The sequence below is a fragment of the Psammomys obesus genome, unplaced genomic scaffold (assembly GCF_907164565.1).
Source record: "Psammomys obesus unplaced genomic scaffold, mPsaObe1.curated_primary_1811, whole genome shotgun sequence".
In the NCBI taxonomy this organism is placed as follows: domain Eukaryota; kingdom Metazoa; phylum Chordata; class Mammalia; order Rodentia; family Muridae; genus Psammomys; species Psammomys obesus.
The window spans coordinates 28,687,882-28,759,970 of record NW_026592118.1 but is presented as its reverse complement, the minus strand read 5'-3'; positions in this window follow the sequence as shown (position 1 = coordinate 28,759,970).

Here is a 72,089-nt window from a genome sequence, read left to right as displayed (position 1 = left end):
AGCAAAGGAGTGCCAGGAAAGGTAATGGAACCAAGTCCAGTGCTCAGGAAATAAAAAGCTTAAAGAAAATTCTGATGCTAAATGAAATAAAGGGAGTGGAGACCTCAAAACACAACCCACCCAGCTAAGCCTCTAGTAAAAAGGAATTAAAGGAAAGCTTAAGCAGTGAAAGAATCCATCAATAACAGAAAGAATGCAAATATAGTTAATCGAGGAGGCCAAGCTCCCACTCCATAAAGCAGCAGAACTTGCCAGCCTCAGCCACATGGTTCTGGCCTTAGAGTCAAGGATTCAAGAAAGGGGTTGGGAGTTCTCTCTCCAAGGTTAAAACATGGCATCGATGCCAAGTATGTATCAAGAGGGTCCCAGAGTGGAGACTAGGGAATGGAACGTGATGGTTTGAGTAAGAATGGCTTCTATAGGCTCATATATTTAAATGCTTAGTCACCAAGAAGGAGCGCTATTTGAGAAGGACTAGAAGATCAGGAGGCTGTGGCCTTCTTGGAGAAAGTGTGTCACTCAGGTTGGGTTTTAAGGTTTCCAAAGCCCATGCCAGCCCAAAGAGGTCCTTCCTTTCACCACTTCCTGAGAGCTTGTTAAAGCATTGTGTCAACCAATGGACTAACATACTGATGATGGAAATACTCTCAGGACCAGAGCACTTTCTTGCAGCCCCAACTATGAGCACTGCTTGCCATAGAAACTAGGCTACCATAACAGACACTAATACAACTGATCCAGATTTCTTATACTTGACATGTGCATGATCAGTTCCTATCCTTTAACTGTCAATCTGTGCACCCACCTCCCCTGTAAAAAGCATGTAGCTGTGTCTAATTGTCATTACTTTCCCAGTCTGACAATCTAGGAATGTTGAGTCTATTGAGAGTGAGTTTATTCACATTTTTATCTATTCATTAGTATAGTTTAATTTAAGCCTGCCATTTATTTGTTTTTTTTCTTTGTCCTCTCTACATTTTGCTTCTTTCCTATTATATATTTAGTAATAAAGCAAGTTTAGGTGTTACATTTACTTTTTCTTGTAGGCTTTTTATTTGTAGTTTTCTAGGAATTAGCATACATTGCTTAGACTATCCAAGTCTATGATCAATTCATGTTATGCTTCTCACCGATGCCACAGAACAATCCCACTGACCTTTTCTTCATGCTGTTGTTGCTGTATATTTTAAAAATAAACCCATTAAAGTTGTCTACGATAAATTATTTTTACTACCAATTCACTTACAAATATCTTTTTCAAAGATGGTATTTTATAACTTTACACATATGGTTAAGAGCTGTATAATGATGTTTTGATGAATAACAGACCTCAGGCATGCCCTGATCCTAGAGGATTAGAATGGAGCTCCAAAACTCCTATCACCTAAAGATACTGTAGTGTGATGTATTACTCAAGAGCTTATAACGGTGTTAATGCAAACAAACTCATAGAGCTCTTAACTATGTAAAACTATACCGTACACTGTTATGTAAAGTTCAGACTTGATAATGACAAAGAAAGACTATGTTACTCATTAAAATAAGTACATCCTTTGTAACTACATCCTTTGTTGTTATTTTAGAGACTACATCTTCCGCTTAAATATATTGACAGTTAATTGCACATTGCAGGTTCTTTAGAAGATCTTTAAGACAAAAGCATGGATATACTAGAAGATGACAGATGTGTTCTTTCTTTTAAATCAAGACGTGGAGCTGGAGACAAGTGAGCTCAATGGCCCTAACTCTGTAGACCTAGACTGGTGTGTGTATTTGTATATTCATCTATCTGTCTTTAGTTTTTTTAAACACAAAGAAAGTTGAGCACGGAAAATAGTTTATGGTCATATTACCCTGAATGCACCTGATCTTGAAAGAATAGGGGAAAAAAAATATTTAAAAGAAACATAGCAAGTAAGGATAAAAAGAAAAAAAATATTTTGAATAGCTAAGAAATGTTTGTGTTTTAAGATAAGTGTTATTACAATAGGATCAAAAACTTGAAAAAAGGGCACGGTTTCATAAAGTTTAAAACGTAATAAACTACACTTGATTTATTATTGAAGAAAGAAAAATATTTTTGTGCACTTATTGTAGCTAAGGTCACAGTGTTCTTAAAGTCCCAGTGGTCCACACTCCTGCCCGAGGCCTCACATCCTCTCCCCAGTCACTCACTGAATCACCTAGAGAAACTTTCCAGACACATTAATGGCAAGTGCCCTAAACAGGCTTACCACTTTTAATCTTTTATTCATATATTACCACACCTTTTCTAGGCTTAGCTATAATTAAATGTATCAATACTTACCCCATGTTACAATTGCTTATAAATTTCAATACTGTGGTTCCATATGGTCTATGATGTAGTAGGTGATGCTGTTGGGGTACTGTGAGCAAAGGCCGTGATGCTCCCTCGATAACACAGCTTTGTAAAGACAAGTTCCTCAGAACAAATGCCTATCGCTACAGGAGACATGACCTCATTCACGATTTCTACTGCTCCCCCTATCTTCCTGGAGATCTGAATTTAGCTTACGTTTTTCTCCTCAGAGGGATTTTTAGTATTTAGCTGGCAGAAAGTCTTTAAAAATCAGGCATTTAGATGACTCCTTGACATAATTTGCATTCTTTTCTGTTGGTCTGAGTTAACTTTCAGTATTTCACTTCATACTCAACTTCCAGAATGTATTGCTACCTTTGAGTTGCTGTGGCCCAAATACCCTATTAGGCAGAATTTAATGGAAGAAAGTTTCCATTAAAGGTTCATTTTGGTACATGGTTTTAGGAGTGTTCATCCTTATTGAGTGGAGAAGGCCTGGCAGGTCAGCTCTGTCAATGGCAGGGGAAACAGTCTCCTACAGCCCAGTGGACTAGGAAGCAGACACCCATCCCTAGGACACTCACCTGGCCAGGCTCCACCTCCCAAAGGCTTCAGTCTTCCAAATCTCTCCTTCTCCCAGCTGGAGAACAAACATTTAAAATATGAGACCCTGTGGGAAATTTTAGATTCAAATCGTAACAATGTTTGTTTGGTTTTGTTCTATTGTGTTCCGGCTTCCATTGCCTTCAAGGGTATTAGTCTATTGCCCCTTGGGATTAAAATTCTTAAAATTCTTTTCATTTATCATTGGCTTTCAGTAGTTTTTCTGTGGTGTGCCTAGATGTAGCTAGCCTCATTTTCGTCCTTTTGGGGTCTGCTGAACATCCTTAATCAACAGGCTGTGGGGGGTTATTTTTTATTTTCTTTTTAATATTCAGCCATTATCTAAAATTCTCCTCTATCCTTTCCTCTATGAAAAAATCAATTTACATGTATGTGAGGTCACTTAATACAGAGCCACTTATTTTTGAGACTGCTTATTTCTTCCCCATATCTTTTCCCTCTGTATTTTGATTTGAATAATCTGCCTTCAAGTTCATTAACTTTTTTTCTGTTTTTCTTTTTCAATGTGTTTTTAAGCATATCTGATAGTTTTTAAAGTTCAGACAGTTCACTTTTCTGCTTTAGGTTTCCACTGATTTCATTTCGATCTTTAAAACTCTCCTAAAATTGTGTGTGTGTGTGTGTGTGTGTGTGTGTGTATGTGTATGCATGTGTCACTCATTAATACTTTCCTTTAGCATCTTTGAGTTAAATATGACAGATTTCATAAAATCCTAAATCAGACTATCTACAATAGATTTTTCGTCGTACTTTGCATCTTTATATTTTTGTATTCTTTAGATTTTTATATTATATTCTAGCAATTTTAATCGTATGCTGGGTTGTACCTATACATTGCAAATAATGTAACAGTGAATAGGTTGTAATCTGTTATCATACTCTGAAGAGTGTCAGGTTTCATCCAAGCGAACAACCAAATGACGAAGAAATTACCATTAACTTTTAGGAGCTTGGCTTCATGCTAAACTGGATCAATTTTCATCTTCTGAGCTTCCAGGTAAACTCATTAGTTTTGACATGCTCTTTATTCTTACAGACTCTTTGGTATTTTGATGGAAATTACAAAGTGTTTACCATAGTCTCTTAGCAATGACTCAGGCTCCTAATTCTATTCCCCATGTGGTCCAGCATCTGCAAACTTGCTTCAGCCTCTCAGCCTCCTAGAGGTCATTTTCCCCCTGGGATTTTAGTCATGTTTCTACTATTCACAAGTGCATTAAGCAGCTTCACCTTTCTGAAAGAAAAATACCGTGGAGTCTTATAAGGAATGTTTGTTTTCAGAAGAACTCAAACACACAGAGTAGAGAATGAGCCTACAAATATGGATGAGTGGGTAAGTAGTAAGGAGATTAAAGGATGATAAATGCCAGATGTGTAGGATGAACAAGTTTACAGTCTCATGTATAACATAAGAACTGAAGTTAGTTAAATCACGTCATACAATAGCCACGTGTTACATGTTTTTTTTAACTGCTCTTGTCACTGAAAGTGTGTGAGACATGTATGAGATGGTATATAGGCTAATTAGCTTCTACAGTAAATATTTTGCTGTCTATATCTACATTAAAGCATAAGGTTGTAAGCGTCAAGTATTGCAGATGTGCTGGTTTGAGTGATAATGGTCCCCACAGGCTCGGAGATTTTAATGCTTGGCCATCAGTTGGTGGAACTGTCGGGAAGAGTTAGAAGGAGTGTGTTACTCTGAGTGGGCTTTGAGGTTGCAAAACCTCAGACCGTTCCAAATTAGCTCCCTCTGCTTCCTGCTTGTGAATAGTGTGTAAGACATCAGTTACTGCTTCAGCCCAGTGCCTGCCTGTCTGCTGCTATGATCATGGTCATGGACTCAGCCTGTAACACTGTAAGCCCACATTAAATGGTTTCTGCTATAAGTTGCCTTAGTCATAGTGCTTTGTCACATCAGTAGAACAGGAGCTAAGACATCCAACAATACCTATCTCTTAAAACAGAGATCAACTAAAGATTTGAAAAAAAATTGATATACAGAATTCACCATTCTACATCAGTGCAATGCTTACCTCTTTTCTGAGACCCCATTCTCTCAGTTTCTAGCTATTCAGCCATTCAGCTATGTTTCTTCAGTTCAGAAAGACTGTGGGGTTTTACTTGAGTTCTTACATTCCGTGAAGCACAGAATGTGCTTAAGAGTCTATTCTGAGAATAAGTTTGTTCATTCATGGGCCAAATACTCTTGTCTCTGCCTACCAATGATAATTCTCTAATTCCATCAACTCTTTTGTTTTATTTGTAAATTCCATCCAGGATCATTGCTATCTGCATGCACACTTCCCCAGTAAAATCCACTTCCCTTGTAGGAGTTGGGGCTATCGAATATGTATGTTTGACATCAATTATTCTGATTCCTCTAGCATCTTTTGCCAGGTACCATTTCCTGCCACCCATTTGGGGATTATTACCTAATGGTATTTAAACTACCTTCATACTCCCTATTTACTTTCAGACCAATGCTTTTGTGCAATAAGCAACCAATACAACTACAGTTCATCACTTTAATCATTTTCCCTTGTTATTTTAAAGAAAAGATATCTTAAAGTAAAATTCAGAGAGTAGGTCAGAAACAAAAAACCCAGAAAACCCAGTACTACTCTTTTTGGACACAACAGGCCCTTTTCAGGCCCTAATACTTTCAATGATGATCTTGCACTTTAATTTCATCTCACAGAGCAAAATGGGAGGAACAGTGAGTCCAGTTCTCACAGGGCTCTTTGGAAGAGAGTAAATGACCTGTCTTTCTGACTGCGGGGGAAATGGCAACATGAGGGCAGTTAACAGATTAATGTCTTCAGGTTGAGCCTGTGTCCAATGGAGAGAAGACTCTCCACAGAAACGGGTGAGTGCATGACTCCAGCCACACTCCTTCCTGCAGCCTCCTGTCATGACTCTAGAGAGAGCAGGAGGAAAGGGCAAGGTTGGGAAGCTCATGCCACTGCTAGCCTTGGCTCTTCTATGACTGGAAGAGATCTATGACTGAGATATGGGGTGTCATCTGAAATGGCTAAACTGAGCTGTGACTTGGGCTGAGGTAGGATGGAGCTGTGGTAGATGAGATGACAGAGTTGAAAGTCCATGAGTGATGATCTAGGTCCCTTAGCAGTGTACAGGTATGACTTGAAAACTACAGAGAATATTTTTTACGAGATTCTTTAGAGGGTGCAATTGAAAAACGGATGTGACAGAACTTTGAAAATTATTCAGCATTAACTGTATGTCTTTAATTAGCAACGTCTTCCTCATCCAAAAATCTTTTTTGTAGGCCAGTTAGGGGACAAGTCAGTCTGATCTTTTATGGAGGTAACTTGTGGGTATGATGGTAAGGTTGGGAATGGTTTGACTATATCCCTCGAAGTTTACAAGCTGGCAATGTTGTGCAGTGCATCTAGTACTTTTTATTTGGAAAGTTCCCAGTGAAATGTGCCCAATGAAACATTTTGAGAAATGGTAGATGTTTAAGAGGTAGGGCTTCAAGGAAGGATGCCATCTTTGGAAATACTAATGGGGTGCTCATAGGACCAGGCTAGTGGGAGGGCTTATTTTGAAGCAATGTTACCCCCTGATGTGCTTAGCCTTTTCTTAATGTAGCTATTTTCCTTTCTTCTTCTCTACAGTATCATGACATAGCCCTGAAAACCTCCTGACTAGACTCCAGGACTATGTTTCGGTTTTCCAATCTTCAGAATCATGAGTCATATAAAAATAATTCCTTGGTAAAGCACCCAGGCATTTTGTTGCTGAGACAAAAGATGAATTAAATCCCCATCTTGGATAAACAAGGTTATCAATACCTTGGTGAATGAGACCTGCTCATCTGAATAATAGACTTTCAATTAGTTCTGGTAACAGCTCTGTACCCTTTCTGTAATGACCAGCTCAGTTTCCCCCAAGAGTTTTGCACATTCTGTTAAAGTCAGCTCACTCTGTCTGACCTTCTGCTGACTTGAGGGAAAACACAGCCAGTGTTCTGGTTGTGAAGTTTCTCAGTTATTTCCAGCACATTTCTGCTCCTTATGGAATTGTTACAGAAAATCTATGACTAAGTTCCCCACAGCCGCAGAACATTCCCAGTGAAAAACACTAGACGCACTACACAACAGAATGAAGAGCCTGTTGGCAATTCTATCAGCTGGTGGCTGATTAAATACTGGTCTGGCTTTTGGCAGGTTTTTTTGTTTTTTTGTCTTTTTCTAAAAGACTATTGAAAATAAACCTTGTTCATTCCCTTCCCATGCAGATTGGTTTTGGCCAATTGTTCTGTCTTCTAAAATGGATTGTGTCTATCATATAGAAAACCAAATTGTGGGAAAAATTGGCTGCTTTACATTTTAGCTACTGCAGTGACTAAATGAACTAGTCAGCCTGGACTTTTTGTTTTGTTTTGTTTTTAAGGTAAAACAAATCAATCATTATTTGTCAGGATTTTCATGTGCTTTAGTTTTTTTTTTTTTTAACTTTGTTTACATTTTTATAAGAAATTATAGAGTTTTATGTTTTTCCTCCCTGTCCTCAACTGGCTTCCCTTTATACTCTTGGTTCAGGAGAGACGACCCTAAGAGAAAGACCTAACATTTCCAATAATCAGCGGCCCTGAACATATGCTGTCAAGTAGAGAGACAGGAAGCAGAGGTGTAACGTGCTGTGTCGGGATGCTTCTGCAGACACAACCAATTGTCCATTATAAGATTGCATGGGCACTCAAAGTGGGCAAAAGAAATCTGTATACTGTTGAAGTGCTCGTTGCTGTAGAGCAGTCTCTGAAACCAGCGGCCCCAGCTTAGAGGGTTTCACTCATTGCATGGGTGACCTCAGGAAAGTCCCAGAGGACCCGAATCTTTTTTTCTTACTTATTAAACAATGGGGCTTATTTCAGTTATGCATTACAGTCAGTTCTAAGGTGATTTCTTTTGTGTGAAATGTGAACCCAAGAGAAATATCTGACACAAGTCTGTCAAATTGAACTGAAATATATATATCTATATCTACCTATCTGCCTGCCTATCTATCTATCTATCTATCTATCTATCTATCTATCTATCTATCTATCTATCCCTTAGGTAGTCAAAGAAACAAAAGTGCCTGCTCTTTGTTAGGTTGCCAAGACAAAGTGAAATTTGCTTTTGGAGGATGTAGTCATATTCATCTTGATTGACATTTTAAAGTATTATCATAACTTTTCATTTGGAGCGTACAATAACTCTACAGAAGAGCTGTACAAATTTAGCAGTGATGTCAATAGGAAGTGGGAAAAGAAAACTAGCAATTATAGGAGAGTCATGACATAATCAGAAACGTATTTTCCATGTTGATCCTGAGAAATGTGACTGAGACAACTGTGTGATTTTTTTGCTTTGAAATAGGACTTTTCTAATTGCAAATCTATGAAATGCTGGCAGTACCTGTAGCAATTTCCACCAAGTTCTCATGGGCATTTTTCTTCAGTGTTTTCCCTCTGCTTCTTTCTTCCTATCTTCTATCAGCTGGCTGTGTTTGCTTACTTGTTTGCTTTAGGGTGCTAGGAGAATGAGCCTTCAGGCCTTGTGTTTGTTGGGCAAGTGTCCTACCTATTGTTGTGTCAGGCTCCCAGTTCTCCCTAACTGGCTCTTACTTCCCAGATGGACATGCCTTTTCCCACAGCCCCAACAATAACCTTTATATTGAAGTTACTGCGTCATCCTAACAAACGCATATTTAAAGCCATGCAGAAAGCTTTTATAGATAGCATTTTGCGGTCATTGAGTTCTAAATATTTCATAAGTTCCATTATCACTTATTCTCTGATTCATAAATATTAAAAAGATTATTTCAGGTTCTGAACATAAAGAGTTTTCCTGGTTCTTCGGCTGTTGTCAGTGTCTAATGTTGTATTGTGGAGGGAGAAGGGAGTCTATGTTACCGATTTGCTATTCAGATTACTTCCATGGTCTCTGTGGAAGTGGTCAGTGTCTTGGTAATACTTGAAAGGAATTAATCTCTATTTGAATAATATGTCTTCCTTATAGACTTGCTTTAATCTAGACTGATTATGTTACTCAAAATTTCTACTCCCCCTTATTACTTGATCAGTTTCTAAAGGGAGAATGCAGAAATATCTTCCATTTAGTTCACGAGATCTCATTCCCTGACCATCTCAGGAGGCTGCTCTGTTGTGAGCATTTGGATTTCGTCTTGCTGCCTTTCATTGTTTGTTACAATTCCCTGGCTGTTTCTCATCCTCTCAACAGCTAAACTCTACCAAGTTATTTTTTTTTTCCTCCCACAACAGCATGGAAATAGGTTTCTGGTCTAGAGATAAACTGAGGATCTCTACTTTGAGCAAGTTAATCTCCTCACATTTACTAACATTACTGATATACTGTGTCAATCTCTGTCCAGTGTCTTTTATTGCCTTGGTTTTTTTTTTTTTTCTTTTTTTTCTCCCCTACTTCTGTTCCTTATTAGGTTGATACAGTATTCTTTAGTCCTTTCTTTTCCTCGTGTTCTTTTCAATTACTTACTTTTAAGCTTTTAAACACATTCCTGCTTAAAGTCCAAAGTGATAAAGGTCTTTGTATTCATCCTAAATACTATAATGCAATGAATTTGTACTTTCTAATGTCAGTTTCTCCCACACTCTATGACCATGCTATTTATTGTCTTCCAACATTTCAGTTTTACATTTGAAAATCTTTTAGTTATCTTTTTAAAAAATACTTCTTGTGGGACTCCTAACCGTGGGATCAGGAGCTGTCTCTGACTCTTCCCTCTACTCTTGGAACCCTTTTTTTTTCCTACTGGGTTGCCTACCTCCTCCAGCCTTGATATGAGGGTTTGTGCCTAGTCTTTTTGTAACTTATCATGGGTAGTCTTACTGTAATTGTTATGCCAGGATAAGTTGATATTCCTTGGAGGCCTGCTCATTTCTGAAAAGAAGTGGAGGAAGAGTGGATCTGGGGGAGAGGAGAGGTAGGGCGGGGGATGTCTAGGAGGAGTGGAGGGACAGAAAACTTTGGTCAAGATGTAATGAGAAATTTAAAAATAGTTTTTAGATTAACAAATGTGTTTAGAAATTTATTGGACATGGTTCCCTGTTGACCTCCATTTCCTTGGCACTAAAGCTTATCTCTGTTAGTTACTTTTCTGTTGCTGTGACACTATGGCCAAGGAAACTTACAGAAGAAAGCCTTTAATTGGGAGCTTGCTCAGAGATCCAGAGGGTGAGAGTCAAGGATGATCACATCAGGGGGCATGGCAGCAGTCAGGGATGCATGGGCTGGTGCTGTCGCTAAGAGTTTACACCCTACCCACAGACAGGAAGCAGAGAGAGCTAACAGGGAAGGCATAGGCTTTTAAAACATCAAAGTCCACCCCCAGTGACACACCTTCTCCAACAAGGTCTTACCCCCTAATCCTTCCCAAATAGTTTCAACAACAGGAAATTAATCAAATATATAAGACTGTGGGGGCCATTTTCATTCAAATCACAACATTTAATGAGTTCTTTTGGTAAGGAACTAAACTTTGTGAACTGTCTCCATCTCTTTTTTCCTCTGAAAATGCCTCTTTATTCCATATCTTAATAATCGAGCACAGTGTATTATTTTAAGTTAATATTCATTTTCTTCTACATTTTTGAAAATACTCTGCTTTCAGTCATCTCTTATTGCTAGAGTACTGTACATTTAGTTTGGGATTTCCTATCTCAGTAACTGCATATATCGTGTCAATGGTTATATTCCTTTACTCAACATTTCCCTATAGCAGTATGTCTTTTTAAACAGACTCACTTGAGAATATGATAGCAGAAGTCTGTATCACAGTCCGGGCATATGAAATCAGAAGAACCAGAAACCCCTTAAATATCTGTCTGTGAATCTGATTAAGAATTGTGCCTTAAAATACCCTAAAACAATAAAAAAACAACTTAATCAATGAATGAGTTGAAATCTGTATGTGTGAGGCAGGAGACCCTGAGGCATGATTGGACTGTCCCCTCACCTCCTGCCTGTCATTCCTAAACACGATCAAGAACCATATCTTAATCTGCTAATGCAAATGTTGTAACTCAAGTGGGAAAATGGCAATTTACCTCTTAGAAATATATTCCCCACTTTAAAGGGACTGTTGCCAATACCACTTTATCAATAAGTCGAAAAAGGAAACCATTGTTTGTTTTCTAAGAATTCTGAACACTTTACCCCAGAAATCTTCTTCCTCCCTCCACCTCTCTCTCCCTTCCTCCTTCCCTACCCACCTTTTTCCCTTCCTCCCTTTCCCTTTTCCTTTTTTCTCCCCCCACCACTCCTGGCCATCCTAGGAAGCCCAAACCATGAAGAAATTGGTGTGATTTTTCTATTCCATGGTTGACTTTCCTGCCTACACTCTCCTTCATCTTGGTGTGCTCACTGCCCAGGAGCACAAGAAAAAAACACTCTTGTGTTTTTTTGTTTGCTCTTAGAAACAAAAATTCATTCCTTACAGTTCTAAAGGTTGACAAAGCAAGATCAGGGAACAAGCATGATCCAGTTCTGGTTAGTACCTGCTCCCTGGCTTGTAGATACTGTCATCTTAATATGTCATCATAGTGAGAGCAAGAGGAATCTCTGTGATCTCTTTTAAGGGCATTGGTACCATCCGTAAAGACTACTTTCTTGAACCACTTACCTAACAAAAGTCGCATCCCTTAGTAGCATCACATAGTAGGTTGGGATTTTTTTTCCACATAAATTTCCTATTTATGCATTTTGTGCATGAGATGAGAGTGCTCACGCCATGATGCATATGTGGATGTCAGAGGACAAACTCTGGGTGTTGGTTCTCTCCTTCATGTGTGCTCTGGAGACTGAATTAAGGTTGTCATACTTTCTAGTAGGCTCTTTTACCAGGTTAGCCATCTCACACACCTGGAAGTTACGATTTAACGTCTGGCATTTGGGGAACACAAACATTTAGTTTATGACACCTTAATCTCAGAAATCCCCTGCCTCAGTGTTAGGTATTTGTACACTCCAGCAAAGGCAGCCACATGCTAAGAAAAGGGGCACCCCCAGGTCTCTGGAGTGGTTCTTCAGACCTAGGCAGCACTTCCGTATGCTCCATGTAGACTGGGGAGAAAAGAGAGAGTGGGGTTGGGTGGTTCTCTAGAATGCATGCTGTGTACCAGAGTACCTGGAATGTATTTCTTCCTTCATCAGGCTACCTTCTCACAGAAGCCTTTCTTCACTAGGCCTTGCTTTTGCAGTTCTTGTCTTTAGAACAACTGCTTCTGTTTTTTTTTTTTAACTGTTCTATAAATTTTAGCATGCATCAGAGAGAATGCTTCAAACATTCTCCCGACCTTGCCTCCAGTGCTGACAAGAGTGTAAATTGGTGCAACCATTTGGGAAAACTGTATCTAATAAAGCTGAACACACACACACACACACACACACACACACACACACACAGAGAGAGAGAGAGAGAGAGAGAAAGAGAGCGAGCACTCTTAGGCATAGACCCAAGTGTAATGTTGAACATATGTTTACTAAGAGAAATGAACACTGTCATCCAAAATATTGCTAGCCCAGAAACCATGCAAAACCTCTGAACAGCAAAGTGATTTGGAATATACACTTCACTCGTATGATGGGATATCATATTGCCAGTGAGAGAGAGAGAGCAAACTATAGTAGGATGAAACTTATCAAAGAACGTAGAGACATAAAAAAACACTATATGCTCTGTAACCACATTCAAACTCACTACCACACTGACAAAGTTAGTCTCCTGATAGAAATTAAGATAGTATCTCTCTCTAGAAGAGAGAGAGGGGAGACCAGGGAATATTTTGAGGTGCTAGAAGTATTCTATTTCTTACACCACTTAATGCCTTGAGGGAGTGCAGTTTGTGAACTGTCCAATTACATGCTTATTTCTCTGTATGTACATTATATAGATAACAGAGTAAAAATTTATCTCTGCCCTAACTTAGTCTAAATATAACCACCTAAGGACTTACATATGCCATACAAATGTACATAGACTTAAAGACCGTAATCCATTGCCTTAAAAAAATATATCAAAGTAAGTCATGTTGTTATCTACCAGCTGGGGCCAGAGCTGTATCTTTAACTCCTTCATTTCATGGGCTATTATGTAAATGCCCTCCGCCAAACTCCACCAAGATCAGTAAAGGAATTATGTAAATACAGTAGCCAGCCCTGATGAAACAGCAATTATATATCTTAGCAGCTGTGTGCTTCTGTTCATGTTAGATAATTAGCCAGAAAATTGTTTGCATAATTATTTTATGGAGCATTTGGTGATTTAACCATTTACCTCTGAAGGCTTATCCAAAAGTCATTAAACTGTTTAAAGTGGCGGAGATCAGACTTGATGCTGTTTCAGACTTAACAAAATCCAAATGGCTTCGGAATTCCACAGTTCTCTTCTGTGTATCAAATCATTGCAGCTGGCAGGTCAGAAGCTGCCTTCTTCTGCTTTTTAAATTTTTATTTTCTCTCTAATGGACATATGTGTCAACGCTTTTAAAGTGATGTACAACTGAAATGAATTGTTGGGCTTGCCGCTGCACTTTCTGATTAGCCAAGAACACGCTCAAACCACTGCTGTGGTTATTAAATCCACGTGCTACGTTCCACGTGCTTGGGATAGCACACACTGAGAAAGAGAAATGGAGAGAACTTAACAAACGGCGTGGGACAGTGAGGGAAAACTGGCCTTGGAAATTGACTTGAAAACTATGCATCCTCCCTCCAATATAATCACACTTGTTCACATTGGAGGGGCTTTTCTAGACACTCCGAGTAACTTAAGATGTCTTTGATGACATAAAGTTTTAGTCATGCTGTCCACAATGTGGGGAGGGCCATGAAATGTATAGATCTAGATGAAGAACTTGGTTCTATAACATTTTGGGGCAAGTGATCTGTGGAGACTGTTGACTGGCTCTGAGCAGAGTGTGCACTAACTAGCCCTCTGTCAGAATTTGCTTCTGACATGGGAAAGTTGTGAGCAATGAAAGCAGCGTTTGGAGGCCAGACTAGAAGCGCACTGCATGGACCCCTGGTCTCTGCTCCATCTTCCGAACTCTATGGCCTTCAGGCTTGCCGTCGCTGAACATCTCTGCACTTCTGGCTGGTTTTAATCACTCCTGTCTCATCTGGTGGTGAGAATTTGCCTTTTGCTCATATTGCTACCTGGGACTGGGTAACTTAAAATAACAGAAACTTCTTTCTTAGAGTTCTAGAAATGGAAAGATCCAATATCACAGCCCACCTTTAATGTCTGGTGAGAGTCTTCTTGCTGAGTTCCCACCAGGTGGGAGATATGGAAAGGATGGATTTGCTGTGGAAGCCCATGTGTATGACAATAATCTCTCCTGGTTTAATCACCTTCTAAAGGGTGTCTGCATCTTCACATTATCACATTGCTGTGTATGTTTTAGCATATTCAACTTGGAGACCCAAACTAACTAGAAGAGTATTAGACTAATTTTTACAAATATGAGAAGCCCTAAGGACTGTTTAGCACAGGACAGCACTTTATAGACATTGCTATTTTTACATTTAACTGTTGTTTGGGAGGATGGGGTAGAATTGTGGATATAAAAGTATGATTTAAATTGTAAATTCTTGAAAAGATGATCCACAACAGCCTGCAATTTCCTCCGAACAACCCATTCACAAGTCTCCAGAGAAAAGACAGGAGAAATTCAAAAATCAAATTTACCAAGAACAATATAAGGTTAGGGCTCCCTAGGGAAGAAAACCCAACTGCCATCAATTAATTAAGTCTTTACAGAGAGACCATTGTAAGCACAGCTCAGCTGGAAGATAGTGAATGAATAGTTAAGCCCAGGAAAGAACAAAAGACGGGCAGCTATTGCTCAAGAAACACATGGAGCCATTTTTTAGAACCTCCCTTGAGAGTCACTGCTAATAGGGTTGGGTTTCTTTTTAGTGATGAAAATGTAAAATTGATTGTGATGGTGGTTACACAAATGCAAATGCACTAATTCTGTCAAACTGTGTTTTTAACTGGATGAACACCACCGCATGTGAAATATCACTCAATGAAGTTTTATTTTTAACTTCCCCTGGTGCTTCAGTTCATATTACATATTTCTTTTTTAATAGTCATAAGTAAGAAGGGAAAGAGAATGCAACCGGAATCTTCTGGAGTAGAGCATGGCTCTAAGAGATGATTTCAGGTCCTGCAGAGGCAGCTGCCTAAAAACCCCTGGACAGACAGGGAAAGAAAGACAGTTTCTTCCTTTCTGTCGTTTGTTTCTAAAGAAAAGCAGAAGAGCTTGAAAATCAATGTCCTACCTGAATTGTGTATCCCATTTTGCTGTCAGATCCCAAGGGATTTTCTAACAGACACCAGTTTGGGGCATGGGGAGGTTGGTCATGGAACTGTGGTGCGCAGTTTCCCAAAGAAGCAGGAATCTCTCCTGAGGAGAAGGGTGTGTCCTCCTCATGATGTCCTACTCATGGCACATCTTTTCCCAAGTTGTCTATGTTTCCACATGATCTCCGAAGCAGATGCTAAACTCTACTATGCTGGTGAAAAAAGTGAGCTAAGGCTTTCAACATATGAGAGAAAAATTCAATATTTTGTTTACACTCTTCTTTGTCTTCTCTTGGTTTCTTTCTTTGCTCTTCCTTTAGTCTTCTTCTCTCTTATAGTCCTCCATTTGCACATATAGACAGATATATATGTATTTGTATATCTTCTACATATAAGATAAAAAGAAATTTCAGGTGGGGAGGTCTTGCTTATTTCACTTAACATGATGAGCTCTAGCTCCATCAATTTTCCTACACGTGACATAACTTTATTCTTTGTTATGGCTAACTAAAATGTGTGTGTATGCTGGTCTGTAAACTTTCCCCATATATGTTACATGAAAGCAGCAGGAGAAGTATTTACATGTAGGAAGTTATCATTGAAAGTGGGATGGGAGAAGGTAGGTGCCGGTGTGAGCATAGACAAGCATAATGATTTATGTGTATAGAAATGTCCTAATGGAATCTGTAGTTTTCTATGCTAACAAAAACCATTAACTAAAAATATCTTGCAACACAAACTATCAGAGTGGACCTTCAGGATGGAGGGAGACTGGAGGCCTGCTGGGGTCCAGCTGTCCCACTTCCAGCCCAAAGAATGGCTGTGAGAGTTCCTCCTCAGTGATACCGGAAGGACCCTTTTAGCGGTCAGGCTGTTGGAGAGAGCAAACCTGGTGTCAAAGCTGGTGTCTGGCCTAGGCTATCCTCACTGCATCAATGTCACCCTTCCAGGTGGCTTTCTCAGTGGGGGCGGAGGGGATGTGCTTCGATAAAGAGCTTATCTCTCTTATTTTCAGTCAACAGTTACAGAAAAGGTCAAGTTCTAAAAGACTTTAAAAGATTAAACTACTAGAAGGAAGCTTGAGCAGAAACAGAATAATTACATAGTCTCAGTGGAGCTCCCTGCTAGATTTGTGTTAATTGCCAAGAGAATAATAACATCAAGATTAAAAGGTTCTACTGGGGGAGATGGACATTGAGCATGGGAAAGAGCCTGCAATGCTTTCTGGGATATTTCTAACTAATGTGCATAGTTTGAATACAGGAATGAGAAAACATCAGGCAAGATCAAATTAGGGTTACAAGTTCTTAAAGAAAAAAATATGACAGGAGTTTAAGAAGAAGGGGTTTAAAGAAAAAAAAAAAGAGTTTACGTTTAAAGGAGCTATGCCTGATCCTGGGTCTAATCCTCTTGTCATGGAGTTTACTGTTGGGACAGTGTTCAATTATGTGAAGAACTGAGGATTAAAGCACAGCAGTATTGACCATCTTACCATTTTGCTGTGTTTGTATCTCCCTCGTTGGTGTTCATACTGTAGTACTTAGGGGTAAAGGCAGAAAATGTCCATGACCTGCTTTCAAGTAGAAAACAGGTGAGGCAACAACTCTGTAGTTAGTGAGAAAGAGCTCAGAAAAGCAAACATGCTAAAAATACTAACATTTGAAATATGTGGGTGCAAGTTCTCAGAGGTCCTCTGCACCGTTATTGGAATTCTTTTACAAGTTAGATATATTTCAAAGTAAAACAGTCAAATGAAACATTAAATGTCCCAGGAGAACACAGTAAGGTAGATCCTGGCCTGTCGCACTGAACTTCCTAGAGGAGACACAGCCCTGCACAGAGTGCTCCTTTGGTGGCCTCACACACAGCCTGGAATTCCATGAAGTCCTGTGGGTTGCCAAACCCATCCCTTCCCCCAAAGGGAGTCAAATAGTTTAACAGTTAGGAGAATGGGAAACACTCCCTTGACATTCAACATTTGGAAATAATAACTAGTGTGATAGAGGAACCTGGTACTCTGTCCAGGGAAATTATTTTTCCTCTTCCTTCTGTATAAGGCATCAGAGAGCTGTTGTTTTGGATTGTTAAGATAATGAGATGCAGACAAGAGATTAAATTACAATGCCATAGTCTCTTGAAATGTTGTTTTATATGTGTGTGCGCTATCTGTATAGGCATACATGCTAGCTAGTGTGTATGCATAAGTGTGCCTGTGGAGGCTGATGTCAGTTATCTCCCTCAGTCCCCCCCCCTCTTGATTTTCTGAGGTAGGTGTCTGGATGAGCCCATAGCTCGCTTAGTCAGCTAGTCTAGCTACACAGACTGTCCCAAGGGTTTCTCAGTCCTGATGAGGTTACTGACAGGCCGCCACTCCCAACTGGTTTTTCCTTTGTTTCTGAGGATCTGGCTTTTAGTTCTCTTGTACTACCAAACATTTCTGTACCGAGCCATTGCCTCGGTCCCTTACCAGGTCCCACTGATTTTCCTCCCTCTCTATTTTATTTTACCTATTATAGGCTTACAAGCTCATTAATCGCTGTTGTTAAGACCCTCAAAGAGAACTTAGGACTTTGTAATTCATCATTTGCCAAATGCTTTTATGGAAATCATATGAATATTCTGCCATCCTCTCCGTCCCCAGTCCAATGTGTACTTCTAACTGAAAGAAAGAGAAAATAAGGAAAGAGAAAGGGGAAAGGGGGGGAAGGGTAAAGAAAAGAAGGGAAAGAAAAGTAACAAAGAGAGTTATTCCAATATTTCATTTAATTCTCACTCTTGCAGAAGAGAGGCGGAATAGCCAGATGGAAAGAAGGGTTCAAAAACGCCAAGGAGCTGGACCACCGGGAGCACAGCGGAGTCCAAGCCATAGTTTACTTGGGCCTGAAGTCTATGCTGGTTCTTCCCATGGTTTAATATTGGCTGATTGATTGTCTATTCCTTGAAAATAGATTCTTTTGTTTAACTGTGGGGAGATTATTTATTTAAAAACAAAACAGGAAACACCCAGAGGCACAGTAATAAATTCTACCACCCTCAAGTTAACTATTTGGTGTTCCTGATGATGAGTGAATTTTACAAAGGGAAAGAAAAAGGTTGGTCAGTGTGTACCAAGTTACAGTTCAGTAGAAACAAAGAGTCTGGGTGTTCTATTTCATGAAAGGCTGACGATAGGTAATGATAATACATAGTATTTTCCAACAACCAGAAGGAGAGAGGGAATGATTTTATCATAAAAAAAAAAAAGAATGATGGCGAGTAGGGAAGCTCAGTAGGTAAGGGCACTTGACTCCAAGCCTGAAATTTGATTTTGACCTTCAGGATCTTACATGGGGGAAATTGTCTTCCAACCTGCATATGTGCACCATGGCATGTATGTGTGTGTGTGTGTGTGTGTGTGTGTACAGGCACACAATAAATCAACATGCAATAAAATATTTTTTTTAAAAAAACGGATGTTTGAGGAGATGCCTAGATACATACGTACATTCAATTTGATTTAATTATCACACAATGTATACATGTATCAAAATATCATACCGTGCCTCTAAATGTGTGGTTTCTTTGTCTTTAGATATCAATTAAATAGATACACTTTGAAATTTACACCATCATGTAAATGGGCCCGAGGAGATAGCTCAGTTGGAAAAGGTGACGATGGAAGCATGCATCTGTAAACTCAGTGATGGGGAGGTGGAAAGAGGAGGATTCCCGGGCCTGCTGGCCAGCCAATCTAGTTAAGTTGGTAAGTTTCAAGATCAGTGAAAGACCTTGCCTAAAAAATGTACAGTAAAATGATTGATGAAGACACTACATACATATGTATCCCACACGCCCTCCCACATGAAGTCATACGCATACATAAATACAATGTATGAATTAATGAATATTTGCAAAAAAAATTTCAAAACATGTAATGTGGTTTCTTGTAGCTTGAAATTTTAACATACAATTGTTTTACTGAATTTAGGTTCATAATAACTAAAATTTTAGAAATGAAAAAAAAACCTAAATTTTATTTCTATTTTCAGTAATAATGTATGTACTTTAATATTCTTTAAAACCTGACTTTATGGATGTTAATTTCATAGAACAGTTTTAACACCTAACTTATTGAAAATTTCTATATGAAGGTGATATAATACAATAAATGGTTGTACTGACTGCTTTTGAACTTTGGGCCTCTATGTTTTATCAGATTTCCTTGTCCCTTCTTTTAACTATCATTGTAGATGGGATAAGGGTCATTGATGTATTTACTTTGCTAGGAAGCCTAGAGACAGTTGACTGGCTGAATGACACAGGTGTTATAGAACAACAGAAGGGACCTGAAAATGGAGATAGACTGAGAACTATAAATTAAGATCCATTCTTCTTTGCTTGGGCTACTTAGTTCCCTTATCTGGGTAAAATACATGGGAAAAAAAAACTTCATGGATGAAAGAGTTACTTTGTTTCAGGCCATGGCCTGTGGGCTCCACTGCCACAGGTCTATGATAAAGAGGACATCATGGTGGGGAACAGATGGTGAGGAGATTGCTCTCGTCATTGAGGCTGGAAGAGAAGCCAGTAATAGGATACACCCTTCAAACACAGTGATCTACTTCCTTCAACTGGTCAGCCCCACTTTCCCCAACCACCACTGAACTATGAACCCATCAATAGATTCCAATGATGGAACAGAACTCTCATGATTCACCTACTTACTCAAACGCTATCAGTTTCCAACGAAGTCTTCAATACCTGCATGTAGGGAGACATTGAAGACTCAAACCACAGCATACACATAGCTCACCTCCCTTCTCCTACCTTCCCTCAAGATAGGCAAAAGCAAAGTACGCATCCCCCGGAAACGGTCCACAGAACCCTCCCGTGTGCACTGCCTCATTCTCTTTTTCTTCTGACTCATTTGTTGGCAGCCTCCGGGCAGCTCTAAAGCTGCTGGTTGAGGATGACAGAAACCTCTTCCATCATTCACGTCTCCATTGACTTGTGGGACAGAAAAATGACTCTGCCCACTTCTGCTAATCTGGAACTTCTCCTTAGGCTATGATGTTGTTTCCATGGCTGCATGAATCCAAATCATAACAAAGATCTAGAGTCCCTTCTAGCTGTCAAATCTTAAAATAAATAACCACTGAAGTTATTCAAGTACCCTTACTTGTGTGAAAGAAAAGAACACTTTACACTGTTGGTGGGAATGTATTTTGCTGTAGCTGTTGTGGAAAACAATAAGACCATTTTTCACAAAATAAAAATAGAATCATCAAATGGCCAAGACATTTTACTTCATATGTTCAAAGGACAAAAGAACACGCCCATGATCATTGCACCCTTACTCAAAATAGCCAAGCTTTAAGTTACTTAAGGGTTCATATATATAATATGTTCATACGTATTATATATAATAGTATGATATTGCTATACATATGAGCATATGTATTCATACATGCTATATTTAATATAAAATATTCAGACTATATATTTATATATACTAATATATTATACATTTAATTATAATATATTCATATATGTATATTTTATGATGTAAGTTAATACATTGTATATGCTTATTTATTTTAGCCATAAAAAAGTAATAGGGTTCAGAAGATGGCTCATGTGGTAAAGTGCCTGATGAGCAAGCACAGTATCTGAGTTGTATCCTCAGCTCCCACATAAATGCAGTTCATCATAGCTCCTGCAAACCTAGTGCTAGGTGCTGGCAGGAGGATCCCTACAGATCCCTGGATTGCCAGTTGATTGCCACTCTAGCCAACTGGTGAGTTCCAGGTCCGAGATTCTATCTAAAACATTAAAGTGGAGAGCAATCAAGAAAAAGGTATAACATTAATCTCTAGCTTACACATGGGCAAGTGGACAATTCCCCACACATACACACACACACCTGTATGTCACACACATGCATATACAAAGGAAATTCTGTCACTTGTGACAGCATGGATGAACCTTGAAGACATTGTGCTAAGACCCAGAAAGACCGGTAATAGTGATATACTATATCATTCACTCAAATATATGTACATTTGAATTATATATAATTTAAACATATATATTTATATAACCTTTATTTATTTGATTATCTACATCCTCTATAACTCATAAAACTCATAAAGCCAGAGAATAGTTGATACTGGGGACAAAGAGAAATGGTTGGATATCTGTGAAAGGTTAAACATTCAGCTATATGCTAAATAAGGTCTATAGATCCAATGTACATGCAATGACTGTAGTTAATAATCCTGTACTGTATATTGAAACTTGCTAAGAGGGCAGACTGAACATGTTTTCTCCGTATACACAGAAGCAGCTGTAAGAGGTGACAGATGTTAGTCAACTTGATTGTGAGATTGTTTCACTGTTTATGTTCAACAAATCTTTGTTTTATACTTAAAGATATAGTTTCTACTTGCCAAGCATACCTCAGTACAACTCAAAAAAGAAAATAAAAAGTTTGAAAGACCATCTTAATGCTTTTGGCTGCATTTTGTGCTTCTCCCAATCCCATGTTGAATTTCTGATAGCCACCATTGAAAGGCAAACCGTATTTGAAAACAGGGCCCTTTGCACACATTGAATCCCATTACTGGGAGTCAGAAGCAGGTGGATCTCCGAATTTGAGGCTAGCCTGGTCTACAGAGTGAGTTCCAGGATCGGGGGGGGGGGGCTACACAGAAAAACCGTATCTAAAAACAATAACAACAAAAACAGAAAAGAAAGGAAGGAAGAAAGGAAGGAAGGAAGGAAGGAAGGAAGGAAGGAAGGAAGGAAGGAAGGAAGGAAGGAAGGAAGGAAGAAAACAGGGCTTTTACAGAGGAAAGAAGCTTGAAACATGGTCACTGGGGTAGGCCCACACCAGCTGACTCACATTCTTATGATAAGATAAAGACACCAAGAATTTGCATAGAAAAGGACTATACAACTTCTGTATGTAGGCTTTGTCTTTTTAAAACCTATTTTATTTGGGGCTCTTTATGTCTCTTTCTCCCTTTTCCACTTCAGTCTCTTCTATCACCCCAACACCAGGTAGGAGAGAAAGAAAGTTAGTAGGAACAGGGGGATGTGGACCTTTTTAGAAGTAGTTCCTTGGGGGGATTCCACTCTTCAGGATACCAGCAGTCCAGTCGAACAGCAAACCAGCAATCCAGCGACAGCAAAAGCAGCAATAAGGTCCAGCAACAGCAGCAACAAGATTCAGCAGAGCAAAGTGAAGTGATGCAAAGCATTCTCTCTCTGTCAGTAGGCTCCTATTCACACCTTCCTAAAGTCCACACAAGGATGTTTTTCAGCTGGCTAAACCCACGCTCCCCACACAAAATGGTTTTCTGTTGACAAGGATCACACTCTCTCTCGCAAGGTTGCTATCAGCTATGGACAAAGTATTCCTCCATCCTGCACTTGGAACATATCCACATAGCACAACCAAAATTTCTGCTACAAAGTTCAGTGCTCTAAGACTGCAAAGCCAGGAAGAGAGTCCCCATCAGAGGGCAAACCTGAAGTTGATCTTGCTCTTAACAGCTGGTAGAACTGTGAGGATGCAAGGTTCCATTGTTTGGACATCATGTCTTAGGTATTTTACTATGTCAGCCCAATATACTAAACATCTATTGTTACATGGTTTTCTAGCTTCATTCATATTTTTAAAACTATTATTACCAAAAGTTTCAGAGTCATATTGAACTAATTTTGAAACGTGGACCAATTAGTACTTCCTGGTTTCTCAAACCCAGGTGAGTTAACTAACGTCTTTGTGCCTCAGCTTCTTTATCTATAAATGGAAGTGATAATTCATACCCATGCCCCTGTATCTCATATGCCCAGGACAGTATTTTTTTAAAGTTAAACAACATGATTTAACTTGTTGCTACAGAGTCCTAAGTCTTCTTACAATTCACTGTTCAGACACATAAAGTTCAACCTTCCAGAAGGCATGAAGTCAGAAGGAAATGCCCTACAGGTGATAAAAACCAAATATTTTATGGGTTTTCCTGCTTTAACCTCAAATACTTCAAACATCAGTGAAGAAAAAGAAAACTCTCTTAATTTCCCTTTAAATTTGTAGAGAAAAACCTTTTGAACTTACTTTAATGCCTGTTGAATGCTGAAGAAATGACAGGGGTGGGGCAGAGGAGGGATAAGTCCCCCTTTTTTTCTGTTAGCAAACAACTACTTTCAGATAAACAAGACATACAGAATGAAGGCTGCTCTCCAGCCCTCTCACTGTGAAAGCCTTGAGGCACCTCCAAGGAGAGACTCTTTGTAGGCAGAAGATGCTTGGGGTAGTGTCTCCATGCTGGTAGGATTGGAGGAAGCCGGCTTGCAAAGTCTGAAAAATAGCACAAGGAGTCAGCACCTTTCAATTCTTTCTATGGCAGAGCCTGCTCAGTTCCATCACGGGTTCTCACCAGACCAGAATATTATACCTGGGAGTGGTCTTAGTATGACCAGCTGCCAAAGCTCAGCCACCTTCAGTGATGCCTCATCCCATCTCCCAGCTAGGCCCTAGGGGTGCTTTCTGATTAACAATCATGTGGCTTGAGGTTCTATGTTTGCAGTCCACATCCTGTCTTTTACCTTGGTCCACATCGTCATGGCTCATTGTCTCTAGGGAGACCCCGTCTACTGGGCCCTTAGCTGTCCGTGTACCACAGCAGGCAGACGTTCTGACACAAGAAACTGTCCTTCCCCTGCTCTAGGTCCTACACGTCTTCACCATTGGTTTTGCCTAGTTCTTGACACCTTCTGTACCTCTTTCACACAAGTGTGCACACACGTTCACACATGCGCTCGCGCACACACACGCCTCTTCATTCACAGTTGACTATTTTTATGCAATTAATAAATGAGAGTTACTAGAGATAGGGAATGCATTAAGGTTTGATCCTTTACTAAGTCTTTGGGGGAAGAGGATTCAAAGCAGGATTTGGACTATGTTTGGGTCTGGGGTACAGACTGGAAGGAAGAAGAAAATGTGCAGATACAAGAACAAGGTCCAGGCCGAGAGTACAGCACTCAGGGAACCAGAGCAGAGAATATTCAAAGTTGCCCTTCTTCATTCCAACCCAGTCTTACCTCTGCCTTCCAAATAGTAGAAATAGGATCCAGGCATACGCATGCCCCCAGATGAGTACAGACAGAAAAGCCATTGAGACGAAAGCCATTGGAATGGCAGCCCTTCTTACAGACGGGACAGCATCTGTCTCTGTTTACCAAAGCCATGAAGCTCTGGTGACCTTGAGGTGCTAATGCCTTGTGCAGCCGTAGAGAGCCAGCCTGGAGTCCTGAACCCAACCTGCTGCCTACTCTTCCTAGCGTCCTTACAGAGAAGGAAGCTAAGTCTAAAGGAGGAACACAGGTTGGATTCCAGGCTCCCGAAGCCTTGCAGCTGGGCACAGAGGCAAGTAAAGGTCACGGAGACGGCTCAGTGGACAGGGCACTTGTCACTCAAGTCTGCAAATCAGAGATGGAATCCCCAGAGCTAACAGGAAGGCAGATACCTAAGCCTGCCTGTAATCCCAGCTCAGGAAGCAGAGACAGGGCTTCCCCTATTTAACCTGACTAGCCAGACTAGCCGAAAAGGGGGTGGGGCTCTAGAAACAGGAAAAGAGAGAGACCCTGCCTTGATGTGCAAGGTTGTGAGCCATGTAACAGGTGTCTGATGTCAACCCCGGGCGCCCACACGTGTGCTCACACATGCAAATGCGTTCAGATGAAGAAAAAGCAAGCAAGAAATGAGAAAATATTTTTTATTAGAAAAAATATTTTTTATTAGAAAAAATATTTTCTGTTGATAATAATATTTTCTGTTGAGTTGTCCTTTGTCTGTCTCGACAGGGGCAAAGCTTCAGGTCACGATGCTTTTGTTTGAAATGCAGCCCCATAGTCCCCTCGCAATGCCTAAGCTCAGGCAGAGGGCCATTTGGAAACTGATTTTTTTAAAGACATGCTTCCTGCTCTCGTCCTTGTATGAAATGGCAGATCATCTTGGCTTGCCTTCCAAGGAGCCGGAAATGTTGCTGTCTGGCTTCTTGAAGGACCGAGTTCATTATCAGGACAGAACACATAAAGCCTGGTGCTGGGGACATCTTGACGGATTTTGCAGAGGGTGTTGTTTATGAGAGACCTTAAACAGCGATCAGAGGAGAGCAGGAGGGAGCTATAAAAAGAACTCCATGCAGTCCTCTGGGGTGGAGAGATGAGGAAAATTTGAGATGTCCCTGCACAGCGGAGCTAAGCGTCATACGCACAAAGACCCTTAAATAAGTTGGCGCTTTGAAGTCAAAGGGAAACCAAACAGAGATTAATATGGAGCACGTTTGAATGGTGTAACACCAGACACAGAAATGACTTTGAAGACCCCGAAGACGGGGAGAGTGGGAATTGCTTGTTAAGGGTTTAGGCATTTTTATCTTGCTGTTCTTGTAAGGTGAAAGTGAGCCTGTCCTTGAGAGAACTTGTAAGGCAGTCTCCCCTAAAAATAAAAAAAAAAAATTTAAAAAAGGCTCTGAAAACAATTAAGTGCCACAAAACTTTGAAAGAACTAAGATCAACTTTGTGTTTGACAAAGCTAATATAAGAATGGTAATCAATCCCTTGGCAGTGGGAATTTTAAATTTAAAATAAGCTTCGACAAAGCCTTTGAACCTTCAAACACTTGATGCCTAAGAAATTAATGGGTCCCTGAAGAAGTCACATTTCCTTTTCTGTTTCTGTAATATATACTTCAATTACATTAATCAACAATGCGGCAGCGTAAGTGACACCAACAACTTCCAAGTCGCATTTCCACATGTGCCTTCTCTGCCGCAGAACGCGGGTTTCCTCAGATCACTAATTGGGGTTTAGAGAAGCCTGAATAAATATTTGGTGAAGCTGGATTTTCCCATCCTGTCCTCACCCCAGCTCACCCCAGAGTACTTTCCCATCCTTTTCCCCCCCCTTTCTTCTGTCATTTCTGTTGTTTGTGACAAACTATCTGGCTGACAGAGATATTAAGTTAAAGCCCTGCTTCTGCCATATCTAGGAAGAGCCTAAAAATACCCATCAACTGAGTTCCCTTCTAGAGAAACATGGACTTGTTTCTAGTCATGGAAAAGTAAGCAGAAGAATCCTCGATTTTCTTCATTGTCTCTGCTTGGGACAATTAAATACCCAACTTTTAACATCAACCTGTCCTCTTAGCTATGATGCTAAGTCTCAGCTGGCTTCGAGTTCATCCTATCTTAGCAAAATTCCTACTACAGATTTGGTTTTGCTGATTTTCTTTTTCAATTAAAGTATCTGCAAGGTTCCTAATGTATGGGTTTTCTATCTCTGTCTTTCTCCCTTTCTCTCTCTCTCTGAGTCTGTCCATATTCCCTTATTTAATAATCATTTTAGAAATTTATGTTCCCTACAGTAAATTATCTCTTTTAGGCATCTTTGAGATTAATTAGGAAGATCCTCAGAAGAAAATCACTATTTTGTAAGTGGAAGTATCTGTCCACGGCAGAGTAAGAACACTGAATTAGGTTTTGCTGTAAGGGAGACATTAACCATTTAACCAACTTAAATCTTTTTAAGCTTTTCCATTTTTGTTTTTCATGATCATTTATTACTTGAACAAAGTAATAGATTACATCATGACATCTAATACAGGTATATAGTATACTTTGATCATCTTTAATCCTCAGTATTCATATCCTGCTCTCTACCCAGCTTCCTCTTCTTTCTCTATTTCCTAGCCTTCCTCAATTTTCATGTATTGTCTCCATTGTTTTCTTTTCTGTTTTCCCCTTTTCTTAAATTATTGTACATATATATGCATATGATATATAAATATAATCTGATGAGTCCATTTAGTGTTGCTCATTTGTATATGTCTTTAGAATTGACTACTCAGTATTAGATAAACAATCAGGGCCAAATCCCTTTAACCATTAACCAGATTCAATCTTTTACTAAGTTTATCTGATATCCTACAGATTAACAACCACAAGGGTACTGCTGTCTACAGGTCAAATGATATATTGTGAGAGAATTTGATTTCACATGAAATGTCATACTTGGCTGATACTCTACTTTAGATTTTAAGTGTCTATCTCCATAGCTAAACTGTTAAAAGGCTTCTCTCCAGTTTGTGCTAATGAGATGTGGCAAAGGCTTTAGGAAGTAGAGCCTTAAGGGAGGACTTTAGTGCATTGGACGCTTGACCTGAAAAGAAATAAAGGGACTCTTCCTCTATCATGTCTTATCCAGGATAGGTCAGTGTTTTGACCCTGCCATGCACCCCTTCTGTAATGCATCACCACAGGTCCAAAAACAGCAAGGACAACTCAGCAGAGACCAAAATTTCTAAAACTTTGAGCCAAAAGGACCCTATCCTCTTTGTAAATTGATCACCTTGGGTGTTATTATAATGATGGAAAACATCCACTGTACTTTCAAATCTGTTTGCCACGGGAAGGAGAATTGGGACATGGAACCACACAGAAAAGACATCTGTACCTATGGCTGACCTTTTCACCTTCCATATGGATGCTTCATAGCCAAGCAGCTAGTCTGAGAAATCTACATCGCAGTTGCCTGAGCTTATGGAGCACTTCCTGCCTTGCTGAACTTTGCTTTTCTGCAACCAAGAGATTTTAATTTCTTCCTTGTAGCTTCCAACATGGGAGAAGCAGTCCTTTCTTTCCTGTGCATCCAGTGTGACTTGAGTTGTTATAGTCTTGAGTTTGTGTCTTTCTTCTACTTAAAAAGATAGGTGGCATATATAATTAGAAAAGTTGGAATCTGCACAATTGTACAGAAAGAGAAACTGGGGCCAGACATTCATTAGAACAGGGAAGGAACAATACAAGACCTTGATGTGCAGAGACTGGTTTAGCTTGTCCCAGCGTCTGCACTCGAAGGAGGGAAACTATGCACATTCAGATACACAAACCCACCGTGAGCAAAGCTCAACACTTCCTCAGTCTCCAGCAAAATGAGTTGTTACAGGTTCTTAGCAGGAGTTGACAGTTAAGCTGAGTGAACAATCGTATGAGGCAAGGGAGTGGGAGTTCCCGCTGCTCAGCCACATGCCTCAGGTGCTCTGGTGAGTGTGAGGCCGAGGGCCAAAAGCTTTCCACCACCCAAGAAGCCCCATCCTGAATCCAGCACCCCTATGGCGTGTTACTCTGTTTATGATCATGGAAACTCCCCCATTTCTTCCAATGATTTCCTCTGGCATGATAAGGATTTTGTGAGGTGCCAGGGGAGATATAATTCATCAGAATCAAGTAACGATTTGTAATATTTAAACTATTCCATTAAACCAGGAAGCAGGTCAGAAAGTAACCTTTAAATACAGCCGAGGGAAAAAAGTCAGCCCAGCAGCTTAAAATATATATCTTTTGCAGGAAGCATGGAGCATATAATTAGCTGTAATTTTTGCAACTGCAGTCAGGAAGCTTTATTTTCTGGCTGATAGGCCGTGTTACCTCCTGATGGCCTGGGAAACCAAACTCTAGGGTTACATTCCTGCTTCCCACGTCGATCCTGATGGGTGGCTTTGGATAGGGAGGACTGGGAGAAAAAGCCAAGAAAAGGGATGAGCAGGGTGGGGCTGAGAGCCCAAGGAGTGGCAGGAAAGGACCACAGTGAGTGCCTCTTCATTCTTTCATAAGGAGGCTCTGGATTTTGAGAATTATATTCAAACATATTCTGATTTCCAGCACACTGATTTCCCAGAGACATTTTTAATGCTTAATATATTGGGCAAAAGCTATATTCCTTGGCTCCTACTGGCAGTCCAGGAGGAAGCTAAATGTGCTACTGTTAAAGGATCACTTTTATTTTGGGCTGTTTCAACAAGCAGAGGTTATTTTTTTTCCAGTGGGCAAGTCTCAGTCTGGCAGAGGCATTAAAAATTAGTAAAGGTGGAAATGCTTTGAAACATTTGATCTCCTCTCAGGAAGCTGAGCAGAGGGGAGGGGAGGCTCTGCAGAAGCCCTGCTGGGTGGAAGCATATACACCAACAATGAGATTTTTCTTCAGTGCCTCCCATGGCCTTGAATTCTCCCCTCCAGTCTGACAAAGAAGGAGGGGAGGGATCTCTCTTCTCTGACATCTGATCTAATTCTCCTGGAGTCTTTGGGGGAGGCCAAGAAAGCTCAGATCGGGACAACAGAGCAAAAGCCAGGAACACGCTAGTAAATAAATCGGATTTTTGTTGTTGTTTGCAGCCACGGCTGCTTTAGTTTTCTGGGAAGTGAGTGGTGCTTACCTTTGTTTTTCTGAAGATTGTCAGATCCTGGCTCCTCTTGCCCTCTGTGCCATATCAACCAGCTAACGGTTGAATAAATGCAGGAACAGATATCTGTCCTTAACAAGGATAGCAATTGACATTTTTTTTAAAAAAGTCTACCTTCTCCTGTTATTTATCAGGATTCTGCAGTGTACTAAAACTATTTTCTAACTCTATAAAATTTCTACAGTTCATTTGGTAAGTGAGATATATGATGTTAAAGGATTCAGTCTTTGAAAATATTGTATGCTCGGCTGAGCACCGGAAAAGCCTGAACGCGCTCTCTGTCTCATGCTTCCTCGGGTGATCTCGCTTTGATGGGGACCACGTTCAGATGTGTATTATACTGATATTCCCCAGATAACACATCTTGAATTATAAACTCAGGCGTCTTCCAGGTACTGGGGAGGAGGGCATAAAGCAAGAAGGTGAACAAACACTCATTAGATGAGAAATGGAAAGGCAAAAGGTTTCCTTCCAGGGATCTCCATGGCCAGGGTTTATCCCACACATCCACAATATACAAATAATTGCTGCAAGCTCTGACTTGGTCAGCTAAATCTGCGCTCTGCCTTATAGAATTAGCCTGAGACCATTTCTCCAAAGCTCTCATCCCTTCCTCAGCATCTGTTCATCTCTAATGTAACAGTCCTGTGCTGTCCTCTGGAGCAGAGCCGCATTGTCCCAGCTATGAATAAATCATCAACCCTATTTTATTAATAAGGCTAAGCTAACGGTACTCCCACCTTGGCCCTGCTCTTCCCTTCCTGCAGAGCCTCAGAAATGAGCAGCATATTGCTCTTCCTGTGCTAAGCCTCAAGGATGCACCCCGAAGGATCCGGGCTTTGAGCCGCAGGCTGCCTGTCAGTAGAGAAACCTTGATTCTGAAGCCTTGGAGACTAGCAGATGGGTGAGTCATCTTTCAAGAGTGGCAGTTGCCTGGGACATCCGCCGCCTCCTTGCCACCCCATGAGGTGGGACAGCTGTATTGTCCTGTGGGGAGAGCCGGCTGAAGAGAAAGAGCTCAGGAGCTGCTCACCATGCTCTCATCTTTTAATAAACAATGATAAAAAAAGATTTTAAAAAAATTCTTTTGGTTAAGAATATTTTAATATGCTATCTCTCTTCTGCTGACCTCTAAGCCTTACTGTCTCCTTGGAAACAGGGAAATAAATTGCAAGCATTGCTTTCGAAAACTTTATCATTGTAGAAAGCTCTTTGTTATGACATACACCCTGTTATATGTTATGATTTATGTTACCTATTGTATCCAGGCGTCTTTTTAGAGGCAAACGGCTGGTCAAGTTCAACTGAGCAATAAGGGAGTGTGGGAGCTGGTGGCATGTGTCGACCAAACATCAGAATTAAGGATGCCGTAGCTTATCTCTGGCCTCTTTAAGTCTTTACTTTCAGGCAGACTGTTTTACAGGGTGAACTCCCCTGGGAATTTCTTGCAAGTCTTGGGTACTCAGTTGTCCTCTGAACTGCCTGAGACATGGGCCTTGAAAGAACTAGAAACCATTTGTCGTTTCCCTGGGAAATCAGAACAAATTCCAACCCAGGAGCCCTGGGTTGCTTATTTCCCAGACTTGCTTATTTCCAAGTCTCACTACTCAGTATGCGACAACCAACATCCACCCTGCACAGCACCAGGGCCTTCTCCGTCCTTCTCTCCCCTGTTCCAGCCCACCCACCAGTCTTGCCAGCCCTGTCTTCAAAGCATATTTTAATTCATCAACTAATTAGTCCTGTCACTATAATCCTCATTCTCAGCTACCGCCACCTCTTAGCTGGACCAACACAAGAGCCCTCTGACTTTGTCCTCCACTGGCGTTGTTGTCCCCTGAGTCCCTCTTCCATGTTTAACTACTTGAACCTTTTCAAATGATCATAATCAATGTCTATATCTGCCAGTGCCATCCAAAATAATCTTTCTTCCTATTTTGAAGATTGGCTTCTCAGTTACTCTCCTCATTGCTTGACAGACTACCAGACAAAAGCAACTTAAGGAAGGAAGGGTTCGTTTTGCCTCGTGGTTCATCTTGGTGGAGAAGGGCATGGTGTCAAGAGTGTGAGGCTGGTCACATGGTGTCTGTACTCAGGAAGAAGATCTCAGACAGAAGTGGAACAGGGCTGAAGACTCGGTCCTAAGCAACACATTTCCCCTAGTGAATCTGTACCCTCAAAGATTCTAGTGCCTTCCAAAACAGGGCCACCAACCGGGAACCAAATGCTTGAACACATGTGGCCATGGATGATATTTCACATTCAAGCCACAGAAGCTGAGATTCTGAAATCAAGGTGTCAGCAGCATTGGTTCCTTCTGGCACTTTCGTGGGGCATTGTATCCTGTGTTCTCAGGGTTGCTAAGGAAGATCAGCAATCCTGTGTTTTTTGGTTATGACTGTGTCCCTCAGGTTCTACTTCTGCCATACCATGGATCACATCGCTCTGTGTCTCTGTGTCTAAATTTTTATACAAGTTCACATTTACAAGCACCGTGGCTTAATTTTAATTAACTAAGTAAGAAATGTGATAACCCATAGTGCCCATGAATGTGAGTTTATATGAAAATGGAGTTTTGCAGATGTAGTCAGGTTTATATAAGCTCCTGCCGTCTTAATACAATAACTGATATTCTTATGACATTAGGGAAATTTAGAGACAGAGACAAGAATGTGGAATATTCCATTCACTTATCTAACTCTATGGCCTTACCCAAATTCATATCCAATCCATGTGAAAAATGTATTTCCTCTTATCTCAAATCCATGACCTATTGAATTAATTCTAAATCCAAATGTCATCTAACATAATCAAGTCAAGGCTGGGTGTGGCAGCCCATATCTATAATCCCAGAGCAGGAAGGTTGGATGAGTTCCAGGGCTCCTTGGGATATATATAATGAGACTCTGTCAAAAAAATAAGTAAATAATATAATATAAATAATATAATGAATCCCAAAAGTCCAAAATGTAAGCTCTGGAATTATCTTAATCATGTGTTTGGAACCTCTCTGGGTTACCCTATATGGAAGCAAAACTCCTCTCCTTTTGTGGACCCAGGGGGCATATATAACAGGTTATCTGATATATATATATATATATATATATATATATATATATATATATATTACATACATATATAGGAAATGTGTGTGTGTGTGTGTGTGTGTGTGTGTGTGTGATTGGAAGGTTGGCACAAGATGACAATTTTAAAAGGTAGAAAAAAAAAAAGATAACTCATGTGTTCCAAACAAGTCCCAGATCGACCAGGCAAATTTATGTTTCTAGGCATAAGATAATTTTGTATGGTTTTATACTTAGTCTTCTGGACCAGTCCCCAGTATGTTATGGGTGGCAACCCAAGCTTCTGAGAATTATAAAAAAGCATTGATTTTTTTTAAGGTGAGGCTAAAAGGGAACAGCAGGCATTTAAGTAAAAGTTGAAAGTTTCTGAAGGCATTTTCTCTATTGTGCCAAGAGCACCGCCCCTTGGACTGGCTTTAGCCATGTCTGCAGCTCTCACCATTCAGGTAGTCCGTGAGAGTGAGAGAAGGAAAAGAAGAAAGTTTTGTGGTGTAAACTGTTTAAGCTTGAGATTATAAAGTAAACAAGACCAGCTCCAAGAGTGTATACCTTGAGCATTTGAGCAAATGCCCTCATTAGAAAGATTCAGAAACACTTCAAAGTTCTATACTGCCATTTTGAAAGGTATAATGTTTGAATGAAAGATATCATTTTAATTTTGCTTTGGTCTCCTAATTATTTAACTAATCCCAAATATAAAACATTATTATATACATCAATTTTGTAATTGTGTAATAAAAAATGTAAGATATGTCTGGCATTGTTGACAGTTTCATTTTCAGACAGGCTTAGGATAATTTTAACTTTTTCTCTTCTTTGTATTTTCTAACTTTATACCTCTCCCATATATTATTTATATAAGGAAATGTATCTTTAACATTTTTTACTTCGACGCCTGCCCTATTTTTTACTTCCCCCTGGTGGGGCAACCTTGCCAGCCCACAGAGGAAGAGGATCCAGGCAGTCCTAACGAGACTAGGGTCATAGGGTCACTAGGCTAGGTTCATATAGAAAGGGAGGAGGACTTCCCTTTCACTGAACTAGGGGAACGACAGGGGAGAAGAAGGAGAGAGGGTGGGACTGGAAGGAGATGAGGGAGGGGGCTACAATCAGGATATAAAGTGAATAAATTGTAAAAAAATATACATAAATAAAATAAAAAGATAAAAATTAAAAAAATAAATAATTTTGGAATTTGTTTATGGAAATGTCAGAGAAATAAATTACTGAAAAGGTCTGATTTCTAGCTTAAAGTCAGTCCTTAACTCTTCCTTACATGCAGAGTTTATTGGGCAGTAGTTTATTGGACAGAGGAAGTGGGATGCTCCTTATGGCCAGGGGTAGATTCATGGAGATGCTTCCAAGGTCTTGAAGCTATCTCTATATCATCCATAAAGAACAGAATTGGGAATATGCCTGTGATACTCATAATGCATTTCATTCTGAAGACCTAACTCCTGGTTCCTATTTCTCTCCAAGTTGCCAGTGTACTGAAGAAGAAACTCTTAGAGCCCTAGCAATGGGCCATCTGCATGGCTGTGAGTTGAACATACTGCCTGGGCCAGACATTTCTTTCTCTCCTTTAAGCTTTTCTTTAAAGTGCTTCTTAAGCTTTAATCTTTTACCTTCCAAATAAAGTTGTGTTTCCCATTTCATGTAACAAAATTCTTATATGAGACACATTTTTATGATGAGCAATTTAATGTCACCTGTATCCAATCTTGGTCATTCAATATGTATTCTTGGATATAAAAAAGCAAAACATCATGACAATTAATTCATGAGTATACCCTTCTGAAGTATCTGATGCTTAAAATGACTTATCTTTGTCTATTTGTCTCAGGTCAGAGCTCTGTTTCCCTATCTTCTGTTACTGGTTAATTAGCTTGACTATTTCCAGAGATGGCCTTCAGTGGATTCTGACTTTTCATTACCTGACAGCTCTTGTTTTGGATTCTTGGGACTCAGAATCTAGAGCTCTGATTAAGAAATTTCAAGCTAGTCCAGTAATAATGGCATGCAGAGAAAGAAAGATGTGCTGCAGATTTTAGCCTAACCCTGTTACCACAGAGTGGAGACATCATGGGAGACCTAGATCAAGCCACCATCATACAAAAGTCTCCACGTGGGACACAGAAAAACTATCTGAGTCAAGGCTGAGTCAAGTCAGTCAACCACAGGAAGCTAAAAAGATATGAATTATAGTAAGAGGTAGAGCTCAGCTTCAAAGCTTTGGGGGGGTGGGTTTGCTCAGTGGGAACAGCAAACCGAGACACTAACTTTCTTCTCCAGCTTCCTCCTGTTAGCATCGAAGCACTTCCATTCCCAAGTCTAGGGTGTGGTACCCACAGGTAGTCAAGAGTGTGAGTGGATGAATTTCAAGGGATTAAATTCTAAACTGTGTCTTCCCCTCGCACCATATGAATTTCTTTAAGGAATCCCTTTCCAACTTTTTCAGACCTAACTCTGGGCTGCCATTCAGACATTTGGCCCATAATCTTCTGATTTTGGCAGTAATGCTTTGCCTGGCATTTCTGTAGAGCTAATTTATATCTAAACTACTTCAATATGGATAAAGTACTTGTGGTCTAAAACACAGCGTGTCATTTGAAGTTAATGTGTTTTGATTGCTGTGAATGCCTTGTCTAATAGAGAGGTATTTCATAAATGACATGATGAGCTCTTTCTTCCAGACTTTCAGCCTGCTCTGTAACTATATTGTTTTTAGAAGTGCACTGTAGAATTTTTACAGTGCACGCCAGAAGAAGGGATGAATTTGATGGCTTGCAAAGAAAGTGTGACAAACTGCCATATTTATTAGTATTATGAGAAATCAAAATCTTTATGAAATTTTAAGTGCCAATCATATTTTTAGGCCTATACATGTGAATGGGGTTGCATTACAAAACAGAATTCAGAGACTTTTGCTTGAAAAAAACACTTCTAAAGAATTTCTTGTGAGTCCCCGTGAAGCAATCCTGTTTGTTCTCAGGCCTGAGCCTTTCCTTCTCCCTCCATTTCCCCAGACACTCGCCACTCCTGTGTGACCTCACAGGACAACTGTTTTCTCTTCTCCTCCCTTCCACATTTCCCATGTCAAACTGTTCACTATTGCATTCTGATTCCTGCCATTATCTAGATACATGGTTGTGCTTCTTGTGCACAAGGTTTTGCAAACTCTTGCTGAAGCAGAATTAGTCCCAAACATACGTTCTGCTCTCCTGCTTAGTGCAGGACTCGGATAAATGAGTAGGTACAGAGAAAGCTCATCTCCCTGGACACTGACAGGAACCAGTCTGCACCCAAGGCAGTCCCTACACCATATCCTGAAGCTCTATAAGGTCACACTTTCATTAGCCTTCATGAAAGTACCAGGGAGCGGAGAGATACAGGTATAGAAGATGTCCAGCTTGTCTGAATCACAGTCATCTATCTAGGACACATTTTAAATGGGACTTTGTCTTGGTCCATTTTTATGTTTGTTTTGTTTCATTTTTGCAGCAACAGAATGCCTAAGACTGACTAATTTATAAAGGATATATGTGGGAGTTGTGTTGTAGAGGTACCAATTGGGGATGGTCACCTCACAATCAGTTTTTACATGCATTCTGACTAGTTGTGGTTTTCTGTAATAGTCTCCATCTGTTGCAAAGAGAAGTTTCTTTGATGAGGGATAAGGCTCAATGAAGATCACTGAAGATGGGGTGGAAAGATTGTGAGAGCCAGAGGGTCTTTTAAAATGACAGGGAAGCTTTACCCATGGTACCTAAACATTATGGCTGCCTAAACAAGAACTGAACAAGTACACCACCAAAGGACATGCTAACATAGAGAGAGAAAAATCTCATGGGGTCCTACCCACAGACAAAGCACTACGGGCAACAAAGGAATGCTGGGAGCTGGATAAATAGTCTCCATGGAAGAGTTCCCAAGTACCAAGTGGTCATCCCTGAAATCATACACATACAATCAACACAAAACAGACGGAGATTATTGTATTTATGTATTTATGCACATGTAACAATAGCAATTAATTAAAAACAATCCATGAATTTGAGGGGTAGTGGGGGTGGGGGATAGGAGGGAGGAAAAAAGAAAGAGAAACTATGCGATTTTATTTTAATTTTTAAAAATCAGAGAATTATTTCTTGTGATTCTAAGGATACTAAGATTAATATCAGTGCTCCGGTAGCATTTGGTGAGGACTGTCTTAGTATACAATGTCAAAAAGCACCACATGATGAGAGAGAACACATGTGAACCTGTGAACATGTGAGTGAGTCTCTTTTCTTCTAAAGCCACCAATAGTATTATTGGGACCTCACTCCCATGAATGACCACTTATTCCAATTATTCCCAAAGACCTCACTTTCAAGTACCATAAACCTATGAATTCGAAGATGAAGTTTTAATCCAGCACATGGATTAAATCATATAAGGTTCCTACCATGAAAACAGCCAATAATTACACGAAACTCTGAATACCTGTGATAAATGTGTAAAGATTCATTGATTTTTCTCTAGTGAGGAGTGGAAAGAACGTGGGAGTTGGAAGCATATCAGTACCGTCAATCATGCTTGAACCTACATTATTACTATTTTTATTTTAAACGTAGGAAGACCGGAACAGAAAGAGGTTAAGCAGTTTGCTCAAAAGCCACAGCAAGTAAGTTTACAGAAGTAGAATTTGAGTTCAGGCTGCCTGATCAAGAACACTCACATCTTGTAGTATCTGTGTATCTTGTGCTAATGAACTACTGAAGGATGGATAACTCCAGCATGGCCAATTGATCTGTGCATCAGACAGTGTTTAGAAGCATTCTGTCCTTACCACTAGACACCAGTAGTTTTACCCCCAGCTGAGACAATGGAATATGTCTCTAACATTCCAGACCTGTTGCCTACTGAGAACTATTGTTTGGAACTAAATGTTTCCACAGCTGAAAATGTGCCTTGTCGTCATTCTGACTAGTAAGTAGTCCTTGTCCTCAGGAGGGTAGCAAAGGAAGCTGAGGATAGACATCAAATGAGTTAAGATAAACAAGATACTTTGGAAGGGTCTGTACTGAGAATGGACACGAGAGTAGGTAATTCTCATTGCTGCTGCCTCTGTTGTTGTCATACTGATGGGAAAGATAAGGAGTAGGACAAAGAAAAGGCTCTGAAGGGAACAACAGCAAAAATGAAGCATGATCGTTTCACACACTAGAAGCTCTAGTGTAGAAGGTCCAGCTCTCTGAACCAAATTCAGCAGCCATGGCAGGAGATAGGAACCATGAAAACACAGTTAAAACAGTTTGGTACAGACAAAAATGAAAATCACCAGAAAAAATTAATCCCATGAGTTATTACTTAAAGGTTATTTTGAAAACATTTTCTCTTTCTTGCAACAATCCTTTTTTATTGGAATTTTCGAGTTTCCCATATGTTGGCTAAACCGGTAAGGGTACTTGTCTCTAAGCCTGATGGTTTGCATTTTATACCATGGAAGAAGAGATCTGACTCCTAAAAGATTTCCTCTGATTGCTACTGTAAAAGTGTGTTTCTATCTAAATATTCCTAGACCTAGGCCTAGAAGCTTCTATGCTCTGTATAATTTAATTTTCTGTAAAGCTAGACCTTGAAGGCTTCAGTTTGTCTGCCAATCTAGGCCTAGAATATTTTCAGCCTTCAAGACTTACTGATGAAGAATCTCACTCACCCTTTCTAATTCTTTCTGAACTCTGGCTGGCTGGTTCAACTCAGCTATTCTGGCTCAACCTCCTCTGTAAGCTGACTGATACAAGTTTGCTTCTCTTGGCTTCTGACTGAATTGCTCTGCTTGAAAAAAACTGCCTCTGAACTCCATAAGCCTGCAGCACTGACTGCACCAACTGCCAGAACTGAGTTTCCATATCTTGAGGCAATCAACCTCTGCTGCTAATTGGGACACAGCTCATGTCAAACAGGCAATGGCTTAAGGAAGACAGAGAGTAGAGACACAGAAGAAGGCTAGTTGATGTGTGCAAGGGCGGCACAGAAAGGGAAGTCCTCACAAACTCTTACTCTGTTGTTTAATAGAGAATGGAGCCAAAGTAGGCAGCCAGCTCTGGCTAGTAATTACAAGAGAAGTAATAAGTCAGAGGAAGTGGGTGTGACATCACGCCTGTATGAGGCTGTTTCTGCAATCCATTCCAGTTCAGGATGGAGCCTGATCTTCTCGGATCACAGGTGGCTCTGCTTCTGTGTGCTGACCCTTGGAATGCACCCCCCTGGGCAATTGTTTTCAATGAGCAGGGAACCCCTTCAGTTTAAGCTTTCTCCTTTCCAATGAGTTTGTGTTTTCACCAGTTGGAACCTTTCATGGGTGGTGTCTTGTCCTTGGGCCATCTATTCCATTGTCACACAGCAGACAAAACAAGAGGATTCTGCTTAACAACCCTAGGTTGCTTTTCAGCATACATCTAGAACGCAATTGTGAACTTGTTTGAGCTCTTTTCCTACAGACTGTGCTTCCCCCAGTTGTTCCTTTTCACAGTGGACCTGGATAATACAGCCTGGATGCCAGCCTGGCTTGAAATTTCTTCCATCAAACATTAGCTCATCACTTTAAAAGTCAGCCTCAGTTAGCTTCCCTGGGCAGAGGAATAATGCAGTTAGACTCTTTGCCTAAATATAATCTGAATGGCTTTTAGTCAAAAACTCATGGTATAGTTCATGCTCTACCCTCTCAAATCTTATGAGCAAGGACTCCACTGTCCACATTTTTTCTCAGCCTTCAGCTCTTCCTATCTCCCATCAGAATAGCCCCTAGGCTCTGTTTGTAGTATTCAAGGGATTTTCTAGCCCAAAGCTCCAAATTATTCTACAATCCTCCCACAAACAAATTACGATGACTCAAGACCCATATGCTTAGGTTCAACACAGCCACAGCCCACTTCTTGGTACCAATTTTCTGTTTTAGCTATCTTTTCCATTACTGTGGCAAAGCACCCGACAAGAAGCAACCTAAGCAAAAGAAGTGTTTAATATGGCCTACAGCTCAAAGACACAGTCCATTATGTCAGAGAAATTATGGTTGTAGGCCATGAGCCTGGGGCAGCAGGTCACATTGCCTACCTAGGAAGCAGAAAGCCAGAGAGTAGTAAATACTTTTACTTGGCCATTGCTATCATTTTCCTTTTGATGCAGTCCAGGACCCCAGCCCATGGAACAGTGTTACCCACCTTCACAGTGGATCTTCCAATCTCAATTAATCTAACCCAGATAACTCCTCACAGGCATCCCCAGATGTTTGTCTCTTAAGTGATTCTAGATTTTTATCAAGTTGACAAGTAGTATAAACCATGATAGGGACATACACATATTTATGCCTAATTTAAACTTGCAGTCAGCTAGGTTTCTACAGTGGGTTCTTTATTCACTGATTCCACAGATTTTTGCACTGAAAATGTTCAGGAAAACTCATTCATATGGTATATTTACATGTTGTTTCTTGTCATTGTTTCCTAGACAACATAACATATTTCTATAGCATTTATATTTTATTAGGGATTTGACATACTCCAGAGATGATTTGAAGAATATGAATGAAAAGATTATGGATAGAATAGTTGCAAAGACCACATCATTATATGTAAGGGATTTGAGCATCTTCAGATTTTGGTATCCTTAGGTGGGGTTTGTCCTGGAATTAATCCTCCATGAATACTATGCGACAATTGGTGGCCAACCATCAAAATTTATAGCATAGTAATCTGGGACCCTCTGCTCATCTAAGTGACATAGTGAAGGGAGAAGAAAGAGCATGATTTCAGAACAGACCTGGAATATTTCCAACACTGTTACTCCATACATCCCTTCGTCCAATTTGCTGGTCTTTGCCCTCACTTTCCCCAGCATATGCAGAGGCTGGATATTGGTGGTCTCTCCAATTCCAGCAAGAGATGTTGAGACGTCAAGGGAATGCAGGTGAAAGGGGTGACAGGCATGTTCCATCAGGCAGATGAATGCATTTGCCTGCTCTATCCAGAATCACATTTACTAGTTAGAAAACAGCCAAGCGAAACAGCCAGTACAAGCCACTTAACATTCCTTTGCACAGAATTTAACAGGCACAGAGACAAAATCCAAGTTTGCTTTAGTCTTCCTTCTCTCCCCGCCACACCCTCAACTAAAATGCATGATACTTTGCCATATGGACCAAGAAATCCCTGGAGAGAAAAGTGAACAGAGCTTTTTAACGAGCCAGGCTGGCATCTTTAAACTGAAAAGTCTCCTTCTCTCTCCCACCTCCAATGCTCTGCAAGCATCTCCTGGCTGATGCGCTGCCTCATTTCAAGCCTGCCTTGGATCCACTCCACCAGGCATATAATGGGCCAGTTAAAGCTGCTCAACAGAGACAGCATGTGTGAATTTTATTTTAAAGGAGACACGACTGTTCACTCTCAGGGAAATGTTGTTGTCTTGTGTAGGCCTGGATCCAGTCTTTGTTGGAGAATGTGAACATACCCTTGGCCGCAACAATGAGCTAATCTAACCAAGTCAGGTACACCATGATTTCTTGCCATTTTCTCTTTCCTTGTGTAAAGGTTGTCATCATTTCAGACACATTTTGCAGTGATATAGGTCATTCTGTTACCACCCTCCTTGTAGGAATGGGGGGGGGAGGGATTGTATAGCTGAGTTTCAATAATTTCGAATTTACTTCTTTAGATCTCCCTCTCTTCTGCCTTCTACATGCCTTTCTTTTCTATTAATCTATAATGTATCTTTTCTGTGACGCACAAAAACACAATGTTGGGATAAACAGCTGTGAGTCAAGTCTTTGCTCTATTTGAATTTTGAAGATGGAATTAATAAACCCAATCTATGACACTTCCAAAGCAATGTGGAGGTGAAGGTAATTTATCAGACTAAGAAGGGAGAGGAGGCAAAGCAGCAATTAAGTTTCACTATTTAAAACAAACAAACAAACAAACAAACAAACAGCAATTACAACAACAAAATTCACACTGAGAAGAGAAACTGCTGTCTCCAGTTTTGGAAAGCCAGCCATCCAGTCCACACCATTTCAGTCATGAGAAACAAGGGCCAGAGTGGGGAGTGGCCTCAGCTTTTGGTATCATTTGTTGCTGTAGCTGTTCATGTGTTTTAAACAATATGGCTAGTGATGAAATTATTTTTATGAAATATTTCTGTCCTTCCGTGGACACTCAATGTGGTACAGAAGAAAAAATTCAAATGCACAATGACTAAACGGACTGTTGAGTCTAACGACTTTCTCTCTACTTTTCAGAAGGGATATCCTGTGACTTTAGCCTTTCAGTCCGGCCTTGACTTTAGCCTGTCAAGTGTGCCTGAGATATAAAAGGAGGGAAATAACCCCCCGGAACAACAAATACCACACCCCATCCATTAACAAAGAGAACAGAAACAGCTGGCCACAGCACTGCCAGATGTAAGTTACAGTGTGGAGTGCACAGAAACAGGTGAGATCAGTTTCACTCATTCATAATATCCATGGGAGGCAGACCAGTGGGAATGGGGCAAATCACAAAGGAAGCCTAGATTTAACACTCAAAAAGGGACTCAACCCTCCTCCTTAAAAATCAAGATGAATTCATTATTTGTGGTGACCTGTACTTGTGTTCTGAGAGCTAGGAGAGAAACAGTCTATTTCCTCACCTGAGTGAAAATCAAGGAGGACTTCCCCTGGGTCCTTCTTGCTACTTAGCTTCTTTGGGTCGGTGAATTGTAGTGTAGTTATCCTTTGATATGTGGCTAATATCTACTTATAAGTAAGTATATACCATGTGTGTCTTTCTGGGGCTGGGTTACCACATAAAGGATGACCCTTTCTAGGGTCTAGCCTGAAAATTTCATGATTGGCTTGTTTTTAATAGCTGAGTGGTATTCCGTTGCTTAAATGTATGACATTTCACTTATCCATTCTTCGGTTGAGGGACGTCTAGGTTGTTTCCAGTTTCTGGCAGTTAGGAATAAGGCTGCTGTGAGTAAATGTCCTTGCAGTATGAAGGAGCATCTCTTGGGTCTGTGCCCAGAAGTGCTATAGCTGGGTCTTGTGGAAGCACTATTTCCAATTTTCTGAGAAAGTACCAGAATGATTTCCAAAGTGGTTGCACATTCCCACCAGCAATGGAGGAGGTTTCTCCTTGCTCCACATCCTCTCCAGCATGTCCTGTTACTTGAGTTTTTGAGCTTAGCCATTCTGACTGGTGTAAGATAAAATCTCAGAGTTGCTTTGATTTGCGTTTCCCTGATAAGTGAGGACACTGAACATTTCTTTACGTACTTCTTGGCCATTCCAGATTTCTCTATTGAGAATTCTCTGTTTAGCTCAATACCCCATTTTCAATTAGATTATTTGTTTTGTTGTTCTTTTTTTTTTTGAGTTCTTTATATATTTTGAATTATAGTTCTCTGTCAAATGTAGGGTTGTAGGGTTGGAGATCAGATGTGGGGAGAGTGGGAGTGGGAAGACAGAGGATGTGTAGAGAGAAGTGAAACTGAAACTATGGGCAGGGCCATCTCTGTGACATGATGGAGACCTATGACAGGGTAGGCTCATGGGAGGATATGGGGTAACTCTAGCTGAGACTCCAGTAGCAGGGTCACGCCCACAAAAACTCCAACCCAAAATTTATCCTGCCTACAACATGTGCAGGGCTAATTGTAGAGCAGAGATTGAGGGAATGTCCATCCAATACCTGGCCCAACCTGCGACCCACGCAGTGGGAGAGAGCCGACCCCGACACTATTGATGATATTTTGCTCTGCTTGGAGAAAGGAGCCTAGCATAGCTGTCCTATGAGAGGCTCCACCCAACAGTGGATCGAAACAGATACTGAGACTCAGAGCCAAACATTGGGCTGAGTGCAGGGAGTCTGCAGAAGAACTGGGAGAAGAATAGATGGACCCAGAGGGGACTGGACCTCCAAAAGAAGACCAATAGAGCCAACTAACCTGGGTCCAGAGGGGCTTACAGAGCATCAACCAAGGAGTGTGCATGGACTGGGCTAGGGCCCCTTACACATGTGTAGACAATGGGCAGTTTAATCTTCCTATGGGCCCTCCAGTGAACTTGAATGGGTGCTGTCTATGACATGGACTTTGTTGCCTGATTTCACATCCCCCAAATGGGGCTACCTTGCCTGGGCTCAGTGGATGAGAATGAGTTCAGAACTGATGGGACTTGATGTGCTGAGGGGGGGAGGGGCTCTCCTTTTCTAAGGAGAAGGGGAGAGGGTATAGGGGAAAAGGGTGGGAGGGAGGATTGGGAGGAGAGGAGAGAGGGGGCTACGATCAGGCTGTAAAGTGAATATATAAATTAAAAATAAATTTAAAACATTTTTAAAATGACCAGTCTTGATTGAAACAATTCCGTCTCCAATGGTGATGAGTATAGTTAAACAAAGGCTTTTAAATCAGCCTTGAAGTATGGCTAGTTCTCTATAAATGAGTCAAGAGACAAAAGCCCATAGACTTTTCTAGTTCTACACTAGATGACAAAAATCAATACTGGAGAGTTTTTCAAAAACTATTTTTGTATCTTTCTGCAAGCGAGAAACATAAGATGTCTGATCACTTGCATTTGGTTTGAGAAGCTGAGATCTACCTTTGCCTACCTCTCCCAAGTTAATCTCACTCCTTACCTCTCTATCCTGGGTCTTTTATGCTTTTCTCCTTCCTTGATAGCCAGTCGCAGAAGTAAACTGTGAAAAGCTGTTTAAGCCTCCTTAATGTCCTGAGAAAGGAAACAATCTGGCCATTTTTTCTTTTTTTTTGTATTCCATGATATTAAAGCAATTCATCTGAATTTGTGCTAATGACAGTAAATCTCTCATGCTGACAAGCTGTGGTCAATTATTCTTTCTACAGCCTTTTCAATCTGAAGCACTAGGAAGTGCGTCAGTGTTGGGATCTTGTGGCTTGCTTATTCAAACAAAACAGCCAAGGGGCTTGAGCAGCTCTCTCAAGGCTTCACCACTGAGTGCTGAGCCCTCCCAGGGGCCAGAAAATATTGGGATACTTCCACTGGAATTTACACGGGTGGAGGAAATGGTTTAAATAAAGCGGGATGTTATTTATCCCTATAATGAGTAGTTTAACAGCAACAATTAGGAAGGAAATTCTGCAAGCTTGAACTCCGGTTACTTATTAGTGCCACTGAAAATCAATTAAAGTATCTAACTAATGACAGGGATCTGCATCATCTGTCAACCGACAGATCCTGTTAGAGGGAAGAGGGAGTTGATTTGTTTTGGAAAGCCTGTGATGTGGAGTCCATTATGTCGGTTTAGCTCCCAGACTAGGGAATGTGTGAAGGGGCTTGTCTCCACACAGCTGCGGATCTGCTCACCTGGGAGAGCAGAACTGTGTTAACTGAATATCCACCTTATCTTGGATGTGGTTCATTGAGAAAGAGTTTTTCAAGAGCTGGGTGGGGAGATATTCTCTCTGCCAGACTAGCCACCTAGAATATCATTCTTCAGCCTCTAGGGTGCCATATTGCCTCCCACATCAAGCCCTTATTTCTTCTCTGCTCCAAGGCCACCAACCCTACTTCTCTGCCACTCCCAGGGCTGTTTTCAGTGGTCTTGGGCAGTTTCACAAACATCATTATAATTCAAACTATGTCTGTGCCTTCTCTTAGCCTGTTATTAAAGATCGGCCCATCTCTTGTCTTCAGCCTACCCAAACATTCTTCTCCCTTAGTGTCAGCTTGGTCCTAGATCTTCTTTCTTGCAGACTCTAATACCAGACCATTTCTTCTCTGAGTGCCTGTGTGGGTCAGAATTTACTGCCTGGTAAACAGATTGTGAAAACCCAGCAGGGGCTATGTCTGAAGAATTTGCTTCTTGCCAGACATCTGGGAAACATCATTTACAGTTCCAAAGTGGTATTCTTCTAATCCTTGGTTTTTGTTACTGCTGTAGTTTACTCTCATGTTTGGTTAGATGGTGCAGTGACATCTAACTGGTATTCTCTCCTTGACACCTAGCTGACACTCTCTCATCCGTCCATCCCATCCACACAGCAGTGTGTTTAGAATAGTGACTCAGAGAAGCGACTTCTGGGTATCCATCTCCTACTACATTGAGTCAGTGGGAAATTGCCTTGCTCCCCCCACCACATACAACCCATGTAGTCTCTCAGTCTTTCTTCCTGAGCCAATACTGGTAGGGAAATGATGATAAAAGCACTCATCAGTAGGAGATAATGAGCTCTCTCCCTTGCTTTGTATTCTCAGAGCAGCCTCGGTAGGCCAGGAAAATAAGAGAGGAGAATACTCTCAAATAATCCTCCAAGTGACTTCAAAGCTTGCATAAAGTTCAAGTTTGGTTCAAGGGGTGGGCAAAACATGGGTCAGCCAGCTTTGTTAGGTCAGCCAGACACTGTAGTCAGCTCGCCTTGTTTGGGATGAACCAAGAATTTCTGTACTTCCTATCTCAGTACAGATATTGGAAGTTTCACTTCACGTCTCGAAACTTTCTTTATGGATTAAAAATCTCATTTCACCTTGAAGTGACACTCGCCCAGGGATCCACTTTCTCATCCTTCCTTTTCATGACGTATCCTGTGTCATTAGTTGCTCTGTACCTGTAGTGATTAGAGACTTCTCTATCTGTCTCTATTTCTCTCTCCACTAGCATTTTCTTCCAACAAGGAAAATGAACACACATGTCACATAGTCAAGAATCTTGGCTATAAAGAAACAAGAGATCTGGCTGGTGGGAAAATCCACAAAATGCTCTTATTAAAGCTTCATGCTAGTTTCATCAAGAAACATAGCCTATAACAAAGCATTGAAAACAGAATGTTCTCAGGCCTCAAACAAAAAGACAAAACAAACATCAGACCATATCAAAGGACTGTTCAAATTCCTTCAATGGCTAACCTCTATGACAGTATTCAGCACACTGCAGTGAAATCATTATGCCTACATTATAATAGCCACTCAGATGGTGGTGTGGGGCATATCCCTGGAGGTTAATTCAGTGTTCAGTGTACAGGGGGGCCTTAGTCGAATATCTGGTCACTTGCTCATTATATACATATCAGGTGATAGATATAGAGGTTTCAAAGTGTTAAGATAAACAGCATCTGTCTTCCATGATTGCCAGGCCCTGCCTGCTCATCAGAATTCTCAGAAACCTATAGAAATACAGGTATACAGGCTTGACTGCCAGAGATGTTAGCCTAGTGGTTTCACTTAGGGTCCATATTCTGTGTTTTTAGTAAGCTTCCTAGACACTGCCAATGATAAGTCAAACTGGATGGATTGTGCTGGTGGGTGATAATAAGGCCAAGTGTTTTAATATCTCTTTTCCTGAATATAAATGATCTCACTTGATTACTATTTTCCAAGAAGGGCAGTATGCCTTTTAAGTTCCAGACAAGCATGTGAAGCCTACAGAGTTCACAAAATTGGTGAAGTCAGAGCTGGGATTTGAGCCCAGGGTTTCAATCTAAAACCTCAGCATTGTTTCTGTGTACCCACAGAACCCTCCTGAGAGTGATGGCCAAGGCTAGCTCTACCGTCAGTAAGTGTAGGTCATCACTAAGTGGACAACCAGCATTATCGGGTTCCCATCCTAGGTTCTCACATATTTCTGAGAAGGATGCAAAGGGGGAATGGACCAACATGGGGAGAGATCTTCCCAGGGGTGGCAGATAATAAAGTTATTTCCAGTTGTTGCCTTATAATAGAGAGACAGATGAACTGCAAATTTGGTCTGAATTTGGATGGGCTTAGTTCAGACTGTGCATGGTCTCTCTGTAGGAGGACATGCTAAATGAGACCGCAGATGCAATCCTTTCACTGAACATGGTTCATGGATTTAATCCTCTCGCTTCTTTCTGCCTTACTTACTCCACTCTCTGCAGTGTGGTGGGCATAACTCATCAATGGCTTTATCCCCTTATTATCATATAAGCCAATATGACATTAACAGGGCAGTTGACGGAGACAGATAAAAATTTGAGCTGCCGCTCTGGATTAGGAGCACAGCGAGTTTCGTTTTGTAATTACAAGCTTCAAGAACGCAATGTCAGCAGAATGCATCTCCATTTACTATTCAGGTACCTGACCTGAGGCGATTCCTTGTCACAACATTGACAAGAAAAGCCCAGAGCTTCAAGAGTGTGGACAAAGGGCTATCCTGCCATTCAAGGACATACAATCTGCCCTGCTCAGCCTGGAAGAGACAGAAGAAGGGCTCGGTGAAACAGGCTGATGTTTAAATGTTTTTATGCTGGTACATGTGTGCACGTTCACACACACACACACACACACACACACACACACACTCTCTCTCTCTCTCTCTCTCTCTCTCTCTCTATCTCTCGTACACACACACAGCATGGAGGAGGGTACAGAGAGGAATGGAAAAATAAGCTGAAACAAATGAGACCTTTTAGATCCTGATCACCCTTAAACTACACTTGAGATTGTTTCGGGACAGGGGAGTATGTAATCACGGTCACTTTTCTTCTTTTTCTAAGTGTGTCCAACAGAAGCTAGGGAACAGGCTTGAAAAGGGGAAGAGGCAGTAGGGAATGTGCCTAGCCATTTCTCAGGACACAGCCATTCAGGAAACAGGTCTGATGGGCCTGTTTCCTCATATCTGTAATACAAAGTTTGGAGAATTCTGGTGAAGGCAGCAGCCTATGACAACTCCCCTTTTCTTGTCTCCTGGTTTGGGACTTTGGGGCCCGAAGCTTATAAAATCAATTCTGTGGGTCCATTGAATTACACATGCACAATCAGGCTGAAGTTTAAGTATGCACTTTGGAAAGCTGCTGGCTTGATCTATAAATGAGCTTGATCTTAAAAACGAGCCTCACCACCAATGTCCTATCTATTCAACTGTAAAATACGCATTTTCTAACATCAAATAATAATGAAGTGTTAATGGTGGGGTTAATGTAAGAGCAAAGGTGGCCAGGTACAATCCCGCAGAAGGGAGCTTGGAAACAAGCTCAGGGGCAACCCTGGTTCTATTCACTGCCACTGGCTGTAGATGAGGGCGAGGGAGGCAAGAGGCAGCTAGCTGTAATCTTGCCGAAACCGCCGTGGAGAAGATCAGACACATGAGGACTGAATCCCACCATCTCCAGTACCAAGTTTCTGTGTTTCTGTCTTCAGCATGACTCACAGAAGATCATTAGTAGTAAATGCCACATCAGGAGGCATGGAATATGTGACTTTTATGCTGGTATAGTATTGTCTACTCACTATAGCATTTTTATTGGGGATTGCTACAGTTTGAAATAAAATAAAAGCATCGTAAAGTTATGACAACAGGATCCACAAGAACAGATCAGAATGACCATGCACATCTTCAAGAATGATTGTAGAGCACTGACCTACTGGACATAGCGCTGATGAACTTGTCAAGTTGACTGCATATTTATCTAGGCCGGTTGCCTTAATGTGATCTATAAGGAACTTTCATTGTCTTTTCCATTCTGCAAAGTATGTTAGCAAGGGACTAGAGTTAGAGACATAGCTCCTTTGACAGACTGCTTGTCTAGCATGTGTGAAGTCCTGGGTTAGATCCCCAGTGCCACGTAAAACTGAGTATAATGACAACAGTTTGTAATCCTAGTACTTGGAGGTACAACCTGCAGAATTGATCAGAAATTCAAGGCTATTTTCAGCTACATAGCAAGTGTGAGGACAGCCTAATCTACATGAGCCCTTGTCAAAAAGAAAGAAAACATGAAAGAAAGAAAGAAAGAAAGAAAGAAAGAAAGAAAGAAAGAAAGAAAGGTGGGAAGGAGGGAAGGAGGGAGGAGAGGAGGATGAAAGAAAGAAATATAGAATGCCTAGGTGACATACTGCCTTATGTGGTGGTTGCAAACCCAGCGGGCTCTGTAGTCTTGATCCTAATGTTTTTGCTCAGCTCTCAACACGAAAAGGGACGTTCTTGTTGTGTAACTGTATACTGTGTACAAAGTGCATTTTCAGTCTAAAGCCTCCTGCTATTAGCTGTGTGTGGTGGCGCATACCTATAATCCTCTCCCCAAGACAGAGGCAGGCAGATTTCTGAGTTCGAGGTCAGCCTGGCCTACAAACTGAGTTTAGGATATCCAAGGCTACACAGAGAAACCATGTCTTGAAAAAAACAAAAATAAATAAACAAACAAATGAATAGAAAAAAGAAAAAAAAATCTGCTGTCAATTTTTAGCTGAGAAACATCTTGACAGAAAGATATGCTTGTTGATTATTTTCAGTGGTTTCTAAAAATCGTGTTAGGGATGTAACTATTGCACGCCTGCTGATGAAAATGCTCCTGCTTTCAGAGGAGATGAAAAAGCCAGGGCAACAGCCTCTGGTGTTCTTAACATCTGCAGTGTTCTTAGTAATGAATTTTAACCTGTGGAAATAAACTACAGACAGGCAAGAGGGATTCCCCCAAAGAGAAGACAGCCAGTTAGGTTTTTGAGAAACATTGAGTTGAAATGTTACTTTGCAATCGTACTCCAAAATGAGTTTGAACGTCAGAACATGTCTGGAAATAAATTTATTTCTTAAACAAACATTGTTCTTTTAGTAATGTTCGCAGATAATTTTTTTTTAAAGATTTTCATTCAATTAGATCAAGGAAAAAAATCAATTTTCTCGTATTTAAACTACACAGATAACTAAGCCTTAGATTACATCTGGTCTCTATTTCTATTAACATTGTGCTACAGAACTGTGCAGATGTTTTATTTTTCATTACTCTATAAAGAGTTGCTGTACTGATTACAAATTAATTTGTATTAGTGTGTGTTCACTGTACAAATGATATGTTTCATTTGGACATTTTCATACATGTGTGTCTACATACTTTGATCATATTCACATATACCCCTCCATTGCTGTCTCTTGAATCTCTTCCTTGCTGCTACTGGTGCCATTCCATATAGTCCCCCTCCCACTTTTATGTCATACACACACACACACACACACACACACACACACACACACACACACACAAATGATCATTATATCTAATCTTACTAGCATATATTCATTTTACAAGGTGATGGATTTTATAAAGATGTTTTCATTCATGTATGTCAAGCACTCTGACAACTTTGTTAGTTTTATTCCTTCTTCTACTCCCGTGTCTCTCTCTCTCTCTCTCTCTCTCTCTCTCTCACACACACACACACACACACACACACGGTTCTATGTACATATACAAAACTCCTAATGAACATGAGAGAAACATGGTATTTGTCTTGCTGAGCCAGACTCCTTTTGTTTAGTATGGTTCCATGAATTTTCCTGCAAATGGCCTTATTTTATTCTTCGCTGCCAAACAAAATTCGGCTGCGTGCAGACACAACTCTTTATTCATTTGGGTAGAGTCTAGAAATTGTCCATTGTGAATAGCGCACAATAAGAACAAACTGCAGCAAACCCTGTAATGATGTTGTTTTAGATTCCTTTGGGGATATTCCCAGGAGTGGTGTCCCTGGATCATAAGGTAGTTCCATTTTTACTTTGTGAAGGAACCTTCATGCTTACTTCAACAGTGGCGTGACAGACATACACTCCCACCGGCCGTGTGTAAGAATTTCCTTTGCTGTGTTTCCTCCCCAGCACTTGCCGTTTGTTTCCTCGATGACATCCGAACTGGGTGAGATGGGCTCTTAGTGTAGTTTTAATTTACGTTTCCCTGATGGTTAGAGTGCTGGACACTTATTTTTCATATAGTTATAGCCCATTTACACTTTGTTTTGGGGGAATTATCTGCTCTTTTCACTTGCTTATTAAGTGAACAGAATTTTGGATTGTGTGGGTTTTCGATCCTTAGTTTTTTGAGTTCTCATATACTCTAGACCCGAATACCCTGACGCATGCGCAGCTGTGAAAGGTGACTTTTTCCTGCTCTGAAGGCACCTCTTCGCTTGCTTAACTTCTTACTTGCCTATGAGTCAGCTATTTAATTTTACACAGCCTCCTTCGTCTAGTCTTCCTATGATTTCCAGTTAATTGGTGTCTTTCTAAAGAAATTCCTTGTCAATGTCTTTCTGTTGAACAGATCCCCCAGGTCATTTTAGAGCTTCGGGTATGATGGTCTGTGTTGCATCTGGAACTGAAACAGGGATCCACGTTCCTCCTTCTGTGCGTGGAAACCTAGATTTTGTGTTATCATTTGCTGAAAAGGCTGCCTGTTCTGCAGTGCATGCTTTGGACTGCTTTGTCTAACTGGGTAGGTGTAGCTGTGTGAGTTTAAGAGTCTGCCTCTGCTCAGATTCCATGGGTCCACATGCCCCTTTGTAACTACAGCTCGGTGGGTGGTATAAGCTGAAATCAGGTCTTGCGGTAGGCATAGCGTTGCCCTGTTTGCTAGGATTGCTTTGGTTCTTCAGCATCTTTAGGCCCCCATCTTTTGTTTCTTTAGTTTTGTTCTTCTGTGCTCAGGATCAAATACAGGTCCTCACAGATTCTAGGTAATGACTTGACAAACCCTTGCTCTTTTCTGAAGCTCTTAACATGGTTATATAGATAATTGTACTTCTTATAACCATAGTTATATAGAATTTTATTTACACATAAATTTTATTTATACATAAAATATCTATATAACCATGGTGTATATATAGAAGTTTTCTCATAACATACACCTTTTGTACTGAGTTATTTTTTATTAATCCCAGAATAATCTGTATCACATAAAATAGTGAAAAATTAGTCTCAGGCTTAGGGAATATATAATTCTTTGAAGCCATTATAAATGATACTATTTCATGAGGTTTTTTTCCTAGAGTGTTCATTATTAATATGTATTGAGTGATCATACGTATTCTTAACGTGTAAAAAACATGCAATGTTTTTATGATGGTTTTAAATGTAATAAAATGCTTTCTTTATGAAAATTTAAAAATATCTCTTTGTACAAGGCAAATTGGTCAGAGAACTTATCAGCAAAATGAGATTATCCCCCCAGAATATTGCTGCCAATTTTGAGAGTATAAACTTAGAAGAATTTTGAAATAATCTGCAATGGTACGGAGTCTAGTCTAGGGGACAAAGTGGTTTATCACGCTTGGTAATAACATTCACGGTATTTGTAACTATGATAAAGGGAGTAAATCTTATTTTAGGTGAGAATTTGGGGGTGTTTAGAGAGGGCTAGTGAAATTTGGCTGAGCAGGTAAAAGTGCCCGCCATCCAATTGAGTAACTTGCGTTTGATCCCCAGGACCCTCGTGGCTGAGGGAGAGAACTGACCCCTGAAAATTGTCCTCTGACCTCCACACACATATGCTGTGGCAGGATGTCCCCATAATAGATACCTTAAGTATAATTTTTAAAATCATACTTTTTAAAAAAGAAAATGTTTAGAGAAAGGTTACTACCAGAACAAGACACAATACTCACGTCCTCACACTGATTGCCTTGTGAACGTAAGGATAATGAGATAGTTACAAATTCTCAGCTCAAGAGCAGAGTAGGAAGAATCTGCATTCAAATTATCTGACTATCACAAATTTAGAAGCTTTATTTTTTTATTCTTTTTAAAACATTTTCATAGGTTCTTTATTCAAAAACCTTCAGACTTCAATTTAAAACTCACACAAACTTGACTTTCTATAATATAAAATAGGTATTAATTTTCATTAATTTTAATGATAATATCTGATTGACCCAGCGATATTAAATTGATAGTTAAATATTATTTTACATAATCTATAATGTCAAATTATCTCTGTGTGGGCTCTTTTTAAATTTATTTTTATTAATTATAATTTGCTCACTTTGTATCCCAGCTGTAGCCCCCTCCGTCATCCCCTCCCAATCTCATCCTCCCTCCCTCATCTCCTCCCATGCTCCTTTCCTAGTCCACTGATAGGGGCTATCAGTCCCCTAGTCCCCTTCCACCTGACCCTAGCTTATCAGGTCTCATCAGGACTGGCAACATTGTCTTCCTCTGTGGCCTGGTAAGGCTGCCCTGCTTCTCAGGGGAAGGGCAAAGAGCCAGCCACTGAGTTCATGTCAGAGACAGCCCCTGTTTCCCTTACTAGGAGACCCACTTGGAGATTGAGCTGCCATGGACTATATCTGTGCAGGGATTCTAGATTATCTCCATGAATGATCCTTGGTTGGAGTATCAGTTTCAGAAAGTACCCCTGGGCCCAGATTTTTGGTTCTGTTGCTCTCCTTATAGAGCTCCTGTCCCCTCCAGGTTTTTCATCTTCCCCTTCTTTCATAAGATTCCCTGCACTCTGCCCAAAGCTTGGCTATGAGTCTCAGCATCTGCTAGAAGCTTTATTATTTTTTTTAAGAAAATGTTTTTTTCCCAGAATATTATTAGAATGAAATTATTCTAAGATCACATCTGAGCAATGACTCTTCAGTGCTTTTGTTCCTAGATTAAAAGATACTTGCCCCCACCAACCTTACTCTCTATGACTAAGAGATCATCATCTCACATCTTCATAATACCGATGAGGTCATTCAGAGGTTAATTGAAATAATGTGAACAATGTCTATTAAGGAAAAATTGATATATATATATATATATGTATACATATAAAATGATTAACTAAGTGCTTTCTTTATATGTAGTAATTCACAAGAAAAGCTTCTGAAGGATGGTGTTAGAGGTGTGGTTTGGGATTAGAACACTTGCCTAGCATATGCAAAACACTGGATTTTATTCTGGGAACAAGAAGGGGAAACGATTAAAAACTTGGCAAAGTTTGAGTCCTAGTTGTTTCTCTCGATAACATATATTTATATGTTAAGGTAAATCAAAACAAACTCTGGGTGTATTTTTAATAATATGTTATTTTTGTAACCTTCTAGTGGTTATAGTAGACTTTAAATAGGCTGAAAATATGTACATGTGTCATTAACGCTTTGTTAAGTTAAATATCTGGGAAACCTGCACCATGATCGGTATACCCAGTGAAACCATCAACTCCAAAATGCCCTCATCCCCTTTATAACCTTCCTTTTCCACTGCAGAGTCTGTTAATATAGAGCTCCATGGAAATGTAGTCATATAGCATTTACTTTCATTTGCTCTGCCTTCCTTTACCCCAAATACTATTTTGAGATTCATCTATGTTATTGTGTGGGCAGCGGTCTTTTATAGCTTTTATAGCATTTTTTTTGTTCACCTCAAAACACCGCCACTTTTTCTTCATCTTCTTTCCTACTCACTTAAATGGGAAGTATGCCAAGTCCTCTTTAACAAGCTAACCCTCACCAATCTGTTTTAATCAAGGATATCATGTAACATGAAACATTCTAGATGCTGAAGTTATGGCATTCAACAAGACAGAGGAGGGCTCCTGGCCTCGTAGAAAGTACCTTACAAAAGAAATCTAGTATTATGCTCTGAAAGACTCCCAACACGGTTTGTCTTGTCTTTCCTTGACTCCCAGCCCTTCACTACAATACACTGTTAGTTACAGCTGCCTTGCAAAACCTTCCTTTGCCCGTTAACACAGCGTCAGTGTGAAAGTTCTATTTTCTATAGCTTCCCCACAGTTTCATTTCTATCCCTTTCTTCTTCTTCTTCTTCTTCTTCTTCTTCTTCTTCTTCTTCTTCTTCTTCTTCTTCTTCTTCTTCTTCTTCTTCTCCTCCTCCTCCTCCTCCTCCTCCTCCTCCTCCTCCTTCTCCTCCTCCTTCTCTCTCTCTCTCTCTCTCTCTCTCTCTCTCTCTCTCTCTCTCTCTCTTTCTCTCTCTTCTTGTATCAGGAATATTTCCCAGGGGAATTCCTCAAACAAAGGTAGTGGCTGCCATCAGGAAGATTAGGGAAGTGAGCTGTTGAGAGAGTTGGGGGCGGGCACTGGCAGAGACTTGTGTCTGGGTCAGGAAGATATAATAGATTTAGTTTATGTGAGGTCAACCAACATATTTTTCAAATTCTTTAATGAGGGTTTGGAGAGATGGTTCAGAGAAGACACGGCTCTTGCAGAGGACCTACCAGAATTCAGTTCCCAGCACCTCCATCAGGTAGCTCATACCTGCCTGTAACTCCAGATTCCAGGGGATCTGACACTTTCTTGTGATCTCCATGGACATCTACTCTAACAAGAATATGCAGCTCATGCATGTACACACACAGACACAGACACACACACACCTTAACATAATAAAAACAGGTGTTTAAAGCTTCTAAGTGATTGTCCTAAGTAAGTGAACAGCTTCCACCATAGGCCAGTTTTATCAGAGATGACCTCTATCCCTTGCCAGTGAGAGAGCTGGACACCTTGATGTCTGTGAGAGAAATCCTAAAGCCCAGAGTCACTGTGTATCCAAACAGTCAAACGTTGTACGAGACAGCTTAGTAATGAGGATAGCGTTCCTTGCTCTCTCCTCCAGAGAAATTGGGCTCTACGCTGTGTGTTTTGGAGTGCAGATGTGTTCATACTTGTTCTGGCTACGGAACAAATGAGGCCAACCCCTCGTTCTTTCTCTCCTACGTGGATTCTCAATCCCTCCTCAGATTCTCCCACACCTATGCCTCTAGCCTAAGACACATCTGGAAACCTCAGGAGAATATTTGTGGTTCCCAAAGTAGTCTTTGTAGTTACTATACAATGGCTCATCTCCCGCTGAGCATCATTTTCTCACCCTGGGCTCTGCCCTGGTCCTTCTGTTGATCCACCACCGTCCCCAGAGTGTCCGAATGGTTCAGTGCTCACAAGAGGTTCCTAAATGAGGAGGAAGCAAGTGTTTTGCTTTGTTTTTTCACACACACTGCTCCACCTGGGTCAATCTTACAAAACCCTTGTTTGAGGTATCGTCACGTCACTTCCTACTTCTTACAGTAAGTTCTTGTAGAATTAGTCATCTATTGCCCTGTAACCAATTTTCTCCTACCTAGTAGCCTAGGACAACGACAGTAATTTTTCATTCTTCACCGTTTCTGAGCACTAAGATCTCACACACGGTGCAGCATCAGTGGCCCATGTTTCTGTTTTATGCTGAAAGAGTCGGTGGTTCGCATCCTCTGAGGGCTCATTTACCTGCTCATGCAATTGTAGATCCTAGGAACTCCGACACGGGATGTCTCCATGTTGCCTTAGAGCTCCTTCTAACAGGATGGCTTGTATGTTGAGCAGAGACACACTGAGCAAGTCCAGGCTGTCACTTTGTAGACCAGGCTGGCCTGGAACTCACGGAGATCCGCCTGCCTCTGCCGCCTGAGTGCTGGAAATAAAGGCATGCACCACCACTGCTTGGAATGCTTTTTTATTTTTAAGCCATAAGAATAGTTTAAATAGTTCAAAATATGTAAGACAACAAATATAAGTTCAGTTTATGAGCAAAAATAACTAAGGAAGATAATCCTCCAGTACTCCTGTCAATTGGTCATGAGGATTATTTGCTATTCCAGATTACTCCATCCTAAAGTATAATCCCAGAAAGGTCACTAAGCCTCACAAAATGCCATCTGAAAAACGGCCTTATAAAAGTTTATAATTTTTTTTTTGTAGAAACCAAATAAATTATACATATACACACACATACATACAGAGTCTGGAATCTATAGAAACTTAGTAATGTAGTTCCCGCTCAACATCATTGCTACCCAAAACACTTTTTAAAACATAGCAAATTTACATTTTTCTGTGAAATACAAAATGACATGTCACTGAGTGTGGGATTTAAATGAATTAATATATGATCAAGGAATGCATAGGCTCTGGAAAGTTTGGCATTGGAACAGTTCCCAGAGCTGATTGTATCCAGTGCTTTTGCTGAACTGGAATAAAGACGCATCAGGAGCAGCTCTGATTCACCCAAGACCATACACACAGATGGGGCAAGAGTTGGTCTTCCATGGCATCGCCTCAACAGCTGCCAACCACTGCTCACTTGATGGTGGATTGCCAACATTTGTGCAGCGTCAAAAATCACTCCATGTTTAAGAGAGCACAGAACCAGAAGACAATGGCAGATTTCCTTGAGAAATTGTTGTTAATTGCATCTAGTCACCAAACTAAGGGGGTTAACATCCAATCTTCTACTCAGAAAAACTAACTTGTTTGAGATAGGGTCCAGGCTGAACTCTGACTGACTATGTAACTAAGGGTGACCTTGAACTCCCAATGTTCCTGCCTCTGGTCCCCAGACACTGGAGCCATAAGCCCGCCCAAATTAAACTTTCAACATGACAAAAAAAGTATCACAAATAACAATGATTTAAAATGTTTCAAAATAATTAACAGTTTGTTGGTCCACATGACTAGCCATACTAAATATCTTCGCTTAAAACTCTTGTCATCTTCTTTAAGAAACAAAATATTTTGTAACGGGTGTGCAACAGGGCATACGGGTACAGAAAACCCAGAACAGAATAGTAACAGGACAGCAAGGTTTTAAAGTTCTTTCCGTTAGGCACTGTCTGCAGATACCATCCCTGCTGTCCTGCGGTCTTGTCAGGAGCAGGAGAGGATGGAGCAGTCGCTTCTTCCACCTCTGGAGGAAAAGGTCTATCTCTTGTAGTACATTCTATCAGCTGTTTCTTAGACGAAATCTGTGTTCATCTGGATCTAAAGTTTTAAAATCTCAAAGGACAACTTCAGAAATGAGTTTATATCATTTTCCAGTACTGCTTCAGTCGTACTGGAAAGACTCTTCAAATCTAATGTCTGTAGCAGGTTCTTTGGCCTCCACAGTCAGAATGCACAGCCCTGCTTTACATGGCTGCATCCAAATGTCCTATCCATTGCTGCCGAATCCCTCATGTCCACTGTGTTACCTGACTCACGGCAGACACTTCAAGTTACTTTTTTATTTTTATTTTTTGTAAAATTCTTCCATTCTCTTCTCCTTGACATCTACTGACTTTCTGTGGAGCCCAACACCTAAGCTCTGGTTTACCTGAGATATTTACTTCCTCCAGAATTTTTAAAATGAGAAAAGCTGGAGGTGAGTAATAAGTATATAGCAAGCAGTACCCAGATACACCTAATATATAAGAAGTTATTACACATGACCCGGAGAAACAGAAGTAACTCAGCAGAGAAAAACAGGCAAAAAGTATGTACAAGAATGTCCCAGAAGAAATATAGAAACAGAAGGAAAGGGTCTCAACTTAATATCTCTATCTATCTATCTATCTATCTATCTATCTATCTATCTATCTATCTACTTACTTATCATCTATCTGTATGTATATATGTATGTATGTATGTATGTATATTGACAGATATGTCTATCTATCTGCATATAAGTAGATACATCTATCTCTACGTGGACAGATATATTTATATAGATGTAGGTATCTATCTGTAAGTTCATATCTTAAAACAATGAAGTATATATTTGCCTCTCACACTACAAAGATTAAAAGTCAGCAGTTAGGATGCAGAAGGAGCCTTTTCTTGTACACAGCTGCTGTGGTCTTGGTACTGATACTGCTCACCCTGGAGGCCAATTTGTCAGTTTCTATAAAATGCCCATGAAGAATTCCATGAAATGGTTGACCCAGAAATGACATTGCTATACATTGATCTTCTAAAATCACTTGCTCAAATGCCTAAAGATGTTGTGACAAGGTGTGTACTTCAGATTGAAAACCCAACATGTTGTCCACTCAACTAATGGGTACATTGAGAAGAGGAATGGTACCCTCTCATCAAGCACGATCTGCTCTTTCTAAAAGAGAATGAGGTTGCTTCACACACTCTAGCTGGAAAAGTGGCAATGACATTCAACAGAGAGCAAGTCACAAAGCAGTGTGCACAGAATGAGGCTATTTGTAAAGGAGAAAGAGGATGGAGGTGTTTGGAATATACATAGATGCTTACTAAGAAGCGTCACTTAAAAGTGATGGTACCCACAGAAACTGGATTCAGCTAAAAGGGATGGTTTGCCTCATGTGGCTGGAACCCATAGGTGGAGCTGGCCTAAGAGTAGCAGGATCCTGAAGCTTCCAATGCTGTATACAGCATGATCTCTCTGCTGATTCTGCTTCCCCCTGGGTTTTGTCCTCATTCTTTTTCATTCCAGACAGCTGCCTCCTTCCTATAGCTAAAAAAAATGTGGCCACTGGCAAGCTAACTTCGGCTGTTCCAAATAGAATGACCTCTACAGGCGAGAGGAACTTTCCTGTAGTTCTGGATGGAACCCCAGGGAGGACCTTGATACTTCTCATGCTCTCTGGAGGTCAGCACCTCTCCCTCTGGCCAGTGTTGTTCCTGTTTGCATTTTGGCAAATGGGGAACAGTCAGGACACAGACTAGGCATGGGCCCTTTCCAAAAGAAAGGCTTCTGGTGTGGACCAATGTTTGCTGCCTACTGTACAACTTGGATAGCAACTATTTTGGACAGTGAATTTCCATTGCAATTTAAAACCCAGATGTAGGACTATAAGATTGAGGTTTCAAACAAAAAAGCTGCTTCCAAGTCCTACACCTCTCTTCTGCAGGTTCCTTTTAAGACTTGCAGGAACTTGCCTCTCCCTTGGGCTCTCCCTCTCCATACGTCTTTCTCCTTCCCTTTTCATCACTTTCCTTCCCTCCCTCCTCTGCCTGTCTCTCTCCCTTCTATTATTATTTGTAAACCATTCATACGGTTTACACATTTCTTGGTAATGAAGTGGTTAATTGTCCATTTCTTCTAGATTTTTTTAACTGACCCAACCTTGTCTGTGAGTATTGGGGTTGTAGAAGACCCATTAAGAAAGGGTGAGTGCTACTCAGGAGGGATTCCCAGGCAGGACCAGCCTGGTGGCTATGCAAGAGACCTCAGCCCTGACGGCATGCGACAGCTTCTGAATAGGCTGAAACTACCCTTAGAATGTTTTTCTCCCCAGGAGGCAGAAGTGGCTCTGCCTGCTGCCCTTGGCCTGATGGCCTTCCTTGGGAAAAGCTTGTCAGAGACAAACTAAGAACATAAGAGCTGGTGGTTAATCTCATCATCTGGATTACACAAATTGATATTAATCAAATAGGAACTACACAAAGCTTTCATTCAAGTTACAGAATTAATAAGATCTCAGTGGGGTGGAGTTCCCAAACATCATTCACTCTTTTGGTTATCAGCTGGTAGACCTATGAGGAATGATAAAACAGTGATGTCTAGTTAACCAAGCAATTAAAAAACAGCAACAACAAAATGCACCTCTTCCACTAGACCTTCTCTGTTGCCGTGGTCCAGGAAGGGCTGCCTACTGCTTGAGTGAGGGAAAAGATCACGTGCCATTCACATGTTGTTGATCTTGCAGGCATTCATACTGCAGAAGATGCAGGGTCAGGGAGGATTCCGGGTAGTTGTCTAAGGAAACACAGGACAGGTGATGCATAACAAGGTCAGAGTGCGTTCAGGCCGCCTCTGGAAGGACAATACCTGAAGTTGCAATGGCGGATCCTCAGTTATACCAGAGATCCAAGGGTGTTGGACATTTAAAACAATGTGCCAAGGAGCACAGCTGGGGAGTGCTCAAGAGAGAGGCTATTTGGATTTCAAACTGCAAGGGCATAGAGGCAGGAAAGCCCAAGCCTTTTAGACCTTCTGTATTAACACCTCGCATGACCTAGATTGCAGACCTGAACCTGCAGGAGCTAATGTTTGCCTTGCTGCCTTTTGGTCTTGCTTTGGTCAGGTGTTTCCCATTTTGTTTTTGTTTGTTTGTTTATTTGTTTGGGTTTTTTGTTTTGCTTTTAAAACTGAGTTTTTCCTATCTAGTGAATGCTCGTTGTGAATGCTCACTCTGCCATTCTATATTGGACTATGTAGCTTTTCCTTTTACTTACACAGGCTCACAGCTAAGAGTTTACCTTCAGTCTCAGAAAAAAAATTGAACTTGGATCTTTGAATAACATTGGAACTGCTAAGACTCTAAGGTCCTTCTGGGGGTGTACTGAATGAATTTTGCAGTGTGAACATTTTGGGGCCAAGGAGAAATGTTATGGTGTGAATATAGAATGTCCCAACAGATTGTGTGTTGAGTGCTTCATCTCCACCTGAGGCACTAGTTTGGGAGGTCTTAGAAACTTTAGGGGCTGGACTTAGTTGAAGGAAGCAGGCTGCCGGGCACAGGGTCCTCTGAAGATAGCATCTGCCCCCCACCCCACAGGCCCTTCCTCAATCTTTCTCCTTGCCACCTGCCATAAGGTGAAGAGTTCTCTTACCCTTGTTCCCGCCATGATGAAATCCTGTCTTACCAAGATCCAGAATCAGTGGAGTCAACTACTTTGAACCAAAGTCTTTGACACTAAGGACGAAAGTACATCCTTCCTCCCTTTAAGTTGTTGCTGTCAAGTACTTAGTAACAGCAATGACTAAAATATTATATTACATTTGTATATTTGTGTATATATAAACATACTTGTCTATTTAAATATACTAAGTATGCTTATATGTGAATGTCATCTGTATTTTTATAGAGAGCTGCAATGTATAAAATTTTACAAAGGAATGCGAGAAGACGTGAACATAGTTACGTGACTTGAGCTACACAATTCATCCCTCATAGCATTAGTTAAACACTATGCAAAACTGAGGTGTTAGACACAGGGATTCTAAATTTCATTCTATATTTAAATAATTCTTGATTGTCTACATGTATTCATGCTCACTAAGTTGTGTGACTCAATTTGAAGTCAGATAATATTTTCTCTGCAGGGATCCCGGTGCACCCCTGGCATTCATGTAAATCGGCACACTTTTCTGAACAACAAGTCCATTGCAACAGAAGAAAGGTTTCCAAGTAGCTCAGTCATCAACCTAGTAATCTCACATCTAGAAGCGTATTCTCAGAAACGTATCTGAAGCACTGTAGTTGGAGTCCATTTAAGCATGTTGAGGCTTGTTTTACAGCTAACATGTCTGTCTTGCAGACTGTCCCATGTAAATTTGAGAAGAATGCCTATTTTGTCACTGCTGACTGGAGTGTTCAATAGATGAGATTACACTTCTAGTATCAATCAAGATGGTTTTCATTTTGATGACTGGTATCCTTAGTTGAATGTAGGCTAGTCTTCCTTTGTTATTGAACTTCCTATATTTTCTTCAGTTCCGTAAGGTTTTACTGTAATGACTTTAGAATTCTCTTATCAAGTGTCTATAGGTTTATGCGCAAAGGTCTTATTAAAGGGGTAGATTAATCCCCCTTTGCATTATAAAATTACCTTTTCCATTAACCATTTTGCCTGAAAGTTTGTGTTTATGTGATGTCAGTGCCATTCCAACTTTCCTCTAGTTATAATTTTCATTTTTTTGCATAGTATATTTCTTTCATTTTTTTATAAGTCACTTCTTCACTGCTCCGAGCAAATACCCGAGAAAAGCAACTCAGTGAAGATTTGTGGAGTTCATGATTTCAGAGATTTTAGTTCATAATCCTTTGATACATTGATTCTGGGCCTAAGGTGTCAGGCAACATCATGGTAGCAGGGTATGTGGGAAGAAGAGTTTATACACCAAATGGCCAACAAGAAGGAGGTGAAAAGAGATGAGAGAACCACTTACAATCATCAAGTGAAAGACCCTTTGTGACTTATTTCTTTTAGCTGGGCCATGCCTCCAAAGTTTCCAGAGCCTATCAGAAGAGCGCTACCAAGTAGGCCCCAACCAATTAACACATAAGTTGATGAGAGATATTTTATATTCAAATAATATCTAGTTTTTTTTAACTTTTTAGCATTTTTAAAAGTATGTATTTTGTAGACAGCAAGTAATTGGATAGATTTTTAGAAGAATAGCCTAACTTGTGATTATTTTATTTTATTTTTGAGATTATAATTAAACATTTCTCTTTTTCTTTTCCACTCTCTAAGCCTTCCCATAATTCCTCCCTATTCTCCTTCAAATTCTTTTTTACTAATTGTTATTTCAAGCATATATGTATATGCATATACATATATTCCTAAATATAATATGCACACTCCATATAATGTTGCTTATATATATGTTTTCAGGGCCGATCATTTGGCACTGGACATCCATTTGGTGTTCTCTTTCCTGAGGAATATCTCCTCTCCTATCCCAGCTTTCCGCGGTTGTCTGTGATTCTGTGTGTTGGGCTGAGCTCTCGTGGGCTTTTCCTCATCCACTTTGGCATGTCCATTGATGTCATCCTTGTTCAGCATCCCTCATCAGGGAAACTGTTCTTTGCAACAGGCAGAGACCACTACAGAAAACCACAACCAATCAAATTGCAGAGTTATGGAGCTCAGTCCCAGCAGATTATAAAATCCTTCTTCACCTAAAGGCTCAAGGAACTTGGTGGAAAAGACGTTGGAAAGATTAGAAGACAGAGATCAAGGAGTTTGCTGTGAGATTGTGTCCTCTGGTAGTAGCAGAAGCTACATTCATAAAGTATCACTAACATGACTTCCCAAACATGAGCTAATCTGTGATTTTTAACTGAAACATTTAATCTGTTTACATTTAATATAATGGCTGAAAGGGTAGAATTTATATTGTTACCATTTTCTATGTTTGCTCTATGTTTTATGCTCTTTTATTCTTTATTTTGCTATTTATTTTCTTTTTGTTAGCAAATTTGCTTATATTGCTCATTCTACCTCAATTTCAGTATCACATAAGACTGTCTGATGTGGTTTCATTCCAGGCTTCACATCTTTCCATGTGAAGGCAGCAACTGTATATATATTCAGTGCTTCCATTCAATTCAGGAACATTTGTATTTCACTTCAGGCAGTGACTATGTCTTGAAGAAATCTCAATTTCCATTTGAGAAATAAATGAAGGGATACAGTAATTGGGTTAGCTCTTCAGACACAGGCTGTGCCAGCTTTATTAGCTAGAAGAACTGTCCTATTTACCGAGCCTTTCGAGTTCTCGCGTGGGTGCTCTTATGCTGACTTTATGTGTTTCTGGGAAAACATAAAACTGTTTCTCACAGCAATTTAAACAAGGCCTAGTGCACTCTCAGGTGCCACGGACTGTGGTGAAATTTCTTGACAAGCTTAGGTATAGCATATAGATAAGAATTTCAATTTTTATGAGATTCTTGAAGCGCTTTGACTTTTAGGTAGCGCCCATTGGCTCACTCTCCCTGAGAACAAGGAGAGGCGAAAAGGTCAGCAAGGGTTCTGGGAAAAGCAAATGTGTGGTTGGTGTCTCACAAAAACAATCGTTCTTCCAACTTTGCCACTGAGAAGTGAGACACTTTGCTTTGCTCAGTATACTGACATTTGCACCCAGCTTCACGTAATGTATAGCACCTCACTTTGCGTCTCAGTGATTGTCCTGCTGTGGGCTGAAGTAGAAAATATGACAGAAATACTGAAGTTTGCACGTGGTCTTCTTAAATGTTCCATTGAAAATAGCAGGATGTTGGTGTGAGGCAGATCTGAACTTGAATCACGAGGCTGCCACTCAGAATCTCTTAATCATTTAATCTCCTTAAGCCTCAGTTTCCTCAACAACAACAAAAAATTTGACAAAGTTCGTGCCAATTTCAACAGTTCGAGTGAGATAATGCACCAATATGACTAGCTATTACTCACACAGTTACTGCTAACAAGAAAACTACTAATTAAAAACAGTGACAACAGCAGCTATTTTGTGTCATGTCAATGAGGCAGGCTTAAAGAGAAATGGAATGACTATACTAAGCCCATTTGATTCAACTGAGCCTCAGGGGTAAATCTAAGAAACGAGGAATAACAGGCTTCAGAATAATGACGGAGAATGAGGCAAATCTCTAAGGTATTTGGGGGTAACAGGAAGCAACAGGTTTAAGGTAGGAGCATAATTTCAGTTATGCTCCTACCTTATCAAAACTTTAAATTATCAAAATTTTCAAAATTCCAAAGAAAAGGAAATACCTGGGTTTTATATTTGTTTTGTTTGCAAAGTTGCACTTCACTGCCTTGAAGAAACACTATAACCATTCACTGGCCTCTGACTTCACCACAGATGTCTTCACTTTCTGTAACAGATGTTATATGTCACATCTTTGGATTTCTATTTAACACTAATTGTAAGATGAATCACCTTTAGAAGGAGGACTGGTGATCTGGCTCAATGCTAAGCACCGGCCTAGCAGGCACAAAGCTGCAGGTTCAACCCTGGTGCCATGAATACACAATTGGTTTCTGAATGATTTTCATGCTTTTGCTTAGCAGTCATCACAGTTTGTTTTGTTCCTCAAACTATGTTCCCATCTCTCCTCTGACAGCTCAGATCCGATGAGTCCTTCAGGATCATCTCTGAACCTTTCCTAAAGTCATTCTGGTCCTTGGGTTTTTCTTATTCATGCAAGTTGTTATAGGAGCTACTTTTTGTTATAAAAGAAGTCAGTGATCATAACAAGCTAGGCACTGGAATTCCTGCGAGAGACACACAGAGGAAGCCGATGCAGTCCAGGCCTACTCTAAGGAAGCACACGGTTGGATGGCAGAAATCTGACATACTGAGAATTGCAATTCCAAGTTCATGAAGGAAAGAATATTTGTGGAGAAATGCCTCATCGGAAACAAACTCGTTAGGTTTTTAAAAAATCTATGTTTTTGTGTAAAACACTCAGCCAGACGTTAATATCTTTTACAGTGATAGAATTACAGACATTTGCATACAGTTCTTTGTTTCATGTGTCCATAGACAGGGGCAATGTTCACTTTTCTGTGGAGACTCCTCTAACTGCACAACAGCATTTTAACATGCATTTTTATTGTGCAACAATAGAGCCAAAATGCCACTCTGAGAATAAAGGCATTGAGACAGCAGGTAGTTATAAAATAAGCTGCTTTGCCTAGATGCAAAAATTTTAGTGTTCTCTGGAAAAAGTTGCATCTTGTATCACTTAGCTTTGGCCACAAAATGATGTATATATAAGAAACAAACTCAAAACTCGGTGACTGGAAAAAAAATACTTTTTTTTCCCTTACAGATCTGTGAGTCAGCTGGCCTGGTTTCAATTTATGCTGCAAGTCTGGAGGTCAGGTCTCCCGGAAGGCTTTTCATCCTCCTTGGTCCCACTAGGCTATTCAAGGCACATTCTTCTCAAGGTGATGGCCAACACATATCCAGGGGTGAAGCCAGCCTCCCACACGGTTCAAGCTCCTTTGTGCATCACATCTGCTAACATTCCATCAGGCAAAGCAAAAATACATAGCCAAGGCCAAATTTCAGTGATTGGAAAGGAGACACTGAGTTCAAGGAGAGAGCACACGAACCCGCAAGGCAAAAGATATGATGGATATAGGAAGCCGTGGAGAGTTGGGTACAATAATTCAGCCCACTGAAATCCAGAAAGGCCTTCACTGAAATGTGTTTGAAGTTGAGGAAGAATTTGAGGTGTGCAGTTCCTCTTGGTAAACCACAAAGGAAACATTTGAGAGATTGGAAGGAGGTATGCCTATAGGGGAGAGTAAACAGTTACCCAAGGTAGCAAGAGGTGGGATGAATGAGGAAGAGGCTGAGGTCATCCTGTTGTTGCCGTGTTCCTCGGTGGCATTCACTCACAATAGCAGTGGAGTTTGTGAACGTTAAGAGAAGTGCATAAGCAAGGAAAATCAGGAACACTAAATACCACAGACAGTTTGAAGAAGATGTTAGGAGTCATCTCTAATAACACACTGTCCAGGAATGCAAGCCACAGTAAGGGTGGACACGGAACATGTGAGTGTCCTCCTGAGGTTTCTAGGAGCATTTTAACTTGACACTAGTTGATACTGGTTCTCTGCTAGGCAAGTAGGGCCTTCTCTTTGAGCTATCACATTTGAATCACTTCTATTTTCTATCCCGGTGAAGCAAACTATAATTGGTGTTTGTTTAATTCAAGCAGCTTTCTCACCAGTAATAATAAGAATAATTATAATTTCTCTGTTAGAAATTAGATTAAATTTAGTTGCTTCCTGAGCCTCTGAGCCCAAAGGCATTTGTTTGAATACAGGATTATCATTGCCTAGAAGCTTAACTCAAATCCTTCATGGTCACTTGTATATCTTATCACTCCTCCAGTCATAAAATGTAGGACCTAAACCATATAAATACCAGATAAAGAGCTATACAAGATAGTTTCTAACTTAAGTTATCCAATCCAAGAACAGTAAAGTCTATAAATGCTTTGAAGCAGCAGATCCAATGAAACTCTTGACCTACTAAAGTCTGAAACAAATCTAATCATAGAAATGTTTTCAAATGAACCCTGACAACGACGACAGTGCTAACTCAGCAATGACAACATAAAGAGCCAAACATCCTGAACTACAGCACGGCACAGAACGGAAAGCAGTTAAGCACAACTAGACACTTATATGTTCGTTTAAAGATGAAGGAGAGGACCTTATTAAGTGGCAGCCCTACATGAAAGACAGAGCAGAGAATAAACGCACATTCAGGATGGACTGCAAAGCAGTAGGCTAAGAAGACTGAGACCAAAGTCACATAGGCCTCTCATATGCACATATGAGTGTGTGAATTGCATGTATGTGTGTTTAAGAGTGAATGAGTGTGAATACAGGCTGCAAAACTAGACATAAGAAGATAAAGGTATCAAGGAAGCAAGGGAGAGCAATAGGACTCATGAGACATAAAAACATAAAAGTTTATGGCCAGTATGAGGGGAATAGGGGCTGAAAGGGGATAGGGGGAAAAGAGGAATAAGAGAATTAACAAAAACAAATTTTGCTTGAGAATGTCTTAATACTACCTAATAATGGTCATGCTAATTTGAAACGAACTAAATACATAAATAAATAACATTTTTATAAAAAACTCTGTTTTCTTTTCACTTGGCTAAGAAAGAAGAAACAAAATTAGCAAGCAAACAAAAGAAACAAATGAATCTGGGAAACCATCATTACTACAGAGCAGCTAAGGAAGGGCATTACACTGCAGATGCTCCTGTCAGAGCTCTAATGTGCCGAGGAAGAGAATGGGGGCAGAAACACCTCCCCTGAGAACCAGCAGCTCTGAAGTCCATCCAGTAGGGGTGATGCACCATCAGAAGATGCCAGCTCCTCACTTGGCATCTTTACCCCATACTTAGTAATATACCCAGCTTTTAATCACTTATCTGGGAGAGAGGCAACAGGTTAGCTCAAGAGTCATAGTTTCTGGTATTTTTATAGTCTAGATTATGTACACATTTGGAAAAATATTGTATCTCTGGATTTGGAAATAATATAGTTTTGAAAAAAAAAAAGCAAAACAAATGAAATTGCAGTATCCAGGGTCAAGTTGCAACCAATGGAGAGTGTATCCAGCTGCCACACCTGATACTGTGCTACACAAAATCACCATTTTCATGAAGAAAGAAGAGCCCCCAGCATCCTTCCCCCTGCTCTCTTGTTCTTTATCTAAGCCTCCTCTTCAGAGCTCTTTCTTGAAGACCTCCAGACCTAGGAAGGCGAGGACAAGAAGGAGGTGAAAGAATTCTCCACAAACACTGAGTTCCAGCCTGTAGGAAGGTTCAGGCCACATTTCCCTTTCTTGCAGCTCCTGCAAGACGATGGGCTGCTGCTAAAGCTTCAGTCAGACAAGCAGGCATCCATCTTCTCTAGAAAGTGTGACATAGGAGACAGGGGTAGTGGTGCACAAAGAATCACAGCCGCACTCAGGAAACCGACCAGGAGGAGAGCGACTTAAAGGCCAGCTTGACCTGGTCTCAAAAACCCAAACCGAAACCTATCCTTAAAAAGAAGAAAATATGAATAATGACCTCTGTTGTGGGCTTTCGTTTTTTTGTTTTTGTTTTTGTTTTTTTTTTCTTGTCCCAGCTCTATTGCTGAGAGAAGAAAGATGTGCAGCCTGGAGATGCTCAGTAGATGTCCCGGTTTCAAACTGGTTTTTGATCTGTGGCGCCACATCTTCTTGGCTGTTTACAGATATTTGTTAAAGTAATGAAGTTCTGGTTAATCAAATGTATAATTCTATGTACAGGCCAGTGAAGAAAGGTTAAAGCATACAGTGATAGTAAACAGCCTCAGTGTCTTCACTTTTTGAGGCTGAGGTTCTCAAGCACAAGGTATGGCCGTGTTAACATCTGTCACCTTCCAAACTTTCTGGATCCATCCCTCTCTATTATAGGGACAGCGCCACTGAGCTGAGATGGGAGGTTTACACTACGAGAGCGTGTTCAAAGGAAGGCTGTATCAATTTAAAGAAAAGAAACGAGAGGGAAGAAACACCCATAGTTCTCCCTCCAGCAGTCAAAACTGTAAGAATGTTAATTGGAACCGATTTTGTATTGTAGTCTTTGTCACATTGTAATGTGATCCTCAGCCAACTGATTTTTGTGTTCCTCAGAAAGCATTATTGGTAAAATGTAGAACAAGGAGGATAATAGTCGTGCATGCTCATTTAAAAGAATTGGTCGGACCCTTATATATGCTAATGTGCCAAGAAAACATTGTGTGTAGGTCTACATGCTTGATTCCCCAACCAGTGTTGATAAAAATGGTGGCCTAAGCCACTCATCTATGATTCACTTTGGCATCGACACAATATTAATTACATAAAGAAAGCATATATCCTAGACTAGATACTAATGAGGTTTTGTTGTTGTTGTTGTTGATTGGGTTATGGTGTGTGTGTGTGTGTGTGTGTGTGTGTGTGTGTGTGTGTATATGTATGTATATAGATAGTCTCAAGTATTTGAGGCTGGCTCTGAACTCCCCATGTAGCCAGAGTATCTTGAATTTCTGAATCTCCTGCCTCTGCCTACTAAGCATTGGTACCATTCCCAGTTTATGTCATGCTGGGGACCCAGTCCGGGGCTTCTCCTATGCCATATAAGTGTTCTGCAAACAGAGCTACATCCCAGCCCTCCCAAGAAGTTTTTGAGACTTGATTTCACATCATGCCCTCTGATCACAATGTGCTTATTAGAATGTTACAGCTATTTTGGTCTGGTTCTTCAAAGGTGATTGTTGAACTGCAGGAAATTTGTGAATGGATTATAAAAGCAGTTATTATGATAAAGAAATAATGTGAATTTATAATTAAGTTGAAAGTAAGACAAACTTCATATAAAACCTCAACCACTCCCCAACTATTTTAGTATCATTTGTTTCCTGAAGCTGTTTGCATGGATCCCGTCAGTGTGGAGGAAATGCCACACACCGGAATGCTATTGAGTGGTCCTCCTCACCTCCATGTTCAGTGATGTCACATCGGTAGCTTGTAATGGACCATGGTGTTAGGTCCCCATTAAAATAGAGAATGTATCAGAGCTCTGTTCTTTGTTTGCTTATCAAGAGGAGAAGCATAAAGGACATCAAACTAACAATTTGGAATAAGCTTAAGCATGTTCAATAAGTATATTGGATTTGAAACATTTAGGAGACTATTACTGTATTTAGCTATAGGAAAACTTCAATTTTATTTTGTTTTTAATTAAAATATAATTACATCATCTCTCCTCCTCTTCCTCCAATACCCCCAAACCTCCAATCTCTTCTTCTCTTTCATTATTATTGTTACACACACATATAGAATATGTACACATATTACAGTCTGCTGAGTCTATTTAGTGTTGCTTGTATGTATATGTGTCTTTAGGTTTGACCACTTGGTATTGAATAACTAGTTAAGGGACTCATCCCTTAGGAATAACCATAGAAAAATTTAAAGAAGCCTCCAACCTGTGTCAAGGTTTGTTCCTCAGTTTTATGTGTCCTTTCCTGGACAGAAATGGGAAGCCCTTCACATATTCCCAGGGAGGCTTCTGGGTTTCTAGTCTTGATTCTAAGTGTGGAGTAATCACTCTAAAACCCTAGTTGAGCATATTCTCTCCAGAGCATTCCTGACATTGTCAGTTGGGTATCTGTTGGAAACAGATGTAGAGACAGAACAATAAAAAGTACTCTGAAAAATCAGTGTCTGTGGAAGGAGGGGAGGACAATGGACCAGAGGGGAGGACAATGGGCCAGAAGGAAAAGTTGAGCCCTACAGTTTCCTGATGAATGGTTCAGTTGAGCACATGGGAAGCTGTGAACTCTTTTGGAGTTCTAAGTTGGGGCTGTCGCACCCTGGCTTTTACACCCCTGCATGATCAGTCTTCAAAAGTGAGACAAAGGTGACACTGTGCAGTTTTCTTTCTCATCGCAGTCCCCAGGGAGGGCTGATAGGCGAGACCTGTCTTTTGGCAGCACTGGAAGGAGGATTTACTGTGGGGGATGGAGGAAACCCTGGGTGAATAAAGCAGTCGGTTGACCTGGGAATGATCATATCAAACACCACGGTCATATCAAAGATCCATTAGACGACAAGCAAGCTTACCCACAGGGTGCAGCTCAGAGGGATGCCAAGTCCTTTCCCTGGCTCACGTATGGATGTTGACAGTGTGGTAGTGTGCACAGAAAATGGTCCTCCCTTCCCCAGCTATTGAGATTAGCTAAACCTGCCTCCTTATCGATCTGTGTGTAACAGCCCCATCTCACTGTCCAACTATAAACAATAACCCCACCTCTCTGTTCGGCTGCGTGTAAAGACTAAGAGGCGCTGCAGTTTCTGCAGCCAAG